Genomic DNA, 72,089 nt, shown 5'->3' with positions numbered 1-72,089 from the left:
GAATAAGATCCATGCGGTTTGTGTATATATAGGGCAAAATAACCTTCTGGACTCCTGTACTATGTCGGTTTTGTAAGTTGAACACTTCTACTTACATGTTTGTCATCTGGACCCCTGAACCCACTAAAAAGCAACATTTTAAACCCTTTTTTGGTGAGTGTAACACATTCTCCCCCACGTTAGCTGCCTTGCCTGCCACTCATCTGCCACATCATTTAAAAAAAAAATAAAAATATAACATTAAATTTCAAGTCATTTTTAAAATGCTACATAACAAATTAAATATTAAAATTAATTTAATTAAATAAGAAAAATTTATAAATTGTAGAAAAAGTTGAATAATCATGTTTTTATTTTTCCTCACAAATTAAACATCAAATCTATTCCAAATAATTAAAATTCTTTTCCAACTAATTTAAATTTTTAACTATAAATTCATATATACAAACAAAATAAATTTTTGATTTTTAAATTTGAATATTTTTTACAAATTCACAAAAAGTTTAATTTTCTTCGAGTGGAATTCACTATTTTTTTTTCAATATTCACTATCATTCACTTTAAATTTAAATTTAAATTTTAATCCCCAAAAAAATAAAAAGATTTCAAATTTAAATTTTAATCAAATAAATGAAAAGAATTGAATTGAGAGGAAAAATTAAAATAAAAATTAAAAAGTGAACGGTGTGTATGGAGGGGGGGCTGAAAGAGTGTTGGGGTAGGGAGTGGGGGCTGGAAAGGGCTGGGGTGGGGTGGGGATAAGGCTGGGAGGGGTATGAGGACCGGGGGTGAGCTGGGGAAGTACTGACATTACGGAAAATTATGGGATTTCTCAGGTTCTGCAATTGTCTGAGAATTCTGAGTTCTGTAACTCACTAAGTTCTAAGAATCATGGCTTGACTGAGATTATCGTGAAAAATGATACGGGCTCTAGACAGCATCTAAACTGTTGGGTATAAATACCCCCAAGACTTGATAACATAAAATTAAAACATAACCATTCATGACCATGGACTTTCATTCACCATTACAATCATTAAAGCATCTCTTCAAGCACTTGGAAATCATAAACATATAATAGTATAGGGAGACATTCTACTGGCTCATACTCCATTCAAAAAGGTCTTACAATAGACATTTTATATGCATTGAAAAGCACATAATTAGGAAATTTCATGCTAATATGTCACAATTCATTCACTAAGGCTTTTCAACAAACACTTGGCATGCATGAACTTACACACAATTGGGGATTTCTAGTCAACATGCTATAATGGCTCTAATTCCTTCACATGAGCATTTTATCAAACATATGGGGAGCATGCTTTGGTTATTATCAATTTCTACACTTACTTGACATAAACACATCACCTAACATGCAACTTGAAGAAGGTTTATCATGAATATCATATGAATATCACATACTAGGATCAAAGCTTGAAACTTTGTAAACAAAACATGAATTAAAACTCAATAATAACATGAACTTCAATTTCAATTCACATGAATCGTGAAAACTCATAAATATAAGATCTTTGAATTTAGAAAAGGATTCTTGAACTTCTTAGGTGGAAGGAACCCAAGAATCAATATCTGCATACCTTACTACTTGATCCTCGGAAGATTAATGGTGAAACCTTGATTATTAGGGTTTTGATTTTGGAACCCTAGCTCTTTTTCTTGAGAAAAATTGAGAGAAAACAACAATATTTGGGTTTAATACGGCTAAATCTCGTGTTAAGGAGTATATATAGGGGTAGAAAAATGACCGTCTTTCCCTTGGAATTAAAATCCAGAGCTGAAAAAAATCCCAATTTTACATGCTGGCGCGATGTACCATAATCGCGCCAGCTTACTGGAAATTAGATAATTGAGAAACTGCTTGATGGCGCGATGCAATGGAAATCACGTTGCCACCTTGATTGTGAACTGGAAGGCACCGTGATGCGGTGGAATCGCGTTGGTGCACTAGAAATTGATAACTTTGAAATTAAGCCTTGGCGCGATGCGCCATGATTGCAGAGGTTCATTGGATTTTGACGATTGCCATCTTGGCTGGCTCCGTGACGCGCTAAAGTATCAGGTGGTACACTGTCTTTTTAAAGAGGTTCTAACTCTTTGCTTGAGTGTCGGATTTAGGCGAATTTGGTATCGATGGAAAGCTTATTCAATTTCCCACATGATAAAAAGTCAAAATCTTAAAAATTTCATATGGAATAAAATATATTCATCTTTGAAGCAAGATCTTTAATGTTCTAGAGATGAATTTAAACTAGGAGAAGGGTGGGGTATTACAATATCTCCCCCTTGGGAACATTTGTCCTCGAATGAGACTAATTCAGCTAAAAATGCTAGCAGGCTGAACTTACTTATTAGACATGAGCATGAGAAACATGACTATATAACTGGAACTACTGATATATTGAGATTTTATACTGAACATGCATATCTGATGTATAGAATACACGACTGAAGCTACTCATAAGCTGAATTCTCATAATGGACATGCATATCTGATGCATGGATTCGTGACTGAGTTTCTCTCATGAATGCATGACTGTATACACTGAAGAACTGAACTTTTTCTACTGAACATGCATATCTAATGGATGAATATATATATATCTGATTCTTGAATGCATGACTGAGTATGCAATGATAATGGATGCTAGCTTTGTGAGAAATGTCTGAACATCTAATTGAATGGGTTTAAAGTATTAAAAACATCTAGGAATCATGGGGTATCTCCCACTTGGGACACTATGTCCCTCTAAGAACGCTTACTTCACTGAAATATTGAGGTGATGTATAAGGCACGTACAAACTGGATCATAACTAAACCTCGAAGAGCTAAAACTAATGCATGACTCATGAACTGAGTTATACTCATAACTACTAGGTTACTCTATCTTGGAATAGTTATATTTTAAGAATTTCTGATAGCATGATCAGGTGAAGAGATGAGATAACAAACTATAGGAATCTGACTGTTTAACTGTTAAACTGACTTACTGGCTCTACTAACTAACTCATGTTGGAAACTTAAGCTCAAAATGGGAGAAAAAGATTTAAGAATGCATATCATAAAGAGGAAGGACTCATAACATACCCGAATCTATATCAGGGAACCTTTCCTGATCACGATGAGTCTGAAGCGCATAGAGTCTGTCCTGACACTGATCACTATTGGCACCCAAAGTGGTGCCCTACTGATCAATTCTCTACTTCTCTGAGCTAGCACTATACATTCTTGTATTTTGTGGCCTAGCTTACCACATCTAAAACATACCTGACTTTTAGCTCTGCACACACCTAGATGATTCTTGCCACACTCTTCACAAAGTGGATAGGTACGAACACCACTAGCACTACCCTAGGCTTTGGAGCCTGGCTCCCCATCATGACTGACATACTCGAACTTTGGTACGGGTACACTAGATGAGGATGGAGATGGAACTGAAAACTTCTGACTATGCTGAGAACGATTATCACCTTGTGACCCTGCCTGAGAGAAATTATGAATACCTGTTCTGGCCTTCTGACTTACTCTCTCCTCTTTTTTTTATCTTATTGGCCTCAATCTGTTGCACATGCATCATTAGTCTAGTAAGGTTTATATCTCTACTGAGCATAGAAGTCCTACACTCTTTCAACACTAACCTGGATACACCAGTCATAAACTTACTCATACTCTCTCTAGGGTCAGCTATCAAATCAGGAGAATATTTAGCTAAATGGTTGAACTTAAGACAATACTCCTTTACTATCATGGAGCCTTACCTTAGGCTCATAAACTCTTCTACCTTAGATTTTCTTATCTCTAGCGGGAAAAACTTATCTAGAAAGACATCCTGAAACTCCTGCCAAGTCATAAGAGCTGCATCCTCCCCTATACTCTTCTTCCACATCACTACCCAATTGTGAGCAATATCTTTTAGTTTATAGGATGCTAACTCTACACTTTCCTCCTCAGAAACATGCATAATATGGGTGATCTTCTTCACCTCCTCTAGATAAAGTTGTGGGTCCTCACCTGCTACTGACCTAAAGAATTTTGACAGGTTCATTTTTATGAAATCTCTGACTCTGGCTGCGGTTGAACCCATATCTTGTCGAGGCAGGACTGCAGCCTAACATTTTCCATGAACACTAGTTGTCACAGCTTGGGCTAGTACTTGAAAACCTGCCCGAAACTTTGCATGTGACACATTCTCATTTAGAGGATCTACGGGCTGAGGTGACTGGTTATCAACCCTACGGGCATTATCTCTGTGAGGATACATACTCTATAAATGAAAGGGAGAATGGATCAGACTGAGAATCAACTGGAACTTATGCATACTCGCACAACATGAACACTAAAAGAAGGGAAACTATTCCTAAAAACATCTTATAGCCTCTTGTATATAAATATGGCATGCAATAAACCCATGCACAATACTATAATGGATGCGGCTTTTCAAACTTCCTAGGACACTATTGAATCTTAGGATTTGATACCAAGTTTGTAATGCCTCGATTTTTTGGAATCGAAATGTCACACGGTGCTTATTATCCCGAAGGACCACAAGCTAACCCTCTACTGATATTTGTACTTGAGCACTGCATAATATAATATAATAAAAGCAAAAAAATGATGGAAACTTCCCATAAGGTTCAAAACATCTTAATACTCAAAACTGAAAACTAAATACTGATACATCTGTCTGAAAAGCCTCTAACTGTCTGAACTGCGGAGTTGATGGGACATATCCCCAAATAACTCCATATACTAAAAATAAACTAAGTCTAATGCCATAATAAAATAAGGATCATCCTCGAATAAAGAGGACTCACTGTTACATCTACTACTGCTGATTGAGTCTGGACTACTAAGGGTGCTCTGGATCTCGTGCTTCTGAACCTATGGTATAAGACACCATAGCGCAAGAGAAAAGTATGCATCAGTACTTTGAATGTACTGGTATACTAGATGAGGTAAGGCTAAATCCAAGGTCTTATGCATGAACATAGTTTAACTGGATAACATGAGAGTACTAAATGAGGACGTATGTATGAATGCACAAACCATAACTAAAATCATTGTGACTCTGAATACTAATACTCGGATACTGCTTTACTGACATCTGAACTCACTACTAATACTGAGATACTGAATCTTCTGATATTGATAACTGAGTACTGAAGTTGAGATCAGTCCTCTCTAGTGATAGATCTCTGAAACTGATGATACTGAATCTATTCATATCAATGACTGAGTGCTGAGTTTCCTACTATCGACTGACTAAATATATGATTAAACCTTTCTAACAGATAATCTCTAACTCTACTAATAATGATAAAGAATGATCGTATCTAAGATCAGACCTATCTAGCGGAAGATCTCTGAATCTTTTAATAATAGAAATGACGGACTGAGTTTGAGATTAGGCCTATCTAACGGGTGATCTTCGGCTCTATTAGTACTGATACTAATTAAATTTATGTGAGACCAGGCCTATCTAGCGGGTGGTCCATGAATCTATAGAACTATCTAAGTTCCTTACTGAGATGGGTGACTGTATCTGATAGTCCTGATTTCTGAGTTCTACTCTAAAGACTTATTGAAACTGCTACTGTGGGAGTTCTCACTTAACTGACATGCCCTAAATCTAATCTAGTGGGGTCCAACCTATAACCCCAGCTGGAAGGGTATCAATATCATTCCACGGGTAAAGACCTCTGCTATGGTCAAGCCTCTTTAACGGGTGACCCTGAATAGGAAGTCAAGCCTAAGGCAATATGATAGTCAAGCCTTAATCTAATAGGTGACTCTTGGTCCTATGCTGGCTACACAGTTCTGGAGTTCAGGAATTATTACTAACGACTCTGTCTCTTTAATAGGGACGCCATCATCCCTACACTCTCTCGGTGCTAGTTCCTACTTCCAACTAAAAGATACTAAACTGATTCTTGGACTGTACTAGACTGAGCTAAATCTATTATTGATTATCTTATTTGACTGATCTAACTGAGTGTACTTGATTCCGTTATTTGATGGAATACTTCTAAATCTCATTATCTGACTAGATGATACTAAGTTCTGAATTGATTACTTGAATTCTACTGAGGTTTGAAACTGAATTCTTGAATACTACTAAGATCTAAGCTAAGTACTTAACTGAAGTTGGAATGGTAATGATACATAGATTACTGAGATTTCTTAAGTTTTGTAATTGTCTGAGAGTACTGAATTCTGTAACTAACAAAGTTCTAAGGATCTTGCCTTGATTGAGATTATCGTAAAAACTGACACTAGCTCTAGACAATAGCTAATTTGTCAGGTATAAATACCTCGAGGACTCGATAACATAAAAGTAAAACATAACCATCTTAAATAACCATGACTAGGGACTTTAATTCACCATTACAATTATTAAAGCATCTCTTCAAACACTTGGAAATCATAAACATGTAATAGTAAAGGGAGACATACTACTGACTCATACTCCATTCAACAAGGTCTTACAATCGACATTTTACATGCATTGAAATGCACATAATTAGGGAATTTTAAGCTAATATTTCACAATTCATTCACTATGGCTTTTCAACAAACACTTGGCATGCATGAACTTACACACAATTGGACATTTCTAGTCAACATGCTATAATGACTCTAATTCCTTCACATGAGCATTTTATCAAACATATGGGGAGCATGCTTTGGTTATTAACAATTTCTACACTTGACATAAACACATCACCTAACATGCAACTAGAAGAGGGTTTATCATGAATATCACATACTAGGATCAAAGCTTGAAACTTTGTAAACAAAACATGAATTAAAACTCAATAATAACATGAACTCCAATTTCAATTCACATGAATCATGAAAACTCATAAATATAATATATTTGAATTTAGAAAAGGATTCTTGAACTTCTTAGGTGGAAGGAACCCAAGAATCAACATCTGGATACCTTACTACTTGATCCTCGGAAGATTAATGGTGAAACCTTGATGATTGGGGTCTTAATTTTGGAACCCTAGCTCTTGTTCTTGGGAAAAATTGAGAGAAAACAACAATATTTGGGTTTAATGTGGCTGAATCTCGTGTTAATGAGTATATACAGGGTTAGAAAAATGACCATCTTACCTTTGGAATTAAATCCAGAACTGAAAAAAATCCAATTTTACATGCTGGCGCAACGTGCCATAATCACGCTAGCTTAATGGAAATTGGACAATTGGAAAACTGCTTGATGGCACGACGCGGTGAAAATTGCATTGCCACCTTGGTTGCGAACTGGAAAGGCACCACGATGTGGTGGAATCGTGTTGGTGCACCAAAAATTGACAACTCTTAAATTAAGCCATGGCGTGATGCTCCATAATCACGAAGGCTCACTGGATTTTGACGATTGCCATTTTGGCTGGCTCCGTGATGCGCTAAAGTACCAGGTGGTATACTATCTTACTAAAATGGCTTAAACTCTTTGCCTGAGTGTCGGATTTGGATGAATTTGGTATCGATGGAAAGCTTATTTAATTTCCCATATGATAAAAATTTAAAATCTTAAAAATTTCATATGAAATAAAATATATTCATCTTTAAAGCAAGATATTTGTTGTTCTAGAGACAAATTTGAACTACGAGAAAGGGTGGGGTATTACAACTTATTCTCCCCATACAGAATATTGGTGTAAAAAATTCTTTGTCATACGAGAAAGTTCCCATAGAGATCCTGGATATGATGTTTTAAAGTTGAGAACCAAGGAAATAGTTTCAGCTAAAGTGTTATGGAGGAATCAAAATATAGAAGAAGCTACTTGGGAATCAAAAGATGATATGGCGGCTAGATATCCCTTTCTGTTTGCATCTTCGAACGAAGTTATGTAAGGCACTAATCTTAAGCTTACTCCTTATATTTGGTATGCATTCCTGATTGTCTTTTACAGATCCTTATATCGTGCTCAAGGTGTCCATAATCATCATTTGGTGCTAATGATCCAGAGGAGGGATAATGTAATGCCCTGTACATTTGTATATCCTTTTAGAGTGTAAAAGTAAGCCTATAAGACCCTTGTATTGAGTATAAATCATTTGAGATAAGTTTGGGTATGTCAACGTAAGTATTAACATCGAAAAGAGGTAGTGCATCGTGCCAGGAGAGGTCGGGACCTAGCCTACATACCGTATTACAACTTGGGAGAGCTCACTTTATTATCCATGCACTGAGCCCCAAACTGCGCAACTTGGGATGGAGATATGTGAGGGACCCAGGGGGTGGAGGGAGGCTGGTGCAGGACCTCCTACCTGATGGGACTTTATTTTATTTTGTGTTTACAATGGTGTTTTGGTCCTTTCTTTGGTTAAAACCCATCTCACACCTATTCTAAATAACCACAAACCCCCAATTACGTGTTTCATTCTTTAAAAACATACTCTATTATTCCCCAAAACACTAAGAGGCAAGTCAACTAGGGTTTAATCACCAAGGCCAAGAATTCAAGCTTTACTCAATTTCTCTCCACAACACTTCCCACTTCAACTACTATCCTACAGTGTGATTATAATTATCATTTATGTACAGTTTGATTGATGATTTAAATTTAGGGTTGAGGATTTTATGATCAAAGCTTGATATATAAGTCTTTTTTTCTTTATGGATGATTTTTAAATCGTTATTTGGGGTTTTGAGAGTAGAATGGCTATTTGAAATAATGAGTCTTCATGTCTTAATTTTGAATATTAAATATACAAATATTTAATTCGTGATTATGAAGTCCCTTGAAATCTTTGAATTGAATAAGAAATATAAATATTTTCCTATCCTTTGTATCATTGAATGTATGGTATTATGAGAATGTATAGAAATTGTTATGAAAAATCTATTATGGTTATGTTATCACTTCGGAAAATAGGATTAAGAGTAAACAATGTTTAATAATAATGTTTGGCATGATATGGGTGACTTGCAAGTTTAGTATGGCGATACCAAAATTTATGTGCATTTATGAATGACTGTATGAATGGATATTATGATTAATGTTTTAATTTGGGCTTAAAGGTAAATATGTAGTTCACCTAGAAGGTGCATGTCCTCATGACTAATGTCCAAAACCTATGTTTTGCCGACATAGGGAAATTCGTTCCTTAGTTGGATGATGAATGTTTTCCTTAACATGCAGAATGTGTGGTGGATTTAGACTATTGGAGACTTTTTCCTAATATCAGTTTTGTGGAAAACATGGATTTAGGCCTCACCTATTGGGCAGTACCAAGTATTATACCCTAGGGATTATAAATTAACGGTGGAAAATTGAATAGTTCAAAACTAGGTTTTAATTGGTCATGTCTGTATATTCTATATCCCCTGTCCCATACTTCTCTATTATAAAGGATAAAAGTGCATTTTATGACTTGTTATTATAAAGAAATATTTTGCTTATTTCCCTGGATTGCATGCCAGTATTCGTCGTACTGATCGTTCCCGGATACTGTATTATTTTATGATGTTTGTTCAGAGACATTATTCCATGATTATTTACAGGACTAGGACTCTCACACTCTCTCTCAAGACAAGTGGTTACAAGTGGTAAGCCCTCAATTCTTTCAAAGGCATTTGGTATTTTCATCCATATTTCAGTCTTTCTCTTATTTTATGGCATAATCGGGGTTATGCATTGGCCTATGAGCTTTATTGTTAAAGTTAACCCATGACTGATATCTGTACCTGTACACTACATATATAACGAAATAATGCGGAAAACATGAACATGTAGGCCATAAGGTTCAACTGAATAAAGAATTTGTCAAAACATAATATCCATATAGGTGAAAGATACCCAAAACAGCTGAAAACTGAATCAAATCTGAACATAAGTCTAAATACTGAATCTGAAAGCCTCTAAGTAGTGTCTGAATAAGGAGTTGAAGGAACATGTCTCCAACTAACTCCGTAAACTGATAATGGGCTAAAATAATAGTGAATAAATCAAATCATATTGTCCTCGAATGAAGAGGACTCACTGAATCTCTGCAACTGGAAATGCTACTGCTACTGCTGATCTGGAACTCGTGTCTCTGAACCTATAGTGTAACATGAAAAAAAAGCACCATAACACAAATGCGTCAGTACGAGGGAATGTACTGAGTACACGAGTGAGGTAGGCTAAATATAAATAGGTTTTACATGGATGAACAATGCTAACGGTCTGACTGATATGAACGTAAGAGTACAAACATGCATACATAGTAACTGATATCATGGGTGCATGATAGCTAGTCATGTATGCTAATACATGGTTTACTGATGGCTAACATGACTGATACTGAAATTCTGATAACATGGGCGACTGCATCTGACAATCTTGAATCTGATGGAACTATCTGAGTTCCGTACTTTAACCGAGTCTGACTGTATCTGACAGTCCTGATATACTGAAATCTGAAGACATATCTGAGTTCTTTTACTAAGACTGATTCTGAAACTGTGGGAGGTAGTTGTTTAACCGACATGCCCCAATAACGCATATAGCTAAGTTGGGGTCCAATCTCTGCCCCGACTGGAAGGGTGTCAATACCGCGCCACTGGTAAGGATAGTTGTGGGTGACCCTTAGCTGGCAGGTATTCAAAAAGAGAATGGTGGAAACCCTAAACTGACAGGTTAAGCCACCTCATCAACCTTAATCTGACAGGCTAAGATGTCTCAACCTACGCTGGCTACTTAGTTCTGGAACACAAGGGTGACTGCTAAGAATCACACCCTAAACTGGTAGGTAAGTTCCCATCCTTAGGTTCACTCGGTGCTGACTTCTACTCCAATTTAAAGAGACTAAACATGATTCAACTGACTGTACATGGACAGATTAACTGACTTCCGTTGACTGATGGAGTAGTACTATTATCTGAGAGTTAACCGAGATCATGAGATTTCTGAGATTTCCTGAGTCACATGACTGACTGAGTTCTATAGATTATAGCTTGACTGATATTATCGTGACAACATAACATGGATATAGGCACACAACTATATTTTTTTGGGTACGAATACCCCCAGGCCTCGATAGAAGGAAACTGACATACATGACATGACTTGATCACAAAATTTGAGTCCACAATTCATAATATCATAAGTAGGGGATATCATATTTCATATAGTTATTCAACATCTTAAACATTGTAGGGAATGCATGGATATATTTTGTGTACATATTGTATATCTCCATTATCTCACATGCTTCATACCACCACAATAGTAACACATGAAAAGCATGGAATTCATATTGAAGTATATAGCTAAGATGGACTTGTCATTTAGACATCATAGAACCATACAAACATGAATTTCTAGAATCCTAAGCATTTTATCAAACACCTTGCATGCATTCTTTAAGGCACAGGTGGGTTTCATACTTGCACCATAGTAAACCACCTAAAGTTTATGGTTTTCAATTAACAAACATATATATTCCATGAAAACACCTTTAGACATCATATTGAAAATTAAACAATAATCGTCAACATGTACATACTCATATCACCATAAAAAGTTTACAAAATAATATTTAAAACATGATTCTTGAGCTCTATGAACGGATTGGATCCATAGATGAACACTACGCATACCTTAGAAAGGAAACCTTGATTATTTGTTGGAGAGTTCTTGGATTGGGAAACTTAATTCTCGATTATCTTGGAAAAAGGCTTGTATCTTGCTTTTGAGAGATGAGTTTTATGGAAACCCTAATCTTGTGGTTTAGAGCATAAGAGAGGGTTTTTTTAGATAAATGACTGAAGAAAAATGGGAAAAATTATGCCTGTTTAGGGTTATAAGTCATGGAAAGTGAAGAAAATGACCAAACTACCCTTATGAAATAAATTCCCAGTTGCTGAAAAATCATAGCTGACGAACTTCATGATAGGGAGTCGTAAATGTGATAAGCTATCATTAATGTTGTCACTTAGGAGCTGGTTTCTGCCTAAGGCTGACGACCTTCGTGATAGGGCATCATAAATGTGATAAGCTGTTACGAATATTGTCACTTAGGAGCTGGTTTATGCCTAAGGTTGACGAAATTTGTGATAGGGCATCACAAATGTGATAAGCTATCATGAATTTTATCACTTAGGAGATGGTTTCTGCCTAAGGCTGACGACCTTCATGATAGGGCATCACAAATATGATAAGCTATCACGAATGTCATCACACTGTTTCCAGCCTGACATGCTTGAGTAAAATAGGAATAACTCTTTTCTATGATATTGGATTTAGGAGAAATTGGTATCTTTGGAAAGTTAATTCAATTACCTATCTGTTGATAGGTCATGAGCTCAAAAATTTTAAGTATAATGGGAGATATGCTCGTTGGAAGTTGACTATACCAATATCCTTCTCAAGAATTCAATCGGTAAGGAATGTTTTGATTCGTCTGATAGTTGGGAGTTATTTGAAGCCTTAATATGCATCTAAATTAGTACATGGCTATAATATTGGTTTGGATTTTTTGGGGTATTACAATATCTCTCCCTTGGAAACATTCATCCTCGAATGATGTCTGCTTGAGAGGGGAGAAAAGATAAAATGATGCATACACTGATCATGCTTAACTGGCACATGATTTTAGGACTGAATTGAATTCTAAACTGAATATAGCCCAACTGACATGCATATCTGATGCATGAATGATGAGCTAAACTCATGAATACATGATAAGCTATGCACTGATACTTGATACCAATTTTATACTAGAAATTTGAACATGTAACTGAATAAGCTTAAGGAAAATGGTTACCTCGAGCTATGTATGAATTAGTGGAGAAAAGATGAGGGTACTTGGTTCGCATGTCTGCTTTTGCTTCCCAAGTAGCTCCCTCCATGGACTGATTCCACCAAAGAACCTTGACTAGAGGGACTTCTTTGGTCCTCAGTCTACGAGTCTGATAGTTGAGGATTTTGACTGGAATATCTTCATAAGAGAGGCTATTCTTAATGTCAATGCTCTGAATAGGTACTAAAACTGCTGGGTCACCTATGCACTTCTTGAGCAAAGAGACATGGAGGACTGGATGAACTGAGGCTAGATCTGAAGGCAATTTGAGCTCATAGGCTACCTTGCTGAAGCGACTGAGAATCCTGAAGGGATCGATATGTCAAGGACTGAGCTTTCCCTTCTTTCCAAATCTCTTTACTCCCTTCATGGGAGAGATCTTGAGATAGACATAGTCATCGACCTTGAATTAGAGATCCTTTCTATGAACATCCTCATAAGACTTCTGTCGGCTTTGAGAAACCCGAAGTCTTTCTTTGATCAATGGAACTTTCTCTAAGGCATGAATACTAATTCAATCCCTATGACTGCGGCCTCACTAACTTTGAACCAACCGATCGGAGACCTACATCTCCTACTATAGAGAGCTTCGAATGGAGCCATCTAAATACTGGAGTGATAGCTGTTGTTGTATGCGAACTCAATCAAAGGCAAGTGGTCATCCCAGCTTCCCTTGAAATCAATTACACACGCCCTTAGAATATCTTCTAGAGTTTGAATGGTCCTTTCTTCTTGACCATCTGTCTGAGGATGAAATGTTGTACTGAGATGAACTTGGGTACCAAGACCCTTTTGGAATGCTTTCCAGAAGTGAGAGGTGAACTGGGTACCTCTATCTAAGATGATAGATAGTAGAACACCGTGTAATCTGACCAACTCCCTGATATAGAGTTTGGCATAATCCTTGGCTAAGTAAGAGGTACGAACTAGAAGGAAATGAGCTGACTTGGTCATTCTATCTACAATGACCCAAACTGAATCATGCTGATGACGTGTTCTAGGCAAACCCATCACGAAGTCCATGTTTACTTCTTCCCACTTCCAAGTAGGAATAGTGAACTCCTGCATGGAACCACTAGGTTTTTGATGCTCTATCTTAACCTGCTGATATGTAGAGCACTTAGCCACAAACTCTGCAATGTCCCTCTTTATCCTACTCCACCAATAGATCTCCCGCAAGTTACGGTACATCTTAGTGGACCCTAGATGAATAGAGTATTGCGCACCATACGCTTCTGCAAAAATTCACTGCCTCAAGTCATCTACACCGGGAACATACAGATGACCCTGACAACGAAGAACACCATCTCCCCCTTGGGAGAAAACCTCTACTTCCTGACTCCGAACTGACTCTTTTAGCTTGACAAGGCTAGGATCCCTGTCTTTCTTCTCTTTCACCTCGAAAACTAGAGATGACTCTAAACTACTCTAAATACATACACCACCCTCTGAAGAGTCGACTAAGCGAATGCCTAGTCTGGCAAGCTGATGAATCTCCTGAGCTAATTTCTTCTTACTATCCTCAACATGGGAAACACTACCCATGGACAGTCTACTGAGTGCGTCAGCCACTACATTGGCCTTGCCAGGATGATAAAGGACACTCATGTCATAATCCTTCAAGATTTCTAACCACCTTCTCTGACGAAGATTGAGATCTTTCTGGGAAAAGACATACTGAAAGCTCTTATGATCTGTGAAGATGTCTACATAAATACTGTATAGATAACGCCTCCAAATCTTTAAGGCAAAGACAACTGCTGCTAACTCAAGGTCATGAGTAGGATAATTCTTCTCATGGGGCTTTAACTGTCTGGAGGCGTAGGCTATGACTCTACCATGCTGCATGAGGACACAACCTAAACCTACTCTAGATACATAACAATATACTAAGAATCCATCGAAACTGTCGGGAAGTGCTAAAACTGGAGCTAAGGTAAGTCGAGTCTTTAACTCTGGAAAACACTTCTCGCAAGATTCTGACCACTGAAACTTGACCTTCTTCTGAGTCAATATGGACATAGGAGATGCAATAGAAGAAAATCCCTCAACAAACCATCTGTAATAGCTAGCCAAACCCAAGAAACTCCTAATATCTGATGGAGAGACAAGGCAAGTCCAGTTTCTTACCACTTCAGTTTTCTAAGGATCTACTCTAATGCCATCAATGGAAACAATGTGGCCAAGGAATGCTACTGATCTTAGCCAAAATTCGCACTTACTGAACTTGGCGAACAACTGGTGATCCCTAAGAGTCTGAAGAACAATTATGAGATGGTCTGAATGATCACGCTCTGTGCGAGAACAGACTGGAATATCATCTATTAAGACTATGATGAATGTTTCCAAGTACTGCTTGAACACCCGGTTCATCAAGTCCATGAAATCTGCAGGGGCATTGGTAAGACCAAAGGACATGACTAGAAATTCAAAGTGACCATACCAAGTACGAAAAACTGTGTTCGGGATGTCACATTCTCTAACTCTGAGCTGATGATAGCCTGATCTAAGGTCTATCTTAGAGAAATAACTGGCACCCTGAAGTTGGGAAAATAAGTCGTCTATTCTAGGCAGCGGATACCTATTCTTGACCGTGACTTTGTTGAGCTGATGGTAATTAATACACATTCTGAGAGAACCATCTTTCTTGCACACGAATAAGACTGGCGTACCCCATGGGGATACAATGGGCCTGATGAATCCCTTATCTAAGAGATCCTTCAACTAATCTTTCAGTTCCTTGGGTTCTGTTGGTGCCATTCTGTATAGCAGAATAGAAATAGGCTGAGTATCTGGGAGAAGGTCTATGCCAAAGTCTATTTCTCTTTCGGGAGGAATGCTCTGAAGATCTTCGGGAAAGATATCTAAATATTCATTAACCACTAGGACTGATTCGAGACTGGGAGATTCAAAACTGGAATCCTTAATATGCACGAGATGATACACCCACCCCTTAGAGATTATTTTCCTTGCCCAAAGGTAGGAAACAAGCTGACCCCTAAAAGATGAAGTGCTACCCTTCCACTCTAGGAAGGGCTCCTTCGGGAATTGAAACTAAACTATCCTATTTCTGCAGTCGACTATGGCATAGTAGGAGTGAAGCCAATCCATGTTGAGAATGACATCAAAATTAGTCATCTCTAATTTGACTAAATCTGCTGACATGGATTTTTAAAATATCATAACCGGGCAGTTCCTGTATACCCGTCGAGCTATGATGGTTTTACCCACTGGGGTAGAGACTGAAAAGGGCTCTACTAAAATTTTGAGACTGATTCTGAAATTGCTTACTATATATGAAGTGACAAAAGGCAAGGATTCACCTGGGCCTAGCAAAGCATAAACATGAACATGGAAAATCTGTAGCGTACCAGTAATGATATCAGGAGAATTTTCCTAATCCTGTCGAGTCTAAATAATATAGAGTCTATTTGGGCGTTGCCCACTAGTAGCACTAGAAGTGGCACCCTGCTGATAAGGGCGACCAGAAGTGGCACCCTACTGGAGGGCCTGGATGAGGACACTCCCTAATCCTATTACCTGGCTTACCATAACCAAAATAGACATCACTACCGGCTCTACAAATACCTTTGTGGTTCTTACCACAAGTCTAACAAAGGGGATTTATTCGGGCACTGCTAACACTGCCCTGAGATTTAGACCCTGGTGCTCTGTCTCTGTTGTCATCCCTAAACTTTGGCACTAGGGCACTGGTAGAGGAAGGGGCTGGAACTGCTGACTTAGGACGAAACTGCGAACGATTTCCTCCCTCTGATTTGGGCTGAGAAAAACTGGAACTGCCTGATCTTGCTCTTTTTTTCTGCCTCTCCCCAGTCTTAACTTGCTGCTCCTCTATCTGTTGAGCATGGGTCACTAGCCTAGCTAAAGTTATATCACTATTTAGCATCTCATACCTACACTCATTTACCACGCTATCTTTTACCCCTGACACGAACTTGCTCATCTTAGCCCTGTTGTCTGCAACCACATGAGGGGCATATCTGGCTAGCTGAGTAAATCTAAGAGAATACTCTCTAACCATCATATTTCCCTACCTGATATTGATGAACTCAAGAACTTTGGCCTCTCTCAGCTCTTGGGGAAAGAATCTATGTAAAAAAGCCATGACAAATTCTTCCCACTCAACAAGACCTGTATCCTCTAACCTTTCTGCTAACCACTGCTTGTACCAAGTGTGAACGACATCCTGCAATTGGTATGCAGCTAAATTAGCACTCTGAGAAGAAGTGACTCCCATGATATCAATTACCTTCTAGATTGGTCAATGAATTCCTAAGGATCCTCGTCTTGCTTAGACCGAAAGAAGGATAAAGGGTTCATTCGAGTGAAGTCCCAAATACTACCTGCTATTGAATTGGCCAATTGGTTGGTCAGAACGACTGCTGGTCATTCATTCTGGGCAGCAAAAGACTGAGCAAGAGCGGTAAATATAGTCCTAAACTCCACATGAGAAATATGTTCACCCAAAGGATCTTCGGGCTGAGGAGCTGGCTGATTTCTTCTCTTTAGAGGCATGTTCTTGAAATAAGAGAAGAGCGGATTAGACTGAGAGACTGACTTGAAATTATGTTTACTAGCACAACATAAATACTGAAGAAATAGAACTGTTCCTAAAACATCTTATAACCTCCTGTACATAAATGTGATGCGCAACATACCTATGCACAAGACTATACTAGATGCAGCTTTCAGAATTCCTAGGACTCTATTGAACCTTAGGCTCTGATACCAAGTTTGTAATGCCTCGATTTTCTGAATCGAAATGCTATATGGTGCTCATGACCCCAAGGGACCACAAGCTAACCCATAACTGATATATGTACCTGTACACTACATATATAATGTAATAATGCAGAAAACATAAACATGTAGGCCATAAGGTTTAAATGAATAAAGAATCTATCAAAACAAAATATCCATATGGGTGAAAGACACCCAAAATAGCTAAAAACTGAATCAAATCTGAACATAAGTCTAAATACTGAATTTGAAAGCCTCTAAGTACTGTCTGAACAAGGAGTTAAAGAAACATCTCTCCAACTAACTCCGTAAACTGATAATGAGCTAAAATAATAATGAATAAATCAAATCATATTTTTCATGAATGAAGAGGACTCACTGAATCTCTATGACTAGAAATGCTACTGCTACTGCTAATCTAGAGCTCGTGTCTCTAAACCTATAGTGTAACATGAAAAAAAAGCACCATCGTGCAAATACATTAGTACAAGGGAATGTACTGAGTATACGAGTGAGGTAGGCTAAATATAAATAGGGTTTAAACGCATGGACAATGCTAACTGTCTGATTGAGATAAATGTAAGAGTACAAACATGAATACATAGTAACTAAAATCATAGGTGCATGATAGCTATTCCTGTATGCTAATACATAGTTTACTGATGGCTAACATGACTGATACTAAAATTCTGATAACATAGGTGACTATATCAGATAATCCTAAATCTGATAGAACTATTTGAGTTTTGTACTGTAACTGAGTCTGACTGTATCTGATAGTCCTGATATACTAAAATCTGAAGACCTATCTGAGTTCTTTTACTGGGACTGATTCTAAAATTGTGGGAGGTAGTTGTTTAACCGACATGCCTTAATAATGAATATAGCTAAGTTGGGGTCCAATCTCTGCCCCAACTGGAGGGGTGTCAATACCGCACCACTGGTAAGGACAGTTATGGGCGACCCTTAGCTGGCAGGTATTTGAAAGAAGAAAGGTGGGAACCCTAAACTAACAGGTTAAGACACCTCATCAACCCTAATTTGATAGGATAACATGTCTCAACCTACACTGGCTACATAGTTCTGGAACACAAGGATGACTGCTAAGAATCACACCCTAAACTGGTAGGTGAGTTCCTATCCTTGGGTTTACTCAGTGCTAACTTCTACTCCCATTTGAAGAGAATAAACATGATTCAATTGACTGTACATGGATAGATTAACTGAATTCTGTTGACTGACGGAGTAGTACTATTATCTGAAAATTAACTGAGATCATAAGATTTCTGAGGTTTCGTGAGTCACATGACTGCCTGAGTTCTATAGATTATAGCTTGACTGAGATTATCATGGCAACATGACATGGCTCTAGGCACACAACTATGTTTTTTGGGTACGAATACCCCTAGGACTCGATAGAAGGAAACTGAAACACATGACATGACTTGATCACAAGATTTGAGTCCACAATTCATAATATCATATAGTTATTCAACATCTTAAACATTGTAGGAAATGCAAGGATATATTTCGTGTACATATTGTACATCTCCATTATCTTACATCCTTCATACCACCATAATAGCAACACATGAAAAACATGGAATTCATATTGAAGTATATAGCTAACATGGACTTGTCATTTAGACATCATAGAACCATACAAACATGAACTTCTAGCATCCTAAGCATTTTATCAAACACCTTGCATGTATTCTTTAAGGCATAGGTGGGTTTCATACTTGCAGCATATTAAACCACCTAAAGTTCATGGTTTTCAGTTAACAAACATATATATTTCATGAAAACACCTTTAGATATCACATTGAATCTTAAACAACAATCGTCAATATATACATACTCATACCACCACAAAAAGTTTACAAAATAATATTTAAAACATGGTTCTTGAGCTCTGTGAACGGATTAGATCCATAGATGAACAGTACGCATACCTTAGAATGGAAACCTTGATGATTTGCTGGAGAGTTCTTGGAGTGGGAAACTTAATTCTCAATTATCTTGGAAAAAGGCTTGAATCTTACTTTTGAGAGATGAGTTTGATGGAAACCCTAATCTTGTTGTTGAGAGCATAAGAGAGGGTTTTTGAGATGCTTAATTGAATAAAAATGGGAAAAATTATGCCTGTTTAGGGTTATAAGTCGTGGAAGGTGAAGAAAATGACCAAAATACCCTTATGAAATAAATTCCCAGTTGCTGAAAAATCATAGCTGACGACCTTCGTGATAAGGCATCACAAATGTGATAAGCTATCATGAATGTCATAACTTAGGAGCTGGTTTCTACCTAAGGCTGACGACCTTCGTGTTAGGGCGTCACAAATATGATAAGCTATCACGAATATTGTCACTTAGGAGCTGGTTTCTGCCTAAGGCTGACGACCTTCATGATAGGGCATCATAAATATGATAAGCTATCACAAATGTCATCACTTAGGAGCTGGTTTCTTCCTAAGGCTAACGACCTTCATGATAGGGTGTCACAAATGTGATAAGCTATCACGAATGTCGTCACACTATTTCCAGCCTGACATGTTGGAGTAAAATAGGAATAACTCTTTTCTCCGGTATAGGATTTAGGAGAAATTGGTATTGTTGTAAAAATAATTCAATTATATATCTGTTGATAGGTCATGAGATCAAACATTCCAAGTATAATGAGAGATATGCTTGTTTGAAGTTGACTATACCAATATCCTTCCCAAGAATTCAATCGGTAAGGAATGTTTTGATTTGTCTGATAGCTGGGATTTATTTGAAAATATACATCTAACTTACTCATAAAACTATAAAAGAACCATGATGTACTATGCATGAGCTTGGTACATGGCTTTAATATTGGTTTGGATTATTCGGGGTATTACAGATGTCTTGAACTTGGCAGGTGCATTTGCCAAGCAAAATGAAGAATATTGAGTTTCGGAGATGATATAGGCATTTTTTTGATTAGCCATGATTTTATCCTTTGCTTTACCTACACATAATGGATGATCTTAGTTATCCTAGTTGAGCCTTAGCCTATTCTTTGGTAACCTTTCATCTAACAGTTAGAGTTGAAAGAGTAAGAATTAATAAAAGGAGATGTCAAGGTGGGAATCCTGTAGAACAGGCTAAGGATGAAAGTTCATAAAAATTGATATACTAATCATATGGAGTATAAAAAAACCAAAAAAAAAGAAAAAAAATGTTTGATAATTGAGTGCTCCTTACTAGCGGCATGTGAACTTTCTTAAAGAGATGGGAAAACAATAAAAATATATGGGTGGAAAGAGAAGAAGAAAGAAATCATTTGATAAAGAAAGGTACTCGATGAAAAAAAATATGATGTATTAAAATGCTTAAGGAAGATAGTCACTATAACTGGCCATAATAGCTTCTACCTGTCTCTATGTCTACATTACAACCTTTAAAGTCCTGCTTGATCTTAAATTTGCTGTTATCATATAAGTGGAGTACTACACTAAGGAAAAGCTTGTGATTCATCATATGTAGCATGTGAAATTATTTGTGAGAGTGAGTGAAATCTTAATATATCCATACTTGCAATCATTTGTATTCTAGCAAGTGAATAAGGGTAACTCTCTTTTTTTGAGGGCACATGGTTAATGAAAGATAGGTGAAGTATTTTATCTCTTAGTTGAGTGAATTGTATGAGTTTTCTAATTTCGTTGAGTTGGTTCTATCTCTTAGTTGCATGGCTGGGCAAATTTTGGTTTAAACCAAAAAAATCAAAAAACGAAACCAAAATTTAATTTTGGTTTGGTTTTTTGATTTTTCGGATTGGTTTGGGTTTCAAATTTTAGAAATTTGACTAAACGATTTGGTTTTTGGATTTAAAAAAAATTCGGATAAACCAAAAAATTGAAATTATATAAATTATAATCATTTAGTAACCCTAAATCCTAATAAATTATTTTTCTTTAGACTCTAACATTAACGTGAAGGCTGTAGCAGTGCTCATATATCCTCAGTTCATTAGTTCATTTGATATTTCAACATCGCCAATAGCAGTCGGCAGTTGTTTTCTCAGTTCGTCACTGCTGTCGACAGTCACTGCCTAGTGTGGTCACTATCGTCATGCCAACAGTGATGACTCAACGATATTGATATTTATGGTTATTTCATCCGTGTTGAATTAATTATATTTGGGAATAAAAAATAGGTTTGAAAAAAAGATTAGTTTTTTAGAAAAATCACCAATTTTAAATGCTCACTACTTTAACCTTTAAAATCGAAATAAAAATCTGAAATAACCGAACTGAATTTATAAAAATCAAACCAAACCAAAATTATGATTGTCATTTTGGTCAATTCAAAAATTGAGAAACCAAACCAATATTCAACAATCAAACCGAATAAACTGAATGCCCACCCCTACTTAGTTGAGGGAATTGTATGAGTTTTCTAATTTTGTTGAGTTGGTTTATGAGGCTAGGAGGTCATGGAGTAGTTATTTAAATGTGTTGAATGATTGAAGCTTGATTAATAAGAACTTGTCATCTTTGGTAGTCGTTGTAATGTTAGCTTGAGTAGTCTTATTTCAATTATTGTAGTTTGTTGTAGAGTCTAAGTCACGAGTGTATAGTTTACTTGAGAATGAGCAAGGGTTAAGTGTGGGTGTTGATGTGAGTCTAAACACCATGTAATTTTACTATCATTCATCTCATATTTAATCTATTTTTAGTATCAGCTTGAGCTTAAATGATGTGATATACAATTATGTTTCATGTCTTGTGTATGTAGGAGTGTCTTCATCTGTTTGGATCTTAAAGAAGAAGAAAAATAGAACCAAGGAACCAAAAGGAATCAACCAGGGATCAACATTGCAACGAATTAGAAAATGAGTGAGAAATGGCCAAGTAGGGTATGCCTTATGCCACTGCTACAAAGCAAGCAGTGGCGTGGAAATGTGAAGTTGTTAGGACCACTTGCGCCAATAACCCAAAGCAAGGGGTGGAAAAAGAAATATTACTATGCTGAATTTTTAGTTGTTCCTTGCACCACTGCATCGCTTTTGGATAGTGGCGCGAGCATCGGTGTCACGACCTAAAAAGCAAGGTCATGATGGCACTTACCTTGTCCAATATTTAAGGCTAAGTCAAATCCCCAAAGGAAATAAACGTGGAAAACACAATAAATAGGAGAATATTATACGAGATTTTAGAATAAAATCGAACAAAATATGATATCAAGGAAATCTCATAAATAACTTCTCAAAATCCCCCAGAAACAAGTGTCATAAGTAATGAGCAACTCTAACTCTCATCAGAATACATAATAAAAATATTTGTATGTCTTAAAACTGAAATATGCACAACATAATAATAAATATAGAGTCTGTAACAAGATCTGAATGAGGAGCTCACCACGACTTTGAAGTACTCTCAGCTCAGCATGATATCAGGCTTCATGGATCACACTCAAATTGGAATTTGCACCAAAATGTACCAAAGTAAGAGTGAGTACTGTCCACTTCTACTCAGAAGGTATCATAGATTGACCAAGTAAATAAGATAACTAAACATATAAAGAAAACTATGACCAATACTTTCACCTATATGAAGAAAAGTTTCCAATATTGGCTAAATTTATACAACTCCTAACACTATCATAATACAATTACAATCATAGTATAAAGACACAAAAATGCATATACATAAGGAAATACAAAATACAAGACAACAAACACATATAAAGAGATGCAAGTGATGTAATAAAATGAAATAATATGTGTGCAATGCTCAAATGTTCACCTCATATACACTTTCTGAGCATAAGCATCAAGGAGAGGACCCATGAGGATTTACAACTCATAAATAGCCTATTTCGACAAACTTTTAAAATTACCTTATTTTGAGAAGTGCTTTTTTCATAAGTGCTTCTCAGAAAAGTACATTTGGTGAGAACCAGTTTGCGTTTGGCCAATAAATTTAAAAAAAAAAAAGCTTTTGAGCAGAAATTAGTGTTTGGTCAAGCTTTGTATTTTAAGTTTATTTTTCTCAAAAGTTCTTTTTAAAAAGTGATTTTAGGGAAAATATATTTTTTATCTTATGAAAAACTGCTTCTGCTACTCCCTAGAGGCATTTATTTTCTTCCAAAATCTTGACACAATCAAAATTTCCATTTGAGGTTGTTTTGATCAAATGTGGGTCCCATACTCAAAGTGTCGTTTTAACCAAAATTCATCCAATAGCTCAAAATGAATTCAAAAGCCTCGGGACCCAAACCAAGGGTCCCCTTTAGCCTAAAATCAACATTTTAAAGCTAACGACAATGTCATATTTTGATCAATGTAATAACGATTCATGCATCTATGAAAAAATAGGATGAAGATAAAGTAGCATTTCTGATTTGTACGTACATGACATCTTGTTCATACAAAATAATGTAAGCATGTTGAATTCAATCAAGAAGTGGTTGTCCTCAAGTTTTGATATGAAAGACTTGGCTGAAGTGTCTCATATACTTGGTATAAAGATCATGTGAGACACAAGCAAAGAATATTAGGATTATCCCAAGCACTTTAAATCAACATTATTCTTACCAGGTTTAGCATACAAGATTCCAAAAAAAAACTTCTTTCTTTAGGTATTGAATTTTTTTATCAAAGGATCAGTCTGCCAAAACGACTGATGAGATGGAGAGGATGAATATGGTCCTTTATACTTCTGTTGTAGGGAGTCTCATGCATGCTATGTTATGTAATAAACCAGACATCTGCTTTGTTGTTGGCATAGTTAGTTGATATCAGTCTAATCTTGGAAAAAATATTGGACTATGGTTAAGAATATAATCAAGTACCTGAAAAGGACTAGGAATTATAGTTGGTATTTCACTCTAGTGATTTGGTGCCCTTTGGGTATATACATTAGGATTTCCAATCAGATAAGGATTCTAGAAAATCGATCTCGAGGTATGTGTTTACTTTAGGAGATGGAGACATAACTTAGAAGAGTATCAATCATCATGTGTTGCCTATTCCACTCTGGAAGCCGAGTATGTGGCTGCCTCTAAGGTAACCAGAGAGGTTATTTGGCTTTGAAACTTTCTAAAGGAACTTTGAGTGATACCTTTGGTTCAAGTAGTGCTTACGCTTTATTTAGATAATAGTAGTGTGGCTACAAACTCAAAGAAACCACGAAATCACAAAAGAAGAAAACACATTGAGAGAAAATATCACTTAATTCAGGACATATCTTAGATAGGAGGTGTGAAGTTTTAAAAATTACATCAGAGAACAATTTGGTAGACCTGTTTACAAAGAGCTTATCGCAGAAATCTTTCGATATGCATATGGAAGAATGGATGTTAAAGTTGTAGGTGTGTGGTTATAAGTTTTAATGTGAGATTCTTAGGATATACTATTAATCATGTAGTTTAGTATAGTATTATATTTACTTTATGTAAGAAGTTTATTGCATTTAGTCAAATCAATCAAGTCTTAATTTTAAATAGATCATTTTATTTATGTGTCCTTTACTTATGAAGTGGACGATTTTATGCATGGAGTTTTATGGCTCATGAAATGAAGAATAAATTATCGATTCTTATAAGTGATAAAATTATGTTCACAATCAAAGATGAGGTTAGACAACCATCTTGATGATTCTAGTATAAGATTAAATATAATTTATTCTTAATTATGGAGATGGTTGTATTCCAACTTCTTGTGCTTGTGCACTTTATGTGTATTGAACGAACCAAGGAGATATAATTATTTTTCTTCTCAATTTCGTGAAACATCTCTAGATCATTAAATGTACTTATACTCATAATCTTGATAATTGATATAATTTGTTCATTGTCTTGATCTGTCAAAGAGTGAAACTCTTTTATGAGTTAATATATTTCCGATAGATTGGAGGATGACCAATTACGTTAGTGAAGTAGTAATTAGTTGATAGAATTAATGTCTCGGCCTCGAGGTTGACGATACCCCTTTATGGTTGCATAAATTTTCATGTGAAAACCCTACAGGTGGATTTTGTATCTATCACATGAACTAAGTTAAGTGTATGAATAAAGAATTAAATAAATTAATAAAATAAATAGTCAGAAATTTAATTCGATTGATTGGTATCTGTGATCTTAACATGGGAAACTAAATAAGGTTTAATGAATAATTTTGAAATTTTATCGAGGAGTGTAATTATGAATTTTTAGTAAAATAATTTGTAATTAATCATTGTATGTTAATTCTTTCATTTTGTGAATTAATCATATAATTAGAAGTCTCACTAATAAAATCTGTGGGCCCTGCCCTGCCTGATTAATTAGTGAACTTGGGAAGGAAGAAATTAATTTTCTAGAAGTAAAAGAATCCTACAGGGTTTTGAAAAATAAACTGGTCTTCTAGAAGGAAATTTGCACTCATTTGGGATTGGGTTTTACCCAAAAATGTGTGGAAATTTGGAGAGGAATAAATCCAATTCGTTTTGGGACAAGGATTTTACACCCTAAAACTTGGCTATAAATAGGACCCTCCTCTTCCTTAAAAAACACCCTTTCTGAGAAGCAGTACTTTCCCACACAAGTCTTCTACACTCGGAGATTTTTTAGGCTATATCAAAAGATCACATACCCGGAGAAAGCCTTGGATGATTTGTGTAATAGCTTCAAGAGGTTAATAATTCATCTCTAATTTATAATTATGTCATCTAAATCTGTATAAGTTTATATGTTCCTCTTTGCTTACTTCCATTGCATATGTACTAATAGGGACACCCGGGATAGTGTTCCACTAGAGTAGATGAGAAGTGGATCAAAGCAAACTGCTCTCAGTGCTGGTGCAAATATCATAAGCTTTTTCGTGGAAATTAATTTGGATTCCTGAGTTGTCTTTAAGTAGAACTAAGGATGGCAATGTGTAGTATTCACATTATCTTTGAAGATATTTTATATGATATGTACTCGGCCTACTACAATAATAATAACATTAATTATTATGCGTCAATCTTAAGCAAATTTTTGTTAGCTATATGAATTTTCATTATTCTTACCACTATATTTAATCCTGTCTGATTTTAATATTGTGTTCCAAATTTAATTAATTTCTCTAGCATAAAAGCTCTCAACATTACAATTAGAATGCACTTACAACATAAGATTGTAATCAAAGCGTAACACTCCAAAATTTTAAACTATCATCCGAGTTGTTCTTTGAGTGCGTATAGATTCGAATTTTATGATTTTAAATTTTTACATACAGGTTTAAGACCAATTATTTAGTATGAGAAGAGCTTTAGATATAAATTAAGGTCCTAAAGAACCTCTAGCACAAAGTTGAGTTGAAAGCTTCTTTACCGATTGAATTTTGGTATAAGATTTTACTAGGATCAACTTCAAGTGAGCACTACTCCCTGAATATGAACAGTTTTATAATTCCCCACCATATCAAAGGTCTTCAATTCTCGTCTCCAGAAACATTGATCATTTCTTGATCTAATATCAGAGTAAAACATTATAATAATTTTATCAGAGAGTGTTTGTCTGCCAGCGAATAATGGACGGAATAATCTCTTAGATAGAGGCCATCACTGGACTCATCATCCCTATCCAGTAAGCTTAAAATTGACCAAAATTCAACGGTTTGGAAACCAGTCCATCAGGGGACCGCCGATCCATAACCTGGATCGTCTGATGAAATTTTTCTACACTTTTGAATTTTGAATTATTATTTAAGGGTGTTTAGTCTTGGGGAACAGTGGCAAATAATAATAACAATATTATTTAACTATTAACAAAATATTAATTTAACAATAATTATATTATAAGTACAGTGATATAATAGTGTATAATTGTAAGACCCCATAAAATCCTAAACTTGATTCAGCCTTGTAAAAGCTAGTAAGGGGTCCCAAACTTAGAAAAAATTTAGCTAAGTGTTCATACTTAGAGTTATTTTATCCTTCGTAAGTTGCCAATCCGTTTTCACGACCCTTATAACCTTCAAATATTGATTTTTAGGTTAATTCATAATCAGGAATGTCAATAGGTGTTATTGGACAAGTTTCGAATTTTTCAGACTTTGTTTGGAACATATTTGAAAGCTTAAACCAGTGGATCGACGTGATATCAACGTGCCGCATCACCCATCACGTCAATGAGTATTTTTTCCCAGCTCCCAGTGAAAATTCTAGTGAACCAAAGTGGACTCAATGTGGCGCGTTGGCTATTGCGTTGATGCCAACAATGTGGTGCGTCGGTCTGCGCGTCGCTAGTCCAGTTTCTAGTAATTAAAACCCGCATCCAGAGGGTTAAATGGGTATTTTCCCATCTTATATCAGCGCCAAAACATGTAATTAAGCCTTCCAAAAGGCAAAATTTATTCATTCTCTCTAGAATTTTTGAAGAACAAACCCTAGTTCATCATATTAAAGAATCCATGTTCCAAGGAAATCCATCAATCTTTAAGAATTAAAGCTTTAAGTTATGTCAAGTGTTCATCCAAGGGTTCCTTCCACCCTTGGAGTCCAAGAAGCTCGTTTAAACTTTAAGTAAATTGATTTCATGATTTCCATGATTTGGATTCAAGTGTACTCATGATAATAATGTTGATTAAGTTTCTATACCATGATTAAGTGCAAGATTTATGTAAAAACAATTATTATGTATGTAGTATCATGTGAATTCATATTAAAGCCTTGAAATTGTGATGCTCATGTGTTGATTAGTACTATGTGCATATACAATGCCTTCCAAGTGTTTGATGAGTTGTTCATGTGAATTAAATAGTGATATTACATCATATTAGCATGTATAGTAGTTTATGCCATTCAAGTGTTTGATAAAATGCCTCTAAAGATGCATTATGAACAAGTGTACGTTTCTATGCTATGCAAGGTCATATAATGCTTTACTTTCCATGCTATCGAGTCCTGGGGGTATTTAATACCCGACAATTTAGCTGCTTACCTAGAGCTAGTGTTAGTTATAGAATAATCTCAGTCATGTCACGATCAGTAGTACTCCCAGTCAGTTACAGAACTTAGGAAAAACTCAGTAGACTCAGTATCAGTCCAGTCCAGTTCAGTATCCAGTTCATACCTCAGTAAATTCAGTTATTTAAAAGAATTCAATAGTATTCTGTTAGTCAACGGAACTCAGTGAACTTAGTTTAGTTCAATTAGACATTATAATCAGTAATAATTCAGTCAAGCCTAGTATGAACTAGGAATTAGTTTAGTGTCTATTCAGTTGGGAGTAGGATTCAGCACCGAGCAAACCTAGGGATAGGAGAATTCCTGCTAGCAGAGGGTTTGACCTTAGTAGTCATCTATGCATTACAGAACTATGTAGCTACCATAGGTTGATATATCTTCCTTATATACTAGGGTTGATACATCTCGTACAAGTTTTCCTGCCAGCAAGGGTTAACGAAAGAGCTTCATATTAGAGAGGGTAAACTTATAGTTGTCTTTACCCGTGGCACGATACTGATACCGTTCCAACTAGGGTTACAGGTTGGACCCCAATCTATCCAAAAAGGGGTATGTCGATTAGATAATTACCTCCCACAGTCTCAGTTTCAGTTTCAGTCTCAGTATAGAACTCAGTTCAGTTCTACAATATTAAGACTGTCAGATACAGTCACTCAATTAAATACAGAACTCCGTACAGTTCCATAGAATCTAGACTGTCAGATACAGTCATTTAGCTACCAGTTATATAGTATCAGTAAACTCAGATATGAGTAAATCAGTAATTCAGAACTCAGTAACTAGTGTTATGATGACCTCAGTTATAGTTTATGTATTCATGCATGTACTTTCATTCAGTTATACTCTTGTTATTTAGTCAATATTGTTCATGCATATGAACCCATTCATCTTAGAATACCTCACTTAACATACTAGTACATCCAAATTACTGACACATACCTTTCTTTGTGCTATGATGTCTTATATCATAGGTTCATATGCACGGGCTCCCAATCATACTTAGTAGCCCGATCCATCAGCAGCAGATTAGTGGTGAGTTCTCATGATTTTAGGATAAATTTATTATTACAGTATTTCAGTACTCAGTTTATTTTAGTAGTCGGAGTTAGTTGGGGACTTTTCCTATCAACTCCTTGTTCAGACTGTAGAGGCTTATCAGACTAGTGTATTTCAGATAGATATATCTGTATTCAGTTTTCAATACTCAGTATTTATTTACAATTTTGAACCTAATGGCAAACTTTCGCCTAATTTCCGTATAATAAAGTATTATTATACAGTTATTGTAGAAGGTACCAGTCATGGGTTAGCTTGTGATCCCTCAAGATTATGAGCACCGTATAGCATTCGGGGTACAAACTTGGGGTGCTACAAGCTTGGTATCAGATCTAGGTTCAATAGATTCCTAAGAAGTCTGAAATTCATATCTAGTAGTGTCTTATGCATAGGTGTGTAACACACTACACTTATGGATATGAGGCTATTAGATGTTTTAGGAAAAGTTTCCCTTCTTTCAGTATTCATATCGTACGAGTAAGCATGAGCTTAAGTTAAAATCTCAGTCTAATTCATCTTTTCCTTATGCTTCCAGAACATTTATTCTAGGGACGCTAATGAAAGAAGTAATGAAAACCAGTCAACCCCTCTGCACGTTTAGGAAAATCCCCTGAATGAGCATGTTTCTCATGCTGAGTTTAGAGCTGCTCTCACAACCTTAACTCATTCAATAGTTGATCAGAACAATCAGCTAGTTGGTATCCTATCTAGGCTTATGGATCATGCTCTGCAGAGTAAGGAGGAGAGGCATAGGAAAAAGAAGAGAAAGAATTAGAGGGCCAGAACGTCTAGGCCAAAGAGTGGCCAAACCAATCCCCTTTGTCTGAAATATAGTAGAAACCACCAGGGTATCTGTAGATCTAGCAGTGATTTATGTTTCAGGTGTGGCAAGCCAGGTCATAGAGTCAGAGATTGTCACCAGTCAGGTTCCCAGGGTCAGCAAAATCATTCCAAAGCTCAGTCCGATTGCCCGAATCAGTAGGGTGCCGCTTCCAGTTCCACCAGTGGGCAACACCTAAATAGGCTTTATACACTTCAGTCCCAATAGGATCAGGAAAGTTCTCCTGACGAGGCCACTGGTATGTTACAAGTTTATCATTTGTATATTTATGCTTTACTAGATCCATGAGCTTCTTTGTATTTTGTAACTCCTGATATAGCTGTTAACATTGGAGTCAGTCCTAAAATTCTAGCAGAGCCTTTCTCAGTCTCTACCCAGTGGTTAAATCTATCATAGCTCAGTGGGTATACAGGAACTATCTGGTTATGGCATCTTAGGAAGTCACTTTAGCAAACTTAGTTGAATTAGAGATAAACACTTTTGATGTCATTATCGGCATGGATTGGCCTCATTCTTTCTATGGCTCAATCGACTGGAAAAAAAATATATCCAATTTCAGTTCCCAAATGAGCTCGTCCTAGAGTAGAGGGGTAGTACTTTAGCACTTAGGGGTTAGCTTATTTCCTACATTAGGGAAAGGAAAATGATATCTAAGGGATGTGTCTACCATATCATTCGAGTCCAGGACTCTAGATCAGGAACCCCTAATCTTGAGTCAGTATAGTAGTATGTGAATTCTCAGATGTGTTTAACGAAGATCTTCTTAGAGTTCCTCTCAAAAGACAAATCGACTTTGAAATAGACCTTCTTCCAGATACTCAGTCCATATCTATTTCTCCATATAGAATGGCTCCAGTAGAACTCAAAGAATTAAAAGAAAAGTTAAAGGATCTCCTAGATAAGGGATTCATCAGACCTAGTGTGTCCCCGTAGGGTGCACCAGTTCTATTCATGCGTAAAAAATATGGTTCTCTCAAAATATGTATAGACTACCATCAGTTAAATAAAGTCAGGATCAAGAAACAAGTATCCACTTCCCAGAATCGATGACTTGTTTGACCAACTTCAGGGTTCCAGTTACTTCTATAAGATAGACCTCAGATCAGGCTATCATCAGCTCAAAGTCAGGGAATGGAACATTCCAAAAATAGCTTTCAGAACTCGGTATGGTCACTTTGAATTCTTAGTTATGTCATTTGGTCTTACTGTAATATCCCATAATTTTCCAACTCAGTTTAGTATTCAATACACAAGAATCCCTAAGTAGATTATTGTTCTATGCATAATTTCCTAGATTTAGACCCACCATCTCATAAGAAATTTAGTTAGCTTTCCAAAAATATAAAATTTTCCCAAATCCGACACTCGGGCAAAGAGTTATGGCCATTTTAGTAAGACAGTGTACCATCTAAGCCATCAGCGCATCGCGGAGCCAACCAAAGTGACAATCGTCAAAATCTAGTGAGCCTCCGTGATCATGATGCATCGCGCCAAGGATCAAAATGGCAATGGTCCTTTTCTAGTGTTCCAACGTGATCCCACCGCATTGCGCCACCATACAATTTCCCAGTTTTCATTTTCCAATGGCTTGGCAGAATAGTGGCGCGTCGCGCTAGGGATCCAAATCGTAAAAATTGTACAAAAACCTAAAGTTGCACCCAAGGTTAAAACAGTCTTTCCCTATGATTTTAATTCATCCATATATGGAATTTAATCCCTAGCAATATTTAAACCCTTTATTATTCAGTTTTCCCCAAAATTAAAAGATAATTCTCTCTCAAGAAAACAAACTCTATCTCTAAAGAATCTAGGTCAATCCCAAGAATTTCTCTAAGAACTCTAATAAACTCTCAAATTAAGGTATGTTAGATGCTTATCCATGTATCCTTACCTTCCATGGAGCCCAAGAATCCTTTTTCAAAATACAAGATTTATGATTTATGATTTCCATATTTGAATTAGATTGAATTCATATTCATGGTGTTTTTGGAGTTTTAATTCATGATTTAGATTACAAGTTTCAAGAATTGATCCTAGTATGTGTTGAATTACATGATATTCATAATACCCTTCAAGTTGCAAGTTGATTATTGTAGCCATGTTAACGTTAAGTGTTTATGAGTTAATGAACCAAGCATGCTTCCCATGTGTTTGATACATTGTCTATGAGAATAAAATAATGCCACTATATCATGCTAACATGTATTCCCCATTCATGTACAAGTTAATGCATTACAAGTGTTTGATGAAATATCTCTATGAATGAATTATAACCAAGTGAACATTGTTATGTTATTCAAGATGATGCTTTGCTTTACTTTTCATGCTATCGAGTCCTAGGGGTATTTAATGCTCGATAATTTAGTTGTTTACCTAGATCCAGTGTCAGTGATAGGATAGTATCAGTTATTTCATAATCTGTAGTACTCTCAATCAGTTACAAAAATCAGTAGAACTTAGTCAGTTACAAAACTTAGTAAAACTCAGTAAACTCTATATCAGTCCAGTCCAGTTCAATATGATCAGATCAGTGTTATTCAATTGGGAGTAGGAACTAGTATCGAGTGAGTGTAAAGGTGATGACTTCTCTTGTCAGGTAGGCAGAGTCATTATTAGTAGTCTCGTACTACAATACTATGTAGCCAGCGTAGGATGTAAGGAGTCACCTGTCAGATTAAGGCTTGGCTACCTCCCAGGGGTCACCCATCAAATTAGGCTTGACTTTCTATTCAGGGTTACCCATTAGATAGGCTTGACGACAACAGTGTATTTACTCATGGAACGGTAGTGAAACCCTTCCAACTGGGGTTACAGGTTGGACTCCACTCAGTTTACTCAGGGGCATGTCGATTAAGTTAGAACTCCCACAGTTTTTAGTTTCAATCTCAGTCTTTAGAATAGAACTTAGTTCAGTTCTACAGAATCAAGACTATCAGATACAGTCACTCAGTCATCAGTAATCAAGATTATCAGTGATTTTAGATTATCAGTATATTCAGTTATCTAATTCAGTTCCAGTATACTCAGTTATAGTATGCCCATTATGTTCAGTAGTTACATATCCTCCATGTATGCTAATCTAGCTCTTGTATCATTCAGTTACTTATTGTTCATGCATATAAACCTATACATTCATCCTTACCTCATTTAGCATACCAGTACATTCCCATGTACTAATCACATACTCATTTCTTGCGCTATGATGTCTCATATCATGGTTCGGACGCTTAGGTTCCTAACCGCATAGAGCCAGCTCCAGTTATCAGTAACAGTTATAGTAGTGAGTCCTCATACTCCGAGGATGTTAGATTGCTTCAGTACATTCAGTGATTCATTATTTCAGTAGTCAGAGTTAGTTGGGGATTTTTCCCATCACTCTATATTCAGACAGTTAGAGACTTTTTAGACTAGAATATTTCATATAGTAGTTCAGTAGTTCAGTATTTTCTTCATTTTTAATTGTAGTATTTGAACCATATGGCATTTTAATCCATCTTTTGCATTATTACAGTATTTTTATTCAATGCTCACAGCAGGTACTAGCCATGGGTTAGCTTGTGGTCCTTCGAGGTCATAAGCACCATGTGACGACTAGGGGGTAATCCAAGGTTATTACAAACTTGGTATTAGATTCTAAGGTTTAACAGTGTCCTAGAAAGTCTGAAAGTCGCATTAAGTAGAGTCTTATGCATGGGTATGTGGCGCACCACACTTATGGGCAGGAGGCTATGAGATGTTTTAGGAAAAGTTTTCCTTTTTTCAATATTAATATCATTCGAGTGAGCATGAGCTCAAGTTAAACTATTAGTCTAATCCGTTTTTTCCTTTTGTTTATAGAATATGCCTCCCAAAAGGACTAATGAAAGAAGAATCAGAAATCAGACAGCACCTCAGCCCATTCAGGCAGATTCCCTGGATGAGCATATCTCTCATGCATAATTCAGAGTTGCATTCATTACCCTAGCCAATTTGGTCGCAACCCAGAATGAATAGCCAGCTGCTGTTCCATCCAACTCAGTGGGCAATACTACTTCAACCAAAATTTGAGACTTCACCCGAATAGATCCTCCCCTAATCTTAGGTTCTAAGTCATAAAAAGATCCACAGGAGTTCCTCGATCAGGTTCAGAAAGTCATAAATATCATGGGAATGACTTCTAGTAAAAGTGGTAAGTTAGCCGCCTATCAGCTACAAGATGTAGCCCATATGTGGTTTAAGCAGTGGATGTAGACAGGGGAACAGATATAGAGCACGTAGAGTGGAAAGAGTTTTCTACTGCTTTTCCAGATAGATTCTTTCCCTTAGAGTTATGAGAGGCCAAAGTGTTAGAATTTATAAATTCATATAGGGCAACATGAGCATGAAAGAGTATTCCCTTTAGTTTACATAATTAGCTAGATATGTTCCTCGTGTGGTATCAGACAATAGGTCCAGGATAAGTAAGTTTGTGTCTGAGATGTCAGAGAGTGTGGTTAATGAGTGCAGAACCACAATGTTAATTAAGGAGATGGACATATATAGACTAATGGTCAATGCTTAACAAATTGAAGAGCAGAAGGCTAAAGAAAAAGAGAGGGAAAAAAAGAGAGCTAGAATAGGTAGTTTCAATTTCAATCAGCCCAAGTCAAATGGTGGTAACCATTCCTAGTTTTGCCCAAAGTTTGCAGTCCCATCTCCATCCTCATCTAGTGTACCGATGACCTAGGATAGCATTAGCAATGGTCGTACTAATTCGTTTAGCAGAGAGTGTGGTAAAAACCATCAAGAAGAGTATAGGGCTGGCAGTAATATTTGTCATGGGTATAGGAAACCGAGCCATAGGCTCAAGAAGTGTCGAGTAGCTGCTCAAAGAGGTAGGGATATGCGCCATCAGGGTCAGTCTCATCAGTCACCAGTTCAGTCCAGTTTCCTAAATTAGCAGGGCTCCCCTTCCAGTGCCACCCACGGTCAGTGTCTAAGTAGATTTTATGCACTTTGGTCTCGATAGGATTAGGAAAGTCCTCCTGATGTGGTCACTAGTAAGTTACAAATCTCCCACTTATATGTTTATGCCTTATTAGATCCATGAGCTTCTCTATCTTTTGTAATTTCTTACATAGCAGTCCATTACAAGGTTAAACCCTGAAATAGTAGTAGGGTTATTGATTTAGTGACCTACGGACTTAAAACAATGACTTTAAGCTAAGGGGAAGATGGTAGTGTAGTACATGGTAGAAGACCATGCATGCTTACAGTTCCTAGTATAAGGGGTTCAAGTTTAACCTGTAGTATGAATCAAGTTCCATAAGTTCAAAAATTCCAAACTTAGATCATGCAGTTCATGATGCACGTAATCATGTTTCCCAGTATGCTCAGTTCCCATAACTCATGTTACACTCTTAATGGTCGATGAAGTTCAATTTATGTCGTGTGTTCCTCAGGCTCAATAGTGTGTCGAAGTCATTCAGTAATGCTTCAGTTAGATGGTGTCTCATATATTATCACAGTCTTCCATAAACCTCCTTAGTCCCATATTCTGTACTGTTACAAACTTGTTATTAGTTACCATCTCATATCATTCTCATGTCAGTCAGGTATTTCATTAATCAGTTTTATCCATGTAATCAAGCATCAGATATACATGTTCAGTATGTAAGCTTAGTCTATTAGACCAGTCACGTAATCATTCTTCAGTTGTGTATGTCTAGTTTAGTACGTACACTCAGTCTGTCAGTATTCTGTCAGCTTAACTAGCCACATTCGAGGATGAATATTCCCAAGGGGAGATATTGTAATACCCCATAATTTCCCAGCTCAGTTTAGTCTTCAGTACATAAGAATCCCTAAGTATAATATTTTTTCTAGGTAGAATTTCCTAGATTTAGACCCACCATCTTGTAGAAAATTCAGTCAGCTTTCCAACGATATAAAATTCACCCAAATCCGATACTCGGACGAAGATTTATGGCCATTTTAGTAAGACAGTGTACCACTTGAGCCATCAGCACATCGCGGAGCCAAACAAAATAACAATTGTCAAAATCCAGTGAGCCTCCACGATCATGACGCATCGCGCCAAGGCTCAAAATAGCAATGGTCCTTTTCCAATGTTCCAACGCTATCCCACTACATCGCGCCACCATGCAATTTCCTAGTTGTCATTTTCCAGTGGCTTGGCATGATAGTGGCACGTTGCGCCAGGGGTCTAGATCGAAAAAATTGCACAAAAACTTAAAGTTGTGCCTAAGGTTAAAACAAACTTTCCCAATGATTTTAATTTGTCCAGATATGGGATTTAATCTCTAAAAATGTTTAAAACCTTCATTATTCATTGTTTCCTAAAATCAAAAGATAATTCTCTCTCAAGAAAACAAACCCGAGCTCTCAAGAATCAAGGTCAATCCCAAGAATTTCTCCAAGAAACTCTCAAATTAAGGTATGTTAGATGTTCATCCATGGACCCTTACCTTCCATGGAGTTCAAGAATCCTTTTTCAAAATACAAGATTTATGATTTATGATTTTCATGTTTGAATTAGATTGAATTCATGTTCATGGTGTTGTTTGAGTTTTAATCCATGATTTAGATTACAAGTTCCAAGAATTGATCCTAGTATGTGCTGAATTATATGATATTCATGATAAACCCTTCAAGTTGCAAGTTGATTATTGTAGCCATGTTAACCTTAAGTGTTTATGATTTAATGAACCAAGCATGTTTCCCATGTGTTTGATAAATTGTCTATGAGAATGAAATAATGCCATTATGGCATACTAACATGTATTCCCCATTCATGTACAAGTTAATGCATTACAAGTATGTGATGAAATGTCTCTATGAATGAATTATGACCAAGTGAACATTGTTATGTTATTCAAGATGATGCTTTGCTTTACTTTTCATGCTATCGAGTCCTGAGGGTATTTAATACCTGATAATTTAGTTGTTTACTTAGAGCCAGTATTAGTGACAGGATACTACCAGTCATGTCATGATCAGTTATAGTCTCAGTCAGTTATAGAACTCAGTAGAACTCATTCAGTTATAGAACTTAGGAAAACTCAGTAAACTCTATATCAATCCAGTCTAGTTTAGTATGATCAGATCAGTGTCATTCAGTTGGGAGTAGGAACTAGCGCCGAGAAACTGTAGAGGTGACAACTTCTCCTGTCAGGCAGGCAGATTTGTTAGTAGTAGTATCAAACTATGGAACTATGTAGCCAACGTAGGATGTGAGGAGTCACCCATCAGATTAAGGCTTGGCTACCTCCCAGGGGTCACCCATCAGATTAGGCATGACTCCCTGTTCAGAGTTACCCATCATATAGGCTTGACAACAGTAGTGTATTTACCCATGGTATAGTACTGGCACCCTTCCTATTAGAGTTACAGGTTGGTCCCCACTCAGTTTACTCAAGGGCATGTCAGTTAAGTGAGAACTCTCACAGTTTTCAATTTTACTCTCAATCTTCAGAATAAACTCAGTTCAGTTTTACAAAATTAGGACTATCAAATACAGTCACTCAGTCATTAGTAATCAAGATTATGATTTTAAATTATCAGTATGTTCATTTATCAGTTATCAGATTTAGTTTTAATATACTCAGTTGTAGTATGCACATTATGTTTAGTGGTTACAGATTCTCCATGTATGCTAATCCAGCTCTTGCATATTATTTAGTTATTTATTTTTCATGAATATAAACCCATGCATTTAGCCTTACCTTATTTAGCATACCAGTACATTCCCACGTACTGATCACATACTCGTTCTTGCGATATGATATCTCATATCATAGGTTCGGACACTCAGGTTCCTGACTGCATATAGCCAACTCCAGTTATCAGCAGTTATTATAGTGGTGAATTCTCATACTCTGAGGATATTAGATTACCTTAGTATATTCAGTAGTTCATTATTTTAATAGTCAGAGTTAGTTGGGGACTTGTCCCATCAACTCCATATTGAGATAGTTAGAGGCTTTTTAGACTAGAGTATTTCAAACAGTTGTTCAGTATTTTAGTATTTTATTTAGTTTTGATTATAGTATTTTGAACCTTATGGTATTTCAGTCCATCTTACATATTATTATAGTATTTTTATTCAGTGCTCACAACAGTTATCATCCATGGGTTAGCTTATGGTCCTTCGAGGTCATAAGGACCATATGATGATTAAGGGGTAGTCCCGGGTCATTACTCTTACTAATGTCCCAGCAGCTTTCATGGACTTGATGAACCATGTGTTCAAGAAGTACTTGGACATGTTCGTCATAGTCTTCATAGATGACATTTTTGTCTATTCCCATAGCGAGAATGATCATGCAGATCATCTCAGAATCGTATTCTAGACTCTCAAAACCCATCAGTTTTCATGAAATCTACTCATGTCTTACATATCAGCTCTATGATCATATACTATACTCATGCACGTTAGCAATCATGCACACTTACAGTTTCTAGTATAAGGAGTTCCAGTTCACTCAGTGTTACGAATCATGTTCCATGAATATAGAAACTCCAGAATTAGGTCATGCAGCTCATGACTCAGTACCCATGTCATGCTGTATAGTATGCTCAGTTTCCATGACCCATGCTACATTCCTAGCAATCGGCTAAATTCAGATTTCTTCATGTATATCCTCAGTTTAGATCTTTTGATAAATCCATGGTGTTGATATTCTCTTCCTCAGACCTTAGTTAAGTGTCGAGTTTGGTATAACATTCATGCATATATCAAGTCCTCATGTTTTAACCCTTCAGTGGTCTCTCCTTACAAAATGATGTAGTGGTGAGTAGTTGCTTAGAATGGAGAGAGTAAATATTTACTGTTAAGAAAAGATGATTGAATGCTAGTTTTACATGAGGCTGTAGGTATAAAGATCAGCTTAAATTTCATGTTGATTTTTAAGTGGCTAAATGTATTTCGGAGATTTGAGTAGGCTTAAATATAGTGGGAGAATTCGGTCCAGTAACTCAGTTCAGTTTCAGACTTTCTTGACCATAGTGTATAGTTATTAGTTATTCAGTTATCAGTATCTCAATACCTCAGTGTACAGTCTATTTCAGAGTCATGTTATACGCTTGGTTTTTCCTTCTCAAATAATACAATTTTCATGAATTCATGCTCAGTTATCTCATGTTACCCAGTCAGTCCTTACCTTGTATGCATGATACTCTACAGTTCCAGTCCAATTATTTAGACTAAGTACAGTTCAATATTATATGACCAACTATTCAACTATCAGCCATTCAGATAATCAGATAAGTTAGTAGGTTTATGCACTCATGCTCAACACCCATGTGAACATATTCAGTAGTCTCAGCTGATGTGCTGTACTAAGGTGGTGAGTATAGTTGAGAGAGTATTCAAGGGATAAGTCTAAGCTTGAAAATTTATAGTCGCAGTGCATAAGGCTTAGTCACATCATCTTAGATGATGTTTCGTAGGCCCCGACTCATATTATATAGTTTTAGCCAGGATGTGATTTCTTATTCAGCATTTTATGTAGCCATGCCAAGACTTCTTGCTCCCTAAAGCCACTAGAACTCTATAGAAAGAGTGTCAATGAAAGGCTCAAGTCGAATATAAGTTCTCAGCATGAGTTAGTTCGTAAAACCAGTAATTTAGTTTAGCAGTCAGGTGAATAATGTTCACATGGTTGGGTTTCCCATCCTTCCATCTAGCCGCACTATCTGAAGTCTCATGAATGTAACTATTCCAAGATCGAGCAACCATGTGGTTGTGAGTTCAGCTCAGTTAAGGTGTCATGCCTCAGTTTGAGAACCCCGATATGCAGTCACAATTCCATTCGTAGGTTCCCTATTTATTATCTCAATTTTTCCTTAGTATCTCAGCCAAGTCAACATTCTTCAGGGGACATAATGTCCCAAGGGGGAGATGCACTATAATCCCCAAGCTTTTATGACCTAAACCTTCCATATTCTCTTCGCATACCAAATCCAATTTTAAGTTGTAGGTACTCATAGGTGGAACCTCAAGTTCCAATCTCAGACGTAAGCCATGTATCAGGGGCTCAGTTTTGTTCATGATATTCAGTTCTTGTATCATGTTTTAGGGTCAGTTATGTTCTCATGTTCCCATTCATGCATAGTCAGTTATCCTTCAGGTTGAACCATATAAATTTCTTCTTCTAAATCGCCATTTAAGAAAACTATTTTTACATCCATTTGGTGGATAAAAAACTTATGAATTGATGCCAAAGCAATTAATATTTGAATAGAAGAAATTCTTGTTACTAGTGCGAATGTATCAAAATAATCAATATTTTACTTTTGAGAAAATCCTTTAGCTACTAACCGGGCTTTATATTTATCTATAGATCTATCCGGATTAAGTTTCTTTTTGAAAATCCATTTACAACCAATCGATTTTGCACCAGGAGGTAAGTCAGTTAAAACCTATGTATTATTTTTCATAATTGAATCAAGTTCATTTTTTATTGCCTCTTTCCAAAATTTAGCATCAGAAGAAGATACAACTTCAAAATAATTTGATGGTTCATTATCAATAAAAAAATTCTGAAAATCATTTCCATAAGAAAAATATCCTTTTCTAGGCCTTTTACTCCTTAGTTCCTCAATATTAGAGGTAGATTCATTTTCTCTTTCAATAGGTGCATGAGAGATTTTATCACATAGTGGAAAAAAATGTTCAAAGAACTCAACATTCTTTGTCTCAATTATAGTATTACTATCAAGTACATCACTTTTCAATACAAGAAATCTATATGCAACACTATGTTTAGGATATCTAATAAGCATGAAATTAGCAGATTTAGAAGCAATTTTCCTCTTTTTTGGTTCAGGAAGAACTTTAGCAAGAAAACCCACACTTTTAAATATTTCAAATTAGGTGTATAACCTTTTCACAATTCATAAGGGATTTTACCATTTCTTTTTATGAGTAATTCTATTTTGTATATGACTTGTAGATAAAATAGCTTCACCCCACAAATAATCAAGTGCATTAGAGCTAACTAACATAGAGTTCATCATTTATTTCAAAGTCCTATTTTTTCTTTTAGCTACATTAGAATCAGGCAGAGTTATTTCATGAATAATACATTCTTTTTCATAAAAAGCATTTAAAGTTACATATTCTCTACCTCTATCAGATCTAATTCTCTTCATTTTTCTACTAAGCTGATTTTCAACTTCAAATTTATAAGATACAAAAGTATCAAATGCATCATCTTTATTTCTAAGCAAATAAAACTTAATAAATCTATAGAAATCATCAATAAAAGTCACATAATATATTTTACCACCTCTAGTCATAGTTTGTTTTAAGGGAAAAGGATACCACGTATCACCTTTGAAAAAATAATGATCAATAATGGCCCACGTTTCACGTGTTGGACAAAAGTAACATTTCGGATGATTTAATTGTCATTTATTAGCCCTTTATTTTAATAAGGCACGCGCTAAAGGTGAAAGTTTCTCAGTTGTCCTTTTTGCCTAAAAAAAGCATTAACTAATACCTATAGTTACCTTTTTCGAGTGCTCTTTCAGAATAGGGTTTTTCAATGTTTGTAGTGATGAAAATCAAGAAAAAGGTTAATATTGATACGAAATTAGCTGGTAAAGATGTAAGATATGATCCTAATTTTGTTGTTAGTGATAATGATTTTGAAGATTTAATAAATCGTGATGTTCAATTAAAGAATTTGAAGAATATTCATGCTACTCCGAGTTGAGTTACTAGGTCTCAAGGTAAATTAGTAGGTCATCCATCAATGGCGAAACAAAAGAAATCAGCTAAAAAAAAGCACATACAAATGTGAGTGATGATTCAAATCTTGTTGTTATTCGCAAAAAAATAGAAAAAATAGTGATTCAAAAAATGATGAAGATGATGGTAAGTCATCTAAAGAAAAGGAGAAGATATGTGTGAATGATGAAGGAGATACTATAGTTCCTCCCAAAAAAATGAAAAAAAAGAAATCGATCATCAAATGATGCTCAATCATCCAAAAAGAAAAGTAAAAAAGCTCCTTGGAAGAGAAAAATACCCAAATTAACTGATTTTGAGGTACATTGTTTGTGCTTGCTTTGTATTAATTATGTCTGATAGATGTTCACTTTTTATGTAGAATTTCTGTATGCTTGAAATATGTGTGTTATTGTTGTATATAATATGTGTCATCGTTGTATATGAAAAATATTGGTAGTGATTTTTGTGAAATTTAGTGTAAAGTAGTTTTATAACTATTTGTGTATCAGTATTGTATAACAACTGTGTATAGTTTGAACATTTAGATTGTAACTATATAAAATTTGAAACACTGTTGCAATGAATACTGTATGCGTAATATATGTAGCTTTTTGAAATATTTATACCTAAACATACACTTACTTATTGCAAGTTTGGGATTTGTTTCTTGGTCCATCTGATCATTATAAGTGTCAGCTCAGCATGCACACAAACTTTGGTATTGTGACTGCCTTGAAATCTAAGTTGGACAAAAAGCAACTTGATTTATTTAAGAATAGTTGATTTGGGTATTTCTTATCTTTTTCAAGTTTTCTTTCTCAAAATCAACTTATCCATGGAATATTGCTTAGGGAATTTATTTGTGAGAGAGATGATAAAATCTGGATTAAAGTGAATAACACTAGGTTACTGTTCGGCTTACAAGAGTTTGCTACAATTAGCAACATAAATGTACTGGCTATTACAATAATGAGTTTGTTGCTACTAAAGAAAGTAAGCTGATGGAGTTGTATTTTCCAGGAAAGTTCAATGTCACAAAGCTTGATTTAAAAGGGTGTTTCATGGACAAAAAGTGGCGATGTGATGAAGATGCTTTACAAATTTCTATTTTGTTCTTCATTCATTCCTTTCTTTTTTCCATCACGTATAGTGATGTTATAACTAAGAATAATTTCTTATTGGCTGAATCTGGGAACTATGAAACATTTCCTTGGGGAAAATTATGTTTTCATCTAATGTTGAAGTCAATGAAGTCTAAGGTTTATTAGCGAAAAACTATGTATCGTTGTGCTGGTTTGCCTCTTGCATTTCAGTGTTGGTTTTATGAGTGTTGTCCTTATGCAGATGGCCATCTTGCTGACCGAGTGGGCGATGGTGTGCCACGTATACTGAAATCATTTGTAAAGTATAGACCAACATATAAAGAGATCAAGCCTGCATTTTTTTATATTAGGAAAGAGCAGGTATATTGTTGTTTAAAATGTAATTTATATATGTTTTGTTAAATTGTTATGTGTTTCTTAAATGTCAAGTGTTGTTTTGTATGTGTAGGTTGTGTTGCGTAGCATTACGCTGACAGTTCTTGAAAAAATAATCCTTCAATTACCTCATTTCAAATCCGTGGATGCAGTTGTGCACTTTATTGATTTGCCTAGCACCGGTAAACAAGATTGTAGTCATTCGAGCTCAGATAATGAATTGGAACTCTTGAGAAGTGATGTTAAAGTGGCATATCGAAGGTTTTTATTAATATTTGTATGTTTTTGCTAAATGATGTTTTAAATTTTTCCTTTTATGTTTAGTTAACGGAAAAGGTTTCCTCGATGGAGAAGTTTATGAAATCCTCATTTGAATTGATTTTTTCGAGCTCTAGATATAAAGAATGAACCCAAGGTATTCTTTTCCTGAATTTTTCCTATTTTCTTAACAAACCTTATATACACTATTGTAATTATTTTATAGAGTTTTTTGTATAGGTTGGTACATCAATTAGTGATAACAATGGTGATAACTCAAATGAAAAAGATGATGAGACACCTAATGTTGGTGGTATGGGTGATGATCAAGTTGATGATCCAACTTATGTGGGACAACAAAATGTTGTTCCACTGGAAGTGGATCATAGAAGTGACAATTTGATTGATGATATAGGGAAAAAAATAGATTATGTAGGTAGCGATGTATTTGATCTTTGGCAGAAGACGTTGGAGAGAAATTTAACTTTGTAGGTGATTATGTAGTTGGTCATGTTGTTGTTGATTCTATGGCTGAAACTTTGAAAGATGGTTCATGGAAGAATTTTCCAAATTTTGATATTTTGAAGTTCACACAAAGCTCCGGTGAAAATAAGGATATAGGGGAGGGTGGAAATAGTCAGGTTGATAGTGATTGGTCTAATTTTAGTAATTTTGAAGTGTCTCAGTTTACTCAACCTTTTCATGATCAAAAAATACAGAAAGAAGGTGATGTGGCAGTGCTTAGCCAGATGAGCTTGACTGGTCAAAAATTCCAGACGCTAAAATTTTTAAGTTCACTCAACCCGATAAGAGTATTGCAACAATTGATACAACTGATTTAGTATATGATAATGTTAGAAAGGTTGATGCAACTTCAAGTGATCATGTTAAAGATATTGAGGAAAATATCATGGCTGCGTCTGTTATGTTGGGTGAAACACCTGTTATTGCTCGCCGATTACGTAAGCCAGCGATAGTATGTGAATTGCCTTTTTTGTCAAAATTTGATTCTGGTTGTCGCAAAGTTAAAGGTCAATCATCCAAGCGTGTAGAGAATGCTAATCCAAGTAACCGCGTCTTGCCTATAAAGCATCCTTTTATGAAGAGTATTACGGAGCAAATTGATGATTTGAAAGTGGCATTACAGTTTAATGGGTTTGTTGCAAGATCATTGCGCTTAAAACAGATGTAAATTTATGTTTGTAGTTTCTTTTTGCTTTATTTTATTTTGTCATATATTACAATTTTTGTAACATTTTTTACAGGCCTATTTATTCAGATTCTGTCAATGCTCTTTCAAAATATTTTGACTATGGAGTTGATACTGTCAAAATAAAAAAGTGGTTCTTCACATATGCATATCCAGGAGTACCCTTAATTGATTCAGTAAGTAATGAATTTGTTAGTTAAGTAGGTTATACATCTTTTATTTTTGTACTTGATAGTGATAAGCTAATTCGAATACTAAACTTTTGTATATGATGTATGTTATATAAGTTCTATGTATTATTTTTGCATTACTTTATGTGTAGTTTATATGCAGCACTTTATATACAGTGTATATACAGGTACTATGAAGTGGTTACATAGTAGGTACACAGTTTAAATGCAGTAGTTGATATGCAGTATATATACAGGTCCTACATAGTAGGTACACAGTTTGTATACAGTACTTGATGTGATGCATTTTATATAAGTAGTTTGTATTGATCAGATTTAAATTAGTGTTCTATATTCATTTTTAGCATTTTAACATGGTTTGGTTGTTCTTATTTTCAGCATATTGATGTTATCTTTTACTATTTGCGAAAGAAGTCAAAATACGGGCCTGTTTGTGATTCAATTAAATTTACAACCACTGATTGTTGGGTTAACTACTTGATTCAGACTTTGTATAAGCGATTCGTGGAGAACAATAGAGATTTAACACATATCACTCAAGAATATCGAATCGTTGAGTACATGCTTGGATTTTTTATGAGATGCAACATCCTGTGGAATAGCGTTGACCATGTTCTTTTCCCAATTAATCTTGCTGAGGACTTTCACTGGATTTTGATGAGGCTGTCTTTTAAAGATCAGTGCATATATGTATATGATTCCATATATGGTGCAAGGCATGTCGTTCGTTTTTAGAAATCAATTGCAGTGTATTCAGAATTAATTCCACACTTTTTTTTTTGTATTGGATTTTGGGAAAGTAGGAGCGATGGAATTCTAGTGGCTAATTCTTTTTATATTCGTATTGTTGATGGACTGACAACTCAAGCTAACACAGAATATATTGAATGCATATTCAATTACTCTTTTTTTCATACTTTTTTTCAATTATACTGATGATGTATTATGTTTGCAGGGATTGTGGTATATATGCTGCAGCTTGCTGAGTATTTCCTTGATGGTCTTAAAATTTCTAATCATCTAGATGATATTGATTCTATTTGTATTTAGTATGGTGTATTACTATGGGATTATCGAAAGAAGAAACAAAGGCAATGTGCAGTTAGTGAAGGTGAATCTACTGGTCGATTGTTGAAGAAAAATGATGGGGTGCAACAAATTTAGTTAGAAATGTCTTTGAAGCATAGATGTGAAATATGTTTTTAGTGTTGAAATACTTAGGGTTGTTTTTGTTTTGTGTTGATACATTGGGAGATTCTTATGAAGAAATGTTATGCTGAATACTATATGTTTTGGTAATTGATACAATTTTGTACAATTGATGTTGAAATGTTAGTTTATATTAATCACAATTGATATGCAGTATATATGCAATATTTATTCAGTTCATATACAGTTGTTACATAGTTTCAGTGCACTATCTCTACAATTTCATACATTTAAGTTAACCAGATATAGAACTTATAAATTGTTGTAATAAAGTAGTTATATAGTTTATACAAGTAGTTATATTCAGAATGCAGAGGTGTTATGCATTCGCTAATTAATTCAAAAGAGAAGTACTAGTTCTTATATATTTATTCAAACTATATATAGGTATTATACACGATTGACACAGATGATATGCAGTTTTTTTAGAAATTGTAGCCAAAAAATTACACTCTTCCAGCTCAAAGGAGTTGATTAGTGCACCTCACCAAAGAATGTGGCTAAATGAAACACCATAATGCACAGATTTCTATAAGAGTAGAAATGAAATTGAAATTGAAAGAAATATTCTATAAACTGAAAGTGTTGCATTTGATGTAAAATAAGATTGTTGCTATTACATTTCTATGAAAAGAATAGTCTTTTTTCAAGGAAAAAAATGGGATATAAAAGTGTTCTTGCATCAGTTTATATGCAGTATATACATAGGTCCTATGCAGTGGTTACACAGTACGTACACAGTTTAAATGCAGCAGTTGAAATGCAGTATATATGCAACATTTATTCAGTTCCTATACAGCTGTTACACAGTTTAAGCGCATTATTTCTATAATTTCATACATTTATCCCAACTATATATAACACTTATATATTGTTGTAATTTATAAAAGTAGTTATATTCAAAATATAGAGGTGCTATGTATTTGCTAATTTTATTCAAAAGTCAAATACTAGTTCTTATATATATTCAAACTGTATATAGATATTATACATGATTGACACAGATGATATGCAGTTTTTAGGAATTGTAGCTGAAAAATTACACTCCCCTAGCTCAGATTAGTTGATTAGTGCACCTCACCAAAGAATGTGGCCAACTGAAACCCATAATGCACAGATTTCTATAAGATTAGAAATGAAATTGAAATTGAAAGCAATATTCTATAAACTGAAAGTGTTGCATTTGACGTAAAATAATATTGTTGCTATTACATTGCTATGAAAAGAATAGTCTTTTTCAAGGAAAAAAAATGGGAAAGATAAAAGTGTTCTTGAGCAGCATCCTATTAGATTCTTGTTGGAGTATTTCCACACGTTCTACGACTGTATCCTGTTTCTCCACAGCGCCCACATGAAATTTGTTTCTTAAAGTAGTCCATAATGCCCTTTCCTCAATTGTTCTTTTTTAGTCTTCCTGGTTTTGGTTTCCAGATTGGTGACAGTACTATATTAGCTAATATCTCTGGTGGAATGTGCCAAATAATTTCATCAGGAAGTGGTATAAATGGAAGTTCATATACTTTCAAGAAGTTTTCTCTTGTGTAATATGGAGCACAAGAGCTTTGTAAGTCCATATGCGTGAAAGTTAGCACCGACCTAGCATGTGGACAAGGTATGCCATCTACTTGAAATTGTAGGCATGAACATTTTTTTTCACGCATGCAAACATGTTTCATTTTTCAGTTTCATCAATGACTACATAGGAATAGTGAGTAGAATCCATCACTTGCAATGTACAAATGTATTAGTAAATAGTGTGCACATTAAAATATGTAAGTATTTGTTAAATAGAAATAAGAAGTAATACCTTCATTTTATCTGACAAATGAGATTTTTCTTCATTATTATATTGTATTTATTTCTCAGTTCTATAAATGTTGCTTCTGAATGATGTCTATGTTCATTATTCCATCTCATGACCAGATCCATCATAAATTGTAGGAATTTTTTAATTGGCAGGTCTCTTGCATCTCTATTTGCTGAATTTAGGGACTCATAAACATTGACCTGTTGACATGGGAATGAGCTATGGACTATTTTTCATAGCCTATATCAAACAGATACTCTTTCACCCTATTATCAATTTTGTTTATGTCTTCCATAAACCGATCAAAGTTTGCCTTTATGTATGTTATGGACATTGTAAAGAAGATCACCTTTAATTGCTTTTGATTCTTCTTAAACCTACCCTTGATGTTGTTTCATAGATGGTAGATGCATATACAGTGAGCCACATTTGGATATACAAGTGCAGCAACTTTTAATATTCCATCATGTCTATCAGATACTATGCACATGCCTTCTCTTTCACCAAAAACAGTGTTAAACATGTGAAAAAAGCATTCCTATGAAGCGTCATTTTTAGAATCAACAACAGCATATGCTAGTAGTAAAATATGTCCTGATTAAACAAGTAGGAAAGTGTCTATCAGTGCATGCCAACATATACATAATTTTGTCTAAACAAATTTCATAAAGCTCACCTGCTGCATCCAGTGCACTAGCAGAAAACATTGTTCCCTTGTATGCAGATTTCAGGAAAGTTCCATCAACAACAATGGTAGGCATACAATATCTCCAGCCCCTAATTGATGTGCTCAACGCGACAAAAACATATAAAAAGTAATTGTCCTCCATTTTGTGTAGCCTTGTGAATGATCCAAGATTTATTGTGTTTACCAGTATAGGTAAGATGACAATTTAGCATAAGATTCACACAAGGAACCTCTAACCATCTCAAGTGCTTTTTCTTTGGCTCTATATGTTTTTTTGTAGTTCATCCTAATTCCGTACAAGTTTTTCATTTCTTCCATGATCTCTGCTAGAGCATATGTTGACTTTAGATTTAGAAAGTTAAGCTTCAATATTTTAGCAATGGTCAAAGAAGTAGCATGCCATTGTGAAAGCATTCTGTCCGCAATTGGACAGGTGTGATCATTAACATATTTTGTCACCATGAAAATTTCTAAAATTTGTTAACTTGAAGATCTAAAAGTCCAATTGCATCTCTTATTGATACACTTAAGATAGTACCTAGATACATTTATATACAATAAATGTATATGCAGTACACAGTTCATATCTAATATATATGTAGGTGCTATACAGAAATTACACAATTCATATGCAGTAATTTATATGTAGTATATATACAGGTCCTATATAGTAGTTACACAGTTTGTACATAGGTCATATGTAGTTTATTTGTAGGTCCTATACAATAGTTACAATATTGTGTGTAACATTTATGCAAATTTATACCTATATTCCAAAAAAGTAAAAAACTTACACATTGTTGACATAGGTCATATAGAGTAGTTATATAGTTTATTATCCAATGTATATGCAGGTACTATACAGAAATTACACAGTTCATATGCAGTACTTTATATGCAGTAGATGTACAACTCCTATATAGTAGTTACACAGTCTGTACACAGGTCATATGCAGTTTATATACAGGTACTATACAGTAGTTACAATATTGTATGCAACATTTATTCAAATTTATACCTATATTCCAACAAACGAAAAAACTTACACATTGTTGACACAGGTCATATTGAGTAGTTATTTAGTTTATTATCTAATGTATATGAAGGTGCTATACAGAAATTACACAGTTCATATGCAGCACTTTATATGCAGTATATATGCAGGTCCTATATAGTAGTTACACAGTCTGTACACAGGTCATATGCAGTTTATATACAGGTCCTATACAGTAGTTACAATATTGTATGCAATATTTATTCAAATTTATACCTACATTCCAACAAAATAAAAAACGTACACATTGTTGACATAGGTCATATAGAGTAGTTTTATAGTTTATTATTCAATGTATATGCAGGTGCTATACAGAAATTACATAGTTCATATGCAATACTTTATATGCAGTATATATACAGGTCCTATATAAGAGAGTGAAAGAGAGAAAAAAAACAGTAATGATGATTTATTTTGAACTTTTGAAGTTGAGTTTGATTTGAAAAAGGAATCTACTAATTTAAATAAGAGTAATTTATTGAAAATGAATCTACTGCTTTAAAAAGAAATTTAATGTTTTAAATACATGAGATAATTATTCCTTATTTAACTCAATTGATTTGAGTAAAGGAAGGACATTACATCTTGTTGTATATGTATTTTAGTAGCAACACTTTTATAAAATACAAAATACAAGTTGATATTTCAGGTAATTATGAAACAGTTGCTATGAAACTCCTAATTATGAGCTTAAGAGTGCTACTTATGAAATTTTTCCAATTATTATGGTCATCTAAGCATTGCTCCATTTAAATTGGAACTAAAAACGTATTATAAATCACGATAATAAAATATTTAAATTATTTAAACTATGTAATTAACTATTGCTGCCACAAAAATTTGAATAAGGAGAATAACATATATTATTTATAAATTACATAAATAGTATTCTAAATTACATATAGAATTGATATCGTCATACCAAGACTTGCAAATCTTTATTTATAAGTCATAGTATCATTATGGGGGTTACTCAAATGTTGAAAAGATTCGGATGTAAAGAGTACAAATCTTGTAGTTTGTTGAACATCAATAAAAACATTCCTTGAAACTTTAACCATCATAGAATCCAAGTATTGTACAAACCGCAGTAAAATATGCCCTTTTAAAATCCTTAACCGTTTTCAAAAAGTCAGAATTTACGACAAAGGAAAGGAATCACATAAATATGCATCACCTCTTGACGTAATCATTCTATTTCTCAACCCCAAGTATGAGTTCAAAACATAACAACAATAACCCAAAACACAATTCATGATAATAAGGTGATACTTCTCTTGTCGAGCAAAAGATATATAGAGTCAACTTTAAATCCAAAATTTATAATTTGAACATAAATTACGGATATAAATTAGTGATTCTTGAAAACCCATTAGGAGTAGAAGAGTTCCCATAACTTAAGAGAGAACTGAGGAGAATCCCTTAAACTAAAGAGTTCTTGCTTGGGTAAGGAAACGTCTAAATGTAGGAAAAATTATTTTATTTCAAAATAATTTATGAAAATTAATTTTAAAATGGAAATCAGGTAGTGAGTTAGACAAGTTTTATACTTGTCAAGAATATAGCTTTTGCATGAGATTTTGAAGACACTTATCTAAATATTACTTGTTCTTGGCACTATAAATAGCTCCTCATCTCAATGCAAAAGACAACCAAAAAAAAAAAAAAAAATTCCATTTTCTCATCTTTTCCTAAAACCTTCTTTCATTACTGCCTTTTCATTTTATTTTTTTTGTTTTGACTTCACATATTAAATATTCTTCATGTTTAATTTGTTGATATTTGTATTAATAATTTTGTTGATTCTTGTATCCTCTGATTAATTAGGGAAGACTTATTTAATCTCAAAATATCCTCTAATTAATCAGAGAAGTGCTTGTTTAATCCTGAAGAAATATTTCACGCTGCTGAAATAGTTTTCTAGGACACTGCCTAGCACGACTCAAGTATAATTAATATATCACTTAAGATAATATTGTAGTAATATTTATTTAATGCTCAGTACCTTTAATTGTTAATAAGAAATTATATTATTGTAGTAAGTATTATACCGGTTATACTATTATTATTTTTGTATTATTATTATCATACACTGTTATATCACTGTACTGCTAATATTATTATTGTTATATTAATATTTTGTTAACAATTGAATAATATTGTTATTATTATTTTACCACTGTTCTCAAACAATCTAACAAACTTTGACATATAATATTGGCCCTAAGACCGTTGATAATACTAATGTTGGTGTTGCTCTGGCTGCTTCTATTCCAGTCAGTTTGTCAAAAAATTATGGTACTGTAGAATAAAGGTATGAAAATGAATTTGATTACATACCTAATGCTAATAATAAAATCTCCATAGAAAATGCATCTCAATGCAAGAGAATATGTAAAAGAAATGATAATCCTGTTAAGTCAAAATTAAATTTGACTGAAATGGATGATATAATTATTGCGGTCATTTCTGAAATGAATATTGAGACCAACGCGAGAAATTGGGTAGTAGACTTTGGTACTACTAGGCACATTTGTATAAATAAAAATAATTTTGAATCATAAACCCAAGTTGAGAAAGAAAAAGAAATTGTTTATCTTAGGACCTCAAGAACTATTGAAGTTCTTGGAAATGGAAAAGTTCTTCTCAAACTCACATCTGGTAAAACTTTGGCATTGAATAATGTGTTGCATGCTCCTAATATCATAATTAATTTGATTTCTGTGGCATTATTAGAAAAAGTTGGAATAAAGGTTATATTTGAAAACAATTAGGTCATACTAACTAAAGGTAATATTCTTATTGAAAATGGACGTTGTTATCATGGATTATATATGCTTAATACTCATAATGATACATAAAAATATTTCTACTTCTACGTAGTTGACTGAGTCTATTTCTTTATGGCATGCTAGATTAGGACATGTTAATTTCTCTTATATAAAGAATATGCAATCACTTGATTTAATATCTAATTTAAAATCAAGTAATTTCGATAAATATGAAATGTGTGTTGAAGCTACAATTACTAAAAAGGCATGATTTTTCAGTTAATAGAGAAACTGAATTATTATCCTTAATTCACACTATTTTGGATAATTTAAAATAAGGGAGAAGGACAAAAATAGCCCTTCTCATAAAAGCTATTCCACAAAAATAGCCCATGTTTTTAATTCTCACTTAATAGTCATTAAAATAATTCCATATTCTAACCATCTTCTAATCACCACTAAAAAGCCGCAAAAATCGCTTAGTATATTTATTTTCTTTTCAATTGAAACTCACAGTTTCCTTCCCCAATTTTACCTCAGGATTCCTTTTCATTAAAACCTCATAATTTCTCTTTCAGATACAACATATTACCTTAAAATACCTTTATAAATTATATATAAATATACAAAAATCCTCCATCAATTAGCTTCATAAAACTTTTTCCATTCACAATTAGCTTCATTTGATACAAAATTATGGCTTCAAGCTCAATTTTAGTTCCAATTATGCTTCAATACAGAGGAGAGTGGTTAAGTGATGTACAGTTTGAAAAGTTTACAATCAATGGAGTACTTTTGAATTCGGATTGCAGGTATGAATACTTTGTTGATGAACTGTATAACCAGTTGAATCTAGAGCAAAATTCTAGTTTAATGACTATAAAATACATTGTAAAGAGCGGATCTATGACTATTTACAATGATATTAGTGTTAGACTTTATATGGAGATGAAGAAAAAAATTGGATATAAATGAATTTCCATTGTGCGTAACACTACAAAACAGATTTGAAAATGGAGAATCCTTGATTGAAAATTTGATCGAAACATCTCCGACTGCTATTCAAGTTCATTCGATACTTATTTCTGATTATACAATGGAAGATAATTTTTTTGAGAAGGGAATGGAAGAACAACTCAAATCGATAATAAAGGATCCACTTCATAGAGATGTTGAAGAAGGATAGCTGTACTGGAATAAAAATACAATAGATAGCTGTACTGGAATAAAAATACAATAACAAGTGTGATGAAATATTATGCAATCCGTGAGAGATTCCAATTTAAGGTGAAAAGATCATCATCATCAAGGTATAAACTATATAACTACTCTATATGACCTGTGTCAACAATTTGTAAGTTTTTTATTTTATTGGAATGTCAGTGTAAATTTGCATAAATGTTGAATGCAATATTGTAACTACTGTATAGGACCTGTAAATAAACTACATATGACCTGTGTACAGACTGTGTAACTACTATATAGGACCTGTATATATACTGCATATAAAGTATTGGATATGAACTGTATAATTTCTGTATAGCACCTGCATATACATTGGATAATAAACTATATAACTACTCTATATGACGTGTCAAAATGTGTACGTTTTTTATTTTGTTGGAATGTAGGTGTAAATTTGAATAAATGTTGCATACAATATTGTAACTACTGTATAGGACCTGTATATAAACTTTATATGACTTGTGTACAGACTGTGTAACTACTATATATGACCTGCATATAAAGTACTGCATATGAACTGTGTAATTTCTGTATAGCACATGCATAAACATTGGATAATAAACTATATAACTACTCTATATGACCTGTGTAAACAATGTGTAAATTTTTTATTTTGTTGGAATATAGGTATAAATTTGCATAAATGTTGCATACAATATTGTAACTACTGTATAGGACCTGTAAATAAAATGCATATGACCTGTGTATAGACTGTGTAACTACTAATAGGACCTGTATATATACTACATATAAAGTACAACATATGAATTGTGTAATTTCTGTATAACACCTGCATATATATTGGATATGAACTGTGTACTGCATATATATTAAATGTATCTAGGTACTATTTTAAGTGTATCAATCAGAGATGCAATTGGACTTTTAGATCTTCAAGTCAACAAAATTCAGAAATTTTCATGGTGACAAAATTTATCAATGATTACACCTGTCCAATTGTAGAAAGACTGCTTTTATAATGGTATGCTACTTCTTTAACCATCGCTAAAATGGTGAAGCACAACTTTCTTAATCTAAAGTCAACATACATTCCAGCAGAGATCATGGAAGAAATGAGAAACTTGTACGGAATTAGGATGAACTACAAAAAAGCATATAGATCCAAAGAAAAAGCACTTGAGCTAGTTAGAGGTTCCTTGTGTGAATCTTATGCTAAATTGCCAGCTTACCTATGCATGGTAAACATAATAAATTCTGGATCATTCATAAGGCTACACAAAATGGAGGACAATCACTTTTTATATGCTTTTTTCGCGTTGAGCACATCAATTAGGGCCTGGAGATATTGTATGCCTACCATTGTTGTTGATGAAACTATCCTGAAATCTGCATACAAGGGAACAATGTTGTCTGCTAGTGTGCTGGATGCAGCAGTTGAGCTTTATGAATTTTTTTTAGACAAAATTATGTATATGCTGGAATACACTGATAGACACTTTCCCACTTGTTTAATCAGGACATATTTTGCCACTAGCATATGTTGTCATTGATTCAGAAAATGACGCTTCATTGGAATGATTTTTTTTGCATGTTTAGCAATGCTTTTGGTGAAAGAGAAGGCATGTACATAGTATCTGATAGGAATAGCAGCATATAAAAAGTTGTTGCACTTGTATATCAAAATATGGCTCACTGTATATGCATCTACCATCTATGGAACAACATCAAGGGTAGGTTTAAGAAGAATTAAAAGCAATTAAAAGGGATCTTCTTTACAATGTCTAGAACATACATAAAGGCAGACTTTGATCGGCTTATGAAAGACATAAACAAAATCAATAATAGGGTGAAGGAGTATCTATTTGATATAAGCTATGAAAAATGGTCCATATCTCATTCCCATGTCAACAGGTCGATGTTCATGATTTCAAACATCGTAGAGTCCCTAAATTCAGCAAATAGAGATGTAAGAGACCTGCTAATTAAAAAATTCCTACAATTTATGATGGATCTGGTCATGAGATAGAATAATTAACATAGACAGCATTCAGAAGCAACATTTATAGAACTGGGAAACAAATACAATATAATAATAAGGGAAAATCTCATTTTGTCAGATAAAATGAAGGTATTACTTCTTATTTCTATTTCACAGACACTTATACATTCTAATATGCACACTATTTACTAATATATTTGTACATTGAAGGTGATGGATTCTACTCACTATTCTTATGTAGTCATTGATGAAACTGGAAAACAAAACATTGTTTGCATGCGTGAAAAAAAATGCTCCTGCCTACAATTTCAAGTAGATGGCATACCTTGTCCACATGCTATGGCGGTGCTAAATTACACGCATATGGACTTACAAAGCTATTGTGCTCCATATTAAACAAGAGAAAAATTTTTGAAAGCATATGAACTTCCAGTTATACCACTTCCTGATGAAATAATTTGGCACATTCCTCCAGAGATATCAGCTAATAGAGTACTCTTACCAATCTGGAAATCAAAACCAGGAAGACCAACAAAGAACAATCGAGTAAATGGCATTATGGACTACTTTAAGCAACAAATTTCATGTGGGCGTTGTGGAAAAATAGGACACAATCAAAGAACGTGTGAAAATGCTCCAACAAAAATCTAATAGGATGCTGCTGCAAGAACACTTTTATCTTTCCCATTTTTTTTTTTGGAAAATACTATTCTTTTCATAGAAATGTAATAGCAATAATATTATTTTACTTCAAATGCAACACTTTCAATTTATAGAATATTGCTTTCAATTTCAATTTCAATTTCATTTCTACTCTTATAGAAATATGTGTATTATTGGTTTCATTTAGCCATATTCTTTGGTGAGGTACACTAATCAACTCTTCTGAGCTGAGAGAGTGTAATTTTTCTGCTACAATTCCTAAAAAATACATATCATCTGTGTCAATCATGTATAATATCTATATACAGTTTGAATATATATAAGAACTAGTATTTGTCTTTTGAATAAAATTACCAAATACATAGAACCTCTATATTTTGAATATAACTACTTTTATAAATTACAATAATATATAAGTACTATATATGGTTGGGATAAATGTATGAAATTATAGAAAAAGTACACTTAAAATGTGTAACAACTGTATAGGAACTGAATAAATATTGCATATATACTGTATATCAATTGTTGCATTTAAACTGTGTACCTACTGTGTAACCACTTCATAGGACCTATATATATACTGCATATAAAGTGATGCAAGAACACTTTTATCTTTCCCATTTTTTTTTGAAAATACTATTATTTTCATAGCAATGTAATAAAACAATATTATTTTACTTCAAATGCAATACTTTCAGTTTATAGAATATTACTTTCAATTTCAATTTCATTTCTACTCTTATAGAAATTCATGCATTATGGTGTTTCATTAGCCAAATTCTTTGGTGAGGTGCACTAATCAACTCCTCTGAGCTGGGGGAGTGTAATTTTTCTTCCTAAAAAACTGCATATCATCTGTGTCAATCATGTATAATACCTATATACAGTTTGAATATATATAAGAACTAGTATTTGTCTTTTGAATTAATTAGCGAATGCATAGCACCTCTACATTCTGAATATAACTACTTGTATAAACTATATAACTACTTTATTACAACAATTTATAAGTTCTATATCTGGTTGACATAAATGTATGAAATTGTAGAGATAGTGCCCTGAAACTGTGTATCAACTGTATAGGAACTGAATAAATAGCATATATACTGCATATCAACTGTGATCAACATAAACTAACATTTCAGCATCAATTGTACAAAATTGTACTCCCTCCGCTTAAAAAAGAATGACATACTTTGAGTTGATACAAAGTTTAAGAAAATAAAGAAGACTTTTAAATCTTGTGGCCTTGAATTAAAGTTGTGTCAAATGTACCAAAATGTCCTTTAATCTTGTGGTCTTAAACATGCCATGTGGAAAGTTGAAATTAAAGTATTGCCAAAAAAGGAAAGGGGTCATCCTTTTTTAAACGGACTAAAAAGGAAAGTAAGTCATTCTTTTTTAAATGGAGGGAGTATCAATTAGCAAAACATATAGTATTCAGCATAATATTTCACCATAAGAATCTCCTAGTGTATCAACACAAAACAAAAACAACCCTAAGCATTTCAACACTAAAAACATATTTCACATCTATTCTCAAAGACATTTCTAACTAAATTTGCTGCATCCCATCATTTTTCTTCAACAATCGACCAGCAGATTCATCTTCACTAACTGTACATTGCCTTTGTTTCTTCTTTGCATAATCCCACAGCAACACACCATACCAAATACGAATAGTATCAATAGCATCTAGATGATTATAAATTTCAAGACCATCAAGCAAATACTTAGCAAAGGCTGCAACATATACACCACAGTCCCTGCAAATATAATACACCATCAGTATAATTGACAAAAAAGTATGCAAAAATGAGCAATTGAATGTGCATTCAATATATTACGTGTTAGGTTGAGTTGGCAGTCCATCAACAATACGAATACCAAAATAATTAGCCACTGGAAGTCCATCGCTCCTACTTTCCCAAAATCCAATACAAGAAAGAAAGTGCGGAATTAATTATAAATACGCTGTAACTTATTTCTGAACACGAACGACATGCCTTACACCATGCATTGAATCATATACATATATGTACTGATCTTTAAAAGACAGCCCCGCAAAAATCCAGTGAAAGTCCTCAGCAAGATTAATTGGGAAAAAAATATTGTCAACGTTATTCCACGGGATGTTGCATCTCATAAAAATCCAAGCATATACTCAACGATTTGATGTTATTGAGTGATAAGTGTTAGATTTCTATTGTTCTCCACAAATCATTTATACAAAGTCTGAATCAAGCAGTTAAACCAACAATCGGTGGTTATAAATTTAACTGAATCACAAATAGGCCCGTATTTTGACTTCTTTCACAAATAGTAAAAGATAACACCAATATGCTGAAAATAAGAATAACAAAACCACGTTAAAATGCTAAAAATGAATACAAAACACTAATTAAAATCTGATAAATATAAACTACTTATATAAAATCATCACATCAACTACTGCATACAAACTGTGTACCTACCAAGTAGGACCTGTATATATACTGCATATCAACTACTGCATTTAAATTATGTACCTACTGTGTAACCACTGCATAGTACCTGTATATACACTGTATATAAAGTGTTGCATATAAACTGCACATAAAGTACTGCATAAATAACGCATAGAACTTATATAACATGCATCATATACAAAAATTTAGTATTTGAATTAGCTTATCACTATCAAGTACAAAAATAAAAGATATATAACCTACTTAACTAACAAATTCATTACTTACTGAATCAGTTAAGGGTACTCCTGGATATGCCAATGTGAAGAACCACTCTTTCATTTTGGTAGTATCAACTCCATAGTCAAAATATTTTGGAAGAGCATTGATAGAATCTGAATAAACAGGCCTGTAAAAAAATGTTACAAAAATTGTAATAGATGAAAAAATAAAGCAAAAAGAAATTACAAAAAAAAAATTACATCTGTTTAACGCGCAATGATCTCGCAACAAACCTGTTAAACTGTAATGTTACTTTCAAATTATCAATTCGCTCCGTAATACTCTTCATAAAAGGATGCTTTATAGACAACACGTGGTTACTTAGCTGAGCATTCTCTACACGCTTGGATGATTGACCTTCAAATTTGCGACAACCAGAATCAAATTTTGATAAAAAGGGGTGATTCACATACTGCCGCTGGCTTACGCAATTGGTAAGCAATAGAAGGTGTTTCACCCAACATAACAGACGCAACCACCATGTTTTCTTCAATCTCTTTAACATGATCACTTGCAGTTGCATTAACCTTTCTAACATTATCACATACTAAATTACTGCCACATCACCTTCTTTTTGTGTTTTTTGATCATGAAAAGGTTGAGTAAATTTAGACACTTCAGAATTAGTAAAATTAGACCAATCACTATCAACCTGACTATTTCTACCCTCCCCTATATCCTTATTTTCACCGGAGCTTTGTGTGAACTTCAAAAAATCAAAATTTGGAAAATTCTTCCGTGAACCATCCTTCAAATTTTCAGCCACAGAATCAACAGGGACATGACCAACTACATAATCACCTACAAAATTAACTTTCTCTCCAACGTCATCCACCAAATGACCAAATGCGTCAGCACCTACACAATCTGTTTTTTTCCTACATCATCTGTCAAATTGTCACTTCTATGATCCACTTTCGGTGCAACAGTATTTGTTATCCCACATTAGCTAGATCATCAACTTGATCATCACCCATACCACCAACATTATGTGTCTTATCATCTTTTTTATTTGAGTTGTCACCATTGTTATCACCAATTAATGTACCAACCTATACAAAAAACTTTGTAAAATAATTACAATAGTGTACATAAGGTTTGTTAAAAAAAACAAGAAAAATTCAGGAAAAGAATACCTTGGGTTCATTCTTTATATCTAGAGCTCAAAAAATCAATTCAAATGAGGATTTCATAAATTCTCCATTGAGGAAACCTTTTCCGTTAACTAAACATAAAAGGAAAAAGTCAAAACATCATTTAGAAAAAACATACAAATATTAATAAAAACCTTCGACATACCACTTTAACATCACTTCTCAAGAGTGCCAATTCATTATCTGAGCTCGAATGACTACATCTTGTTTACTGGTGCTAGGCTAATCAACAGAGTGCACAACCGCATTCATAAGTTTGAAATTAGGTAATTGAAGAATTATTTTTATAAGAACTATCGGTGTAATGTTACATAACACAACCTGCACATACAAAAAAGCACTTGACATTTAAGAAGCACATAATAATTTAACAAAACATATATAAATTACATTTAAAACAACGATATATCTGCTCTTGCCTAATATCAAAAAATGCAGACTTGATTTCCTTATATGTTGGTCTATACTTTACAAACCAATTCAGTATACGTGGCATACCATCACCCACTCGGTCAACAAGATGGCCATCAGCATAAGGACAACACTCATAAAACTAACACTGATATGCAAGAGCCAAACCAGCACAATGATACATAGTTTTTTGCTGATAAACCTTAGACTTCATTGACTCTAACATCAAACAAAAACATAATTTTCCCCAAGGAAATGTTTCATAGTTCCCAGATTAAACCAATAAGAAATTATTATTAGTTATAACATCACTATACGTGATAGAAAAAAAAGGAATGAAGAAAGAACAAAATAGAAGTTTGTAAAGCATCTTCATCACATCACCACTTTTTGTCCATGAAACACTCTTCTAAATCAAGCTTTGTGACCTTGGACTTTCCTGGAAAATATAACTCCATCATCTTACTTTCTTCAATAGCAGCAAACTCATTATTGTAATTGCCAGTACATTTTAAGCTGCTAATTATAGCAAACTCTTGTAAGCTGAACTGTAACCTAGTGTTATTCACTTTAATCCAGATTTCATCATCTCTCTCACAAATAAGTTCCCTAAGCAACATTCCATGGATAAGTTAATTTTGAGAAAGAACACTTGGTAAAGATAAGAAATACCCAAAGCAACTATTCTTAAACAAATCAAGTTGCTTTTTGTCCAACTTAGATTTCAAGGCAGTCACAATACCACAGTTTGTGTGAACACTGAGCTGACACTTATAATGATCAGATGGACCAAGAAACAAATCCCAAAGCTGCAATAAGTCAGTGTACGTTTAGGTATAAATATTTCAAAAAGCTACATATATTACTCTTACAGTATTCATTGTAATAGTGTTGTTAATTTTACTAATAGTGTTGTTAATTTTACACAGTTACAATCTAAATATTCAAACTATATATAGTTGTTATACAATGATGATACACAAATTGTTATACAGCCACTTTACACTAAATTTCATAAAAATCACTACCCAATATATTTCATATACAATGATGACACATATTATATACAATAATAACAAACATATTTCAAGCATACAGAAATTCTACACAAAAAGTGAACATCTATCAGACATAATTAATACAGAGCAAGCACAAATAATGTACCTCAAAATCAGTTAATTTGGGTATTTTTCTCTTTCAAGGAGCTTTTTTACTTTTCTTTTTGGATGATTGAGCATCATCTTCTTCGTCATTTGATGATCGATTCCTTTTTTTTTTTAATTTTTTTGGGAGGAACAACAATATCTCCTTCATCATTTACACATACCTTCTCCTTTCCTTTAGATAACTTACCATCATCTTCATCATTTTTTGAATCAGTATTTTTTATTATTATTTTGCGAATAACAATAAGATCTGAATCATCACTCATATCTGTATGTGCCTTTTTTAGCTGATTTCTTTTGTTTTGCATTGATGGATCACCTACTAATTTACCTTGAGACCTAGTAACTCAACCAGGAGTAGCATTAACATTCTTCAAATCCTTCAATTGAACATCACAATTTGTTAAATCTTCAAAATCATCATCACTAACAACAAAATTAGAATCATATATTACACCTTTACCAGCTAATTTCATATCAATGTTAACCTTTTTCTTGATTTTCATCACTACAAACATTGAAAAACCCTATTCTGAAAGAGCACTCAAAAAAGGTAACTGTAGGTATCAAATAATGCTTTTTTTTGGCAAAAAGGACAACTGAGAAACTTTCACCTTTAGCGCATGCCTTATTAAAATAAAGGGCTAATAAATGACAATTAAATCATCCAAAATATTACTTTTGTCCAAAACGTAAAACGTGGGCCATTATTGGTCATTATTTTTTCAAAGGTGATACGTGGTGTCCTTTTCCCTTTTTTAATTTGGTTTATATTTTGGATGGGTTGGTCCATTCATATATTTTATTTTGGTGAATTAATAAAATTCCAAATTAAACCAAAAAAAAAATCTTAAAAAATGCCTTGTTTATCTCGTATTAGTTGTATTAGTAAAATCATTTTTTTCATTTATAATATTTTAAGGAGCGTATAAATGAAAAATGGCCAAACCCATACGCAGCTCCCTTAAGTACACATGATTTTTCAGTTAGACACCTCAAGTGGACATTGTTCTATTTTGACACCTCAAATGGCCTTCAAGTGTGCCACTTCGGCACTTTATTCATAATTAAAAGAAAACTTGGGCGCGTGTATTTTAATCCATACACATGGATTTTCCACCCCCAATTAAAACGTGCCACTTAGCAGTAGCTTTCCATGTCATCCTAATCCACTAAAAGGGGGAAAACAAAGGAAATGCCAAATCAGTTTCCAAAATCCGATTGAAACCATAAACTTTCCCCTTTGTATGTTTTGTCATTTTTTAAGTTTTTCTTTGATTCATCTTTTAATGTTAGTAATTTGTAACTATTTACGGTGTATTTTGTAGGTACAATGCTTGCATAAAAGCATTGATTCATTTTCAGTGACAAGTTTGGAGAAATTGAAGGTCAAACTAAACTTTTTCTTTAAGTTTATATTTTTCTTGGCTATTTGAACCGTTTCCTGCTTGAAATTATAGTGCTGGGTTGAATTTATCATTTTAGATTTTTTTGTGATTTTTGTGATTTCAGTGATAAGTTATAGGTTTTTTTGTTGCCTTTTTGAGGATTTCACTGATATAGGGTTTATGTTGGAGATTTCAGTGATCATATAGGGTTATTTTGGTACTTTTTAATTTAATGGTATTTTGGGTATTTTTTTTTTTTGCAGAATCTTTGGGAATTTATTACAAAAATGGATAGCTATATTTTGACTTGTTTTCATCACGGGGGAATAATTGTATCCAACCCTAACCTTAGTTATAAAGGTGAGGTAGATATCTTTCCTGTTGCCATTGATAAAGACCATTTCAGTCTTATTGAATTTCTTTCCTACACCAAAGATCTTGGGTACTCAAAAGTTAAGGGGTTCTATTGTCAACATATAGATGGTGGTGGTTTAGTTCAAATCACTTCTGATGGTCAATTATTGGAGTTTGTAAAGGAGTTAAAAGATGGTGATAAGCTTGATGTGTATATTTTTCATGACATTGATGAATGTTGATGTTGTGGAAAATGTTTTGCCTCTTTTAGTAGGGCCACAGTCTAATGATAAAGCTGATATAGGCAGTGATGAGAATGAAAATAGAAGTCTTAATAAAGATCTGAATGGTTATAAAATAGATCTTCCCAATAGTGAATCAGATCTGAATGGTAATGATATCCTTGATAAGAATGATTCAGACATTGATGAAGAGTTCAGAGCCTTTAGGGCTAAAAGTAAAAGAAAAAAAATTCAAAGAAAAAAATCCAAAGTAGGAGAAGAAATACCAGTAGGTGAAGCTGGTATTGATAAAGGTTTTCAAGACATTGGCAGTAATAAGAAATATAGATATGTAGGTAGATTAGGAGGTGATGAAGATTATATTGATAGTTTAGACTGTCATAGTGTCGATAGCACTAATTTGTTAGATGGGGATGCTGTTGTTGGTGTTGATTTTACAAGAAAAAAAAGAAGTAATAAAGTCAGATTTGATGATGATTATGTTATTGTTGTTTTTGAACTTGGTATGATTTTTAAAGGTCCTAAAGAATTTAGAAAAGCTTTGGGGAGGTATGCAGTGGAAAATAGGGTTCAGATTGTCTTAAGACCTAATGAAGCTCATAGAGTGAGGGCTAAGTGTAAATTTAAGACAAAATGCAACTGGTTGTGCTATGGTGCACTTGACAGAAACTCTGGTAATTTTTTGATTAAAAATTATAATCCAATGTATAAGTGTACAACATCAAACAAGAATAAGATGTGTACAAGTAAGTTTGTTGCTGATAGATTCAGGGATGAAATAAGTAAACAACCATCTTTGAAAACTTAGAAATACAGGAATCGTGCAGAGAAAAATTAGGATTATATGTGGGTAGAACAATCTGTTACAGGGCAAAGTTATAGGTCCTAAGAGAGACCATAGGGGACAGGAACTTGGAATTTGTAAGATTATGTGATTATGGTGAGATAATCAAACAAACCAATCCTAGCAGTTCTGTTTGGCTGAGAATGGACAGTGAAATTGTCCCAAGTAAAAACTTGTTTGTTTATTTCTATGTGTGTCTTGATGCATTAAAAAAGGGTGGATGGAAGGATATAGAAGAATTATAGGGTTTGATGGGTGTTTCTTATAAGGTGCTTGTAAGGGTGAACTTCTAGTTGCAGTTGGGAAGAATGAAAATAATCAGATATTTCCTATAGCCTGGGCTGTTGCGGACAAGGAAACCAAGCATAGTTGGAGTTTTAGTCAACTACTTGAAAGAGAATCTGCAGTTAGGTCCTGGAGAAGGTCTTACTGTGATGGCTGATATGCAAAAGGTAATATTTAATATTTTTTTAACTGTCAATTAATTATAAAATAGAATTTCTTTGTCAAGTACCTTAACTATTTTTTTGTATGTAGAGTTTTCATACTGTTGTTCTTGAATTGTTACCAAATGCTAAAATTAGAAGATGTGCTAGACACATCTGGGCTAACTGGAGTTAAGATTGGAAAGGAGAAGAGAGAAAAAAATAGTTTTGGAAATGCTCAAAGGCAAGTTTTGAAGTAAAATTCAAAGAAGAACTTGATTACATGAACCAACTTGATACGAAAGGTAATGATATCACTGGTGATTTACTGCATTATCCTAGGGAGTCATGGGTTAGGGCATTCTTTAAAAAGTATTGTAAGTATGATGTTGTTGAGAATAACATGTGTGAGACCTTTAATTCATGGATCGTAGTCCCTAGACATAAATCTATCATTACCATGTTAGAGGAAATTAGGAGAAAAATCATGAGTAGAACTGTGGATATGATTAAGTTTTCCAATACTTGGATATGTGATATTGCACCTATGGCTAGACTTATTTTGAAGGAGAATAAGGATAGGGCTAGGGCTTACAAGATGCTTTGGAATACTGATGTTGGATTTGAGGTTGGAGAAGGAGAGTATAGGCATACTATGAACTTAAATAATAGGTCATGTAGTTGTAGAACTTGGCAGTTGAGAGGCATTCCTTGCCAATATGCCATTTGTGCATTGTATCATGTTGAAAAAGAGCCTGAACCTTATGTGGAACATTGGTATAAGAAGGAAACCTTCTTGAAGGCTTATAATCACTTTATCCAACCAATCTCCAATATGAAGATGTAGCCTGAGACAAATAATCCAAAGATTGGGCCCCCTTAACCTAAAAAAATGCCTAGTAGACCTACAAAAAATAGAAAGAAAGGCAAAGGAGAACCAGTAAAAAAATCTGGAAAGATGTCCAAAAAAGGTGGAAAAATAACATGCTCCAAGTGTCATCAACAAGGCCATAACAAAAGATTTTGCAAGGTAAATCACTCACTTTTATTTGATTTTAGAAGTTTATTTTTTAGTTTGATTTTATAACTTATTGACTAATGTGCAATGATTTTATAGATTCTTGATCCCAATGCACAAGCATATAGCCAAGGATTTCAGTTTAGTGGTCAAAGTTCACAAGGAAGTTGCCAACCTAAATGCTCAATCCAACCTGCACCTTCAATCTTAAAAAAATCAGCATCACGTAGATCTAGTCAACCTGTACCTTTAACCTCAAAAAAATCAGCATCATGTAGCTCAAGTCAACCTGCATCTTCAACTATAATTTGTGGTGATACAAGCAGAGTTAGAAGATTGAAAGAAGCTACAACATCTACCTTTTGTGGTGATACAAGAATTCCTGTTACAGAAGGAATCAAGAGCCAACTACCTCCTAGAAGTAGAGTAATTATTGGGCAGAAAAGGGGAAGAGTTGGAACCACAAAGGATGTTGCTGAAGGTGGATCAAAAAGGTCAAACAATGTTGGATTTGGGATCTACACTAGTGCAAGGGGAACCCAAATACTGAATGTAAGTTAACTCACATTATTTATTTAAAAATAAAGGGCATATATATAATGATTATTGATCCTTCTTTTTTTTTTCCAAAAAATAGCCTGGGACATCAAGCCAAAGGAACCTACAAAGTGGTACAACTTACAAGGATGAAAGTTCTATAGGGGTTGGTATTGGTTATAAGCCTAGAGGCTTGAAATGAAAAAAAAAAGATGCTATCACTACTAATCAATTGTTGCAGCTGGCCAATAAAAAGAAGAAAAAGTAGTCAAGAAGAAACAGTTTAGTCTGATGTAGCATGTTCTGATTCTATTGTGTAATTTGCAGTACCAAACAATCAATTTAGTTATTGAAGTAAACATTCTGGTTCTTTGGTTTTTGAAACCTGTAAATTCAGGTTCTTTAAGTAGTATCATGCAAACTGTGAGCTCCAATATGGAGCATGTTTTTTGGATTATTAATTAGTGTTAACTGAAGCTCAATATGGAGCATATTTATGAACTTCTTATTGGTGTTTCTTTGAGCTCAATATGGAGAATATTTATTAACTTGTTGCTATTTTTTTGTGCTCAGTTTGGAGCGTATAGCTGGAGTTGTTGTTATTGTGTTTAGCTCTATATGAAGTGTATAGATGAAGTTGTTGGTGTTGTTTTCAGCTCAATAGAAGCGTATAAGTTAGTTGCTGTTGCTGTTGATATCAGCTCAATATGGAGCGTATAACTTGGCTGACTATTTTTGTTTTGTTACTAATGGAATTACTGAGAAGAAACCACAAGGTACTTGTTGTTTAGGACTTAAAATAGTGTTGAAAACTGATGCTGAGTGTCTCTGTGAAGGCTTTAACACTGCAGCTATTCAGGATGAATGCTGCAGCTGTTCAGGACTAATGCTGCATTTGTTCAGGACTAACTGATGTTGTTCAGGACTAATGTTGCAGCTTCTCCTGCTCTTTCTCCAGTTGTTGGATCAATAACCATCTCAGTAGGTGCTCCAAATTTTCCCAGTATTCAAAACACACCAACTCTTGATGAATGGGAAGCAACTTTAAAACATACAAAGAATCGCAACAGACAATAAAAGATAAAAGTAGATATAAAACATTTCATTTCATCAAAATGTAACATTCTTACAAGACCAACATTACATCAACAAACGAAACCTAACAAGAAGAAATTTAAGTCATTTTACAACTTCAACACTAAGAAGGCAATCATAACTTCAAGGCCATCAAAACTTCAATGCCAAACTTCATCAATTTGGCTTTAATGTCCATATCCCAACAACAACAAACAAGTATCAACGATACCAACAATATTATCTCTTCTATCTCGATTTTCTTTATCTTCAAAGGACTTAACTTTCTTCAACAAACCCCAAATCAACCTATTTGCTTGTGAAGAGTGTCGTTCTTCATACCAATCAAAGTAATCACACCCGTTCCATTTCTACAAAATTAATAACAAAAATAATTACAAAATCAATAATTAATCAACTTATTAAGTTAAGAAGTAAAAAACATTACCTTCAAATTTTTACACATAAAAAATCTACGACCAAAATTTTGTTGAGTCCAAGAAGTCTTTAGTAATGCTTCATTACCACATTTACAATAGCGATAATCTTGTTCGGAAAAATCCATGGACAACGAGCTCGACATTGTCCAATTCAATTCGAATAAAATAAGAAAAAGTTTAAACTTTTGAAAAATTACACAAGAAGATGAAGAAGAGAGAAGTTTTTCGTAAAAAGAATTCTAAGAAGAGTCACAAATTAGAGTTAAAATTTGATTTGGGAATGAAGAAGAAGATGAAATATGGGTATATTACCGTTGGGAGGTCATTTATATGTCATATCAGCAAAACAGCAGGCTTCCACACGCCTTTGCGGAGTGTTCCACACGCGTTTTGCCAACAAGGTAAAAGGTGCCAAAGTTGCACACTTGAAGGCCACTTGAGGTGTCAAAATAGAATAATGTCCACTTGAGGTGTCTAACTGAAAAATCGTGCATACTTAAGAGGGCTGCGTATGGATTAGGCCAATGAAAAATGGTCAAGTAATATAAGATAGAAGGGATATTCATTAAAATGGGTGTTTAACTATGTTGATATTTATCTGTTATAATTAAGGTGTTTGTAGTTGATATTTATCTGTTATAATTAAGGTGTTTGTAGTTTTAGTGTTCGAGAATTATAAATGATATAATGAAGAAAAGATAATTCATTTTTATCTTGAATTCTTATGACAAATGCTTTAAAATTAATATCTTTAATAAAGATAAGACAGTAAGTATTTGGGAGATCAGGGGAAGTATTATTTTTATTTTTGGGTGTTTCCTCTTTTGTTGGCTATATATATTAACTTCCTCCATTTAAAAACGAATCACATGTTTTGATTTGATATAAAGTTTAAGAAAAAAAATTAAATCTTGTTGTCTTAAATTAAAGTTATGTGAAATATAATAAAATACTTTTTAATCTTGTGATTTTAAATATATCACATATAAATTTGAAATTAAAATATTGTTAAAAAAAATGTCATTCCTTTTATAACATAAAAAAATAAAAAATACGTCATTCTTTTTTAAATGGAAGAAGTAATATCTTTCTTGTCTTAATCCGAATTTTTTTATATATATTTTTGGACTAATGTGCATTTTCATTTTTTAAATTACTTTATTTTGCTACTTCCTTCCATAAAAAAACTATTTACTTTTCTTTTTAGTTGGTTTTAAAAAAATAATTCTGACAATACTTTAATTTTAATTTTTTAAATAGCATATTTAATATCACAAAATTAAAGAATATTTTAATATACTTATTATAACTTTAATTTAAAATCATAAAAATTTTACTTTTTTTTTAAAAAAAATCATATCAAAGTCAAAAAAATTTATTCCTTTTTAAAAAAGGATAAAGTAATATATTAAATGGGCTTAATTTCAACGTGCGTGTTTAAAATATTTTTGTTTTTTTGGTGTGGCTGGTTATGTGTTAATCAATCCATTTAAAAAGAATTACCTATTTTTTTGGTTTGTTTCCAATAGAAATGATGCTTTTTGTTTTTTTAAATACTTTAATTTCAACTAAAAGGTATTTTGATACATTTTCATACTCTCCCCGTTTCTATTCGTTAGTATTTATAGACTTGTCACATCCATTAAGAAATCAATAAATAGAGATGCATTTTATATATTTATCCTTGTATGCCTTTTAAAGTGCAATAATCAATGCAATAATTAAACATTGAAATTTGGTACATATTACTCCATCCCATATATTACGTTTAGAACATTGAGTATTTAAAATTGAAACTAGTAATAATCATTTAATTTTAGTTTTGAAAATTGAGATCATTTTGCACCATTCAATAATTTGAAAATTGTGGATGCATTTAGTAGTCCAATTTTAGGGGGGTGCGGATAACTTGGGTAATTTGCGTAGATAACTAGTAGATAACTAGAACTTACTAGTTTTATCATGTTGATTGAAATGTTATGTCATAACATTCCTTAGTTATTTGTTTTAATCTTATTAATTCTTCTATATTTTCATTAAGGTATTCTATGTATTTTATATTTTTAGTTCTCATATATTCTTCTAAATTTGTTTTCATTAGTTTTTTCATTAATTGTATATTTTTCATATCCATTTTCCAATATTCGTAGTTTATCATGGTTGATGCATAGGTTTGGCATGTAGGTATATGTAGGAGTAGGTAGGTAGGTGTGGTATGTAATTTATTCTAGTTATAATATATTTATCAAATATTTTTTCCCATATGATCTTTCTTATATCTACTATTTCTATATCCTTAAGTACATACAAAACAAGTATCTTAAATTTATCTATCATTTCATCAGATAAGTAGGTAGTCATTCTTTTTCATATGATGCTATTTCAAAATATTCCTTTTAACCATTTACATAACAAAATATGATCATCTTAGATCACTATATACTAGATTATTCTTAAATAACATGTTCTTCGGTCACTATTAGCATGGTAATCTGGATACTTTTTCCCTAAACAACGTCTCTACTCTAGTTACTTCTCTATCACGGCTTCTTTACCTCACCGGTTTTACCTTTAGGATGACATAGTTCTTGGAAATTTTTCTCCTTTTTTACTTTGGTAATAAACTTCTTAACATGCTATTATTCGAATAATTCTACTATAAAGTAACTAACATGAGCTTATTTTATTATATCATGATTGTCAGGAATTTATGAATTTAGCTATTCATAATTATAAATAAAAATATCTGTTTTGGTAGATTTGATAAATCTGTGCTTTGCACATCCATAGCTTTTCCTTAGAAATATATCTGTTTTTATTAAATATTCAAACTTTTCTATGTACAAGAGAGAAGGCTTGCTTTCAATACATGAAAGTCTTACCTTTAGATTGCCGTATGACTTACGTTTTACAATCCTAAAAGATGGAAAACACTATTCCTAACTTTACATTTGTCAAAAAAGTAAAAAACAAATAATGGCAAGTGTCAAAAAGCTAATAAATGATAAAAGAAAAGTCAAAAAGGCTAGTCTAGAAATAGTAAATGCTATTAAATATTTATATAATTTACGTATTTCATATTCCACAAAGTTATCTTTTTTATCCATATTTCATTTTCATATTTCAATGTTTTGTCTTCTTTCTTTTATTATTTCTTCATCGGTCAGTGCTGCTTTATATCTTTTGTCGTTCATCTCCTAGCTGGCGTTCTTATCTTCTTGGTTGATTTTTTCTTTTATTCTAGCTGGACTTCTAGAATCGTGTTATTTTCTCCATTGCATTTGGAGCATAGGTGGTCAGGATATTTGTGTCCTATCATTTTGCAATATCTTGTTAATAATTCTTCTGAAATAAATCCCTTCTTAATTTCTCTTGCAATTGGTTTTTTTCTGGATTGAGTAGTGTCAAAATCCATTATCTAGCTTCTTCCATATCTGACTGTCGTAGCTCCCTTGAATTTGAATAAATCATTTGATGATCTCTTGAATAATAACTCCATATTGGGTTCCCATTTAGGTAGTTATTTGTTAATTCTTGAACAATTGAAGAAATTACAATAATTCATTTATTTGCATAAAGATCAGGTATCTCAACTTTAGGTATCTCTGGCTGTTGA

General features: G+C 33.9%; 1 protein-coding gene and 1 long non-coding RNA gene across 2 annotated transcripts; both read left to right on the top strand.

The window, feature by feature from the left end:
• Positions 1–25,892: 25,892 nt before the first annotated feature.
• On the top strand, positions 25,893–26,554 carry LOC124885507. The gene is made up of 2 exons (XR_007042620.1): positions 25,893–26,223; positions 26,320–26,554. It is a non-coding gene; the product is annotated as an uncharacterized LOC124885507 (long non-coding RNA).
• A 2,124-nt stretch (positions 26,555–28,678) lies between these two features.
• Positions 28,679–44,159, top strand: LOC124885572. The gene is made up of 3 exons (XM_047393505.1): positions 28,679–29,573; positions 43,499–43,617; positions 43,706–44,159. The coding sequence occupies exons 1-3, from the start codon at positions 29,519–29,521 to the stop codon at positions 43,922–43,924; spliced, it is 393 nt and encodes a 130-aa protein (XP_047249461.1). The 5' UTR covers positions 28,679–29,518; the 3' UTR covers positions 43,925–44,159.
• Positions 44,160–72,089: the final 27,930 nt, after the last annotated feature.

Source organism: Capsicum annuum, chromosome 7 (assembly GCF_002878395.1).
Source record: "Capsicum annuum cultivar UCD-10X-F1 chromosome 7, UCD10Xv1.1, whole genome shotgun sequence".
In the NCBI taxonomy this organism is placed as follows: domain Eukaryota; kingdom Viridiplantae; phylum Streptophyta; class Magnoliopsida; order Solanales; family Solanaceae; genus Capsicum; species Capsicum annuum.
Note: the sequence above shows the minus strand (reverse complement) of the source record. Positions and strands in the feature narration are given on the sequence as shown.

Bases quoted from the DNA above. Each gene is read 5' to 3' on its own strand.
- LOC124885572 (XM_047393505.1), top strand. From the start codon at position 29,519: ATGCACGGGCTCCCAATCATACTTAGTAGCCCGATCCATCAGCAGCAG. The intron at 29,574-43,498 runs GTGAGTTCTCAT...GTCCTTATGCAG, and splicing joins CCATCAGCAGCAGATTAGTG to ATGGCCATCTTGCTGACCGA. The intron at 43,618-43,705 runs GTATATTGTTGT...TTGTATGTGTAG, and splicing joins TTTATATTAGGAAAGAGCAG to GTTGTGTTGCGTAGCATTAC.